Source organism: Rhagoletis zephyria, unplaced genomic scaffold (assembly GCF_001687245.7).
Source record: "Rhagoletis zephyria isolate East Lansing unplaced genomic scaffold, Rhagoletis_zephyria_1.1 Rzeph_scaffold_00706, whole genome shotgun sequence".
Lineage (NCBI taxonomy): Eukaryota > Metazoa > Arthropoda > Insecta > Diptera > Tephritidae > Rhagoletis > Rhagoletis zephyria.
This window is the reverse complement of record NW_016157790.1, coordinates 51,932-122,243: the sequence shown is the minus strand read 5'-3', so window position 1 is coordinate 122,243 and position 70,312 is coordinate 51,932. Positions and strand designations below refer to the sequence as shown.

The following is a 70,312-nucleotide window of genomic DNA, read 5'->3' as shown; positions in this document are numbered from 1 at the left end:
AATGAGTATTGCGATGCTCCGCATTAAACGCTAACTGAGTTTTGTTCGAGTCGAATGAGATGAGTGAATCCCAATATATATGTACATACATACATACATACATACGTATCGTCGTTTAAAGTAAAAAAACGCGTATCAACAAAATGCAAAACCGCGTATGTAAGGTTGCATAAATCATTTTCTAGAGAGTAAAAACACTCATATTTCAAAAAGTGGTTATCTTTTTTATAAAGCAATCGCATTTCTGGAATAGGATGGATAAGTATTAAGCCAAGAACTTGTGTGAGCAAATCCAATTTTTGGGAGCAAATGTCAGGTACGCGGTTTTGTACTTTAAACGACGATATGTACATCAATGTTGCCACTTGAGATATTCTTATGTACCAAAATGCCTACGAAATCAGTTTTCCAACTACCAAATATTTTTCCATCATTAGAACGAAATTTCTTGAATTCACGGATTTTTTAGCCGCACAAATTTGCAGGTAAAACTAAAATCTTTCTCTCAAAATAGGCAATTTTTCGTTAAATTTCAACAGCCGATCGATCATGGCTTTGGGAAGTGAGAAAACTCATACTTGTGACAACTCTTGGGTGTGACCCAAGAATGATAGAATACAAGATCGCGCCGATCAGAGAGGCTTTTAGAGAATAACTTTTGTGTGACGTCACACTGGTGCAATTGCGAGAGATAAACGCCAAAACGTGAACAAGAATGGAAGAAGAAGAAAAAATGTTGCAAGGAAAACGTAAACAAGTGTCACATGTGTGACGTCACGCAAACAACGATTCTGTCAAATTCGTTAAGAGAGGAATAGCGGTCCGAGATCGGCGCAACCTTTGTATTCTCTCAATCGTGCGTGTGACCAAAATGAAATCAATTATTGAACGTGGAAGCGCAAAGTAACCCAGCCAGCAAAGAAACGTAAATTTTCGTCGGAAATGACTGCAATTTTCGTTAATTCAAAATCATTCAAAAAACAATGCGGTTTTCGTATCCAGAAACGAACAGAAACGACTATAGTTGTCGTTAATTTTTGTATCTGGAAAACAATCGAATGTGATGACGTTATTTGAAAGCAGCAACTATATTTTAGTTTTCCAAGCGGCAGTGGCTTCCTTAATTTATCTTTTTTTGGAGCTATGAAAAAGCTACAGACAAAAACTCATCCATGGTTCAATTGGACCAAAACGGCTACGCTGATATATAGATACCCAGCCAGCAAAATATCCCTCAGACTCGGTCGGCAAAACTCCGAAATCTTTGAGGTTTCCGGCCAATATCGATCAGAGAAAAGAATGGATGGGTTGACAGAAAATCTGACGGACACGTCATGGGAAATTCTGAATAATTTGCCGGCGAGTCTAATGGATATCTCCAAGATAGCTTAGCATGTAATAGTAGGAAATTCTGACGAATTCTGAAAAAAGGATTTCACTCACTTCAATTTTATTTGGTTTCAATTTAATTTTAAACTATTCTTTTTATCGTTGCGCTTCCTTTTTTCGGCCTTGTTAATCCTGTCTTGAGACATGTTGAAAATATTTTTTTATTAATTTCCACATGTGACCGACCTGCCTGGTATCAGAGAATGTCTAGCGATTTTATACTTCCCCAGTCGGTAAAATGAGGTGGGCTTTAAGTTAACGCGTACGAGCTTTTCCCGGAAGACTTGCTCTTTTAAAGCTTAATTATTTAAGCTGGGATCACACGATTTGTACATTTCATTAATTTGAGTAGAACTTGAGTGCATAAACATCATTTTATAAATTCAATTATACACGGTGGTGTTTATGCGCTAAATTTCTAGTGAAATTTTTATCGAGAATGAACTCAGCTCAATAAAAAAAAAAATCCAAACAACCCTTCCTCTGTAACTGTCAAAATTTACAAATCTGTACAAATTTGCAAATCGTATGATTCCAGCTTAAGAAGTTGGACGAAAAGGAACAAATGTATCCAAATGTCAACGGAAATAAAATAAAAGAAAAAAATTCCAGTTCCTAAAACTCCCAATTTTGTCGACTGGGTACATACCATAAATATATACATATGTACATACATATGTATTTGCAATATAATTGCACGATACATTGCGGGTCAATCCGCACAAAGTTCTGGTAAACAAACAAAATGTAAACAAATAATTTGACGGAAACTCGAACATAAGCAATTGTACGTATGTAACCTATGTACGTACGAGCATACACGAGTTTATATATCAATTTAAATACATAAATAAATATACAGATATACATGTATACTAAAGCTGAAATTAGTCGAGAACGCAGAACGTATACTTAAACGCAGTCTGTATACGCAGAATTTTGTCGATTACTGGAGCCCTTAGTGTTGCTTGCTACACTGTTGCCACTCATCAATGCATTTTCATAAACTTACCCTTTCAACTACAATTTTTCGTGCTATAATAGATTTTAGCTAAATATAAACTACTTAGTTTTCAACAAAAACCTTATTCAATAGTAAATTTCAAATATTTTAAACATATTTTGAATAGGAACTTATATCTTTTTTACCATCTGTAAAACTGACGAAGTGGCAACCATCTAAAGAAGGAGAAATCAGCTGAAACGGAAAAATCTAAATTCCGCAGATTTCTGCGCTACGGGCTACAACTACAGAAAAATTCTGCGGTGTTGAGTTTTCATTTACATGGCGCTTTGGTAAGACAGATCGTGTCAGCTGACTCGGGTTTACGTACCGGTAGGTTTACGTTCTTGACTAATTTCAGCTTTAATGTATACGTAAATATGTGCAAGACCACTTTATCTTAAAATAAAGGGTGATCCATATAGTGGCTTATTTATTCAAAAAATTAGCAAAAAATAATCTTTTTGGTATGTTATTGGATTATTCGAAAGAGCAAATATTCCCATTAGATTCCCATGGATTGTTTGCATAACATCGATTCTTCACAGCACCCCTCCGAGGTTTTCAATTGACATCGCCGAGACGATTACCGAACCTGGCGCTCAAAAAATCGATTGGGGCATGGGCTGTGTGACCATCCTGCTAAGTCCAAAGATCGGTCAAGTCCATATATTTAATTTCCGGCCACAAAAAATCGTTTACCATTCCGCTGTAGCGACCACCGTTTACCAAAATAATGTTTCCAGTAGCATTTTCAAAGAAAGAATGGGCCAAGACTGTCACTCTCTGAGGATGCATTGGCCTCACGACGATCACGTGCGAGGTTTCTGATCCCCGGATGCAGCAGTTCTGCTTATTAACATAGCCGCCGTGATGAAATGTGCTTCGTCAGAAAAAATGTTTTTTTTTTTCGAGCAAAATCTTTGTTCATAATGTTTGCGTTATTTCCCAACGGTGTTCAAAGGTATAGCGATGCGATATCATACTGACTCACTGTCCAGATCTCCAGCGGGAAAGAGCTGGCACTACCACTATATGGACCACCCTGTATAAGCATCGTCAAATACATACAAACATACATACTTTTTTGTGTTTATTTGCATATTTGTATAAGTATATGCATACAACACACATAATATACAAAAACAAATATATTTTGCTCTCGATTTTCATGTGTTTGCTTTTGTTGACTTCTCCACTCATTTAAGCCACTCAGATCCACTCATTTAAATATATGATCTCTTTCATTAACAGCACAGATCGCTGTGAGATTGCCGTTAACTCACTCAGTGTCCGGAAAACGGAAAAAGGAAGTGTACAACAAACAAGGAATCTAAAGCTTGAGTTAAATATACATACATACGTGTGTATGTGTTTGAATGCAATCAACTTAATGCCAGCAGTTTTCACTTAGCATCAGTAATTTATATACACACATACATACCACATTTGTATGGATTATTATTTATTGCTCTATGTCAGTGTCGGGTATTTGTGGCTTTCCTACATTGAAGAAAGTAGCGTTAGCTTATACCTAATTTTAGTCTGTTTACGCGAACACTCTTGCTAGCTTGCTCTTGTTCGTAAAAAGCTAACTACTTTTGTAGGGCGAAGGCCGTAAAACAGTCAGTAACTAACTAACTAATTTACTAATTTAATATTGCATATTTGTTTATTGGTTTGCATATTCTGCTTCTGCTGTAGGTGGTCCCATATTCGAATTCGGCCAGACACACTACATACATATGTACAAAACTCCAAAATGATAATACATATAAAACTTCGGCCTTCATTATACATATTTGTCCTGAATTCGAAAAAGTATTTGTGAAGTGCAGAAAAAAGTGAATTCAAAATAATTTTTGTACGAGGATATTTACACTTTAAGTTGGTTTTCTTATAGCTAAATAAATGAATAAGGTATTTATCGTAATCCCGAAAAAAGCTAACTACAAGTTGATTATTTTTAGCAATTGATAATTTTTCACTGCAGGATACTTACGCCAGACTAGCTTGTATTTCGCTGCCAGCGTCGCTGCCATGACACGTACATATGTATACTAAATGTTCGTATCTTTGTTCGGACAAAAAACTGTATGTAACTGCGAAAAAATCCCATTTCGCAGTATCTCCATTTAAAAATAAAAGTATTTTAAACAGTACTTTTACGCCTCGAGACAAAATGATATGATGTCTAACAAAAGCCATCAAAAGAAATCAAATTTCTCAATTTGTACAAAAATAAGAAAAATTTAAAAAAGTTGCACAACGACAATATTTTAGTTTAAAGTGTCTACAAAATAGCGTTGCTTTTCGAAGTTTTTTTTTGCTGACCGTGTCACGCATTTGGTTTGTATGGAATTGAAACTTCCACCTTATTACACAGTGCAAAAAAATTTAAAAAATTTGGAGGGGATGGGAATCGGACTAACAGCATTTGATTAAGCTGGTCGAATAATGAGAAATTACCAAAGGATTTGAAAAATTGGTTACCATTTCCCTTTTCTCTCAATTTGTGATTTCGTTTTTTCAGGTGTAATTAAATCTTAACAAAAAAAAAATAACACATTTTCCAAAGAGCGGAAACGGTACGGGATCGGCGGAGTCTCTTATTATGTAGGTAGCGATATGCACTTTTATAACGTAGTTCCACGAACACTGTGTATTTAGACTGCAAAAAAAAAGTATAAAAGCAGTATTTTGACGAAAATCGCAGTATGCGTTTTTTGAATCAAAAACAATGTATAATATGTACTGCCTAAAAGGTTTAGATACGAGGGGAAAAAGAACCTGGCTATAAGTTAATTTTGGAAGCAACCAAGTCCGTCTGGGTAATTAGTATTGCAAATTAGCTTACAAAAATTCTTCAAGTTGTAATTCCCTGTTAGAAAAAAAGTTATTAAAATCATTTTTAAATTTTTGTAAATTCTACATGCTATTTTTCAAAATCCCTTTTTTTGTAACTAACTATTGAGTCATTGAAAACTAATAAAAAATCACAACTCGATTCAAAGATACTTATTGTTGAAAATTTTGCAATATTTAATGATAATTTTAATTATTTTACCTAAAAGAGAACAACCTGTAATAATAACATAAATTTAACCGCTAAACCAGTAGGTTTTAAAAAAAATTATGTGGGACTTTTTTGCAGAGCGTCTATGTAATTTCTTACAAAAATATGTATCGCAGTTTTCAGTTCGATAATTCAAAGACGAGAAAAAAAAATCCAAAGTTGAAAAAAATTTGTTTCTACATATGAGCCGTTTATTTTGAAAGTGGCATAAGTCACTTCGTACCTCTTGTGCTTAAATGGACGACGGCTACTTGTAACCGAATGAATCTTTTTAAATCGCTCTATCGTTACGAACTAACGAGAAAACCTTCTGCCTTTGGTTGTTGATGTTGAACGAATAACCGACGCATTCAGATACAAGTAACTGGTGCGATGCGCCACCTTTTAAACTTAATAATAAAAAATTTTTCGATTTTGTTGAATCATCCTAATATTTATGTAATGCACAATAATAATGAGAATAATACACACATATGTATGTACATTAGGGTGCCCATCGAAAATGTTATTTTTTGGAAATTTCCAGACCCTATCCCCTATTTTTATTCGTTTTTATGAGAAATATAATTGCATATTTTTATAGATTTTATTAAAGGTCATTTAGAGGTTGCGACCTTTCGATTTAGGTCAGAAAATACGATTTTGTAGATTTATGATTTTTTGGATGACTATTTTTGAATCGACGTCAAAGATCGAAAATGTTCTAAGAAGAAGATATATAGGCCTTTGAAATGGTATATAATAATCTATTTATTGTCGGAATTGGCTTGTTGAGATTTTTTGTCCGGTAAATAAAAAAAAAAAAACCTTATTTCTCTTAATTTTTTTTTTTAATTTTCACCATCGATAATTTCTACAATTTCAAAATATGTAGTACTATCTAAAATTAAATCTATATTTAAATATACTGATAGCTCATTTATTGCAATCGCATAAAAATTGTAGAAGTTAGGCGACTTTTCTTAAATACGGCCTTGAATTTATATTGTTTATGTACCGGACTTTCAGATTTTTTGAGCAGTGTGTCTGCCGCCCCCCATTTTCCTAAAATTTTATGAAAAACCACTTCTTTGCTAAAGAGCGATTGTATACATATATCAATTTTGAACAAATATTGATGAATTCCGTAGCCACACTGCTCAAAAAATCTGAAAGTTCGGTATGTATGTAAACAATATAAATTCAAGGCCGTATTTAAGAAAAGTCGCCTAACTTCCACAATTTTTACGCGATTGCAATGAATGAGCTATCAGTTTATTTAAATAGAGATTTAATTTTCGATGACACTACATATTTGGAAATTGTGGAAATTATCGATGGTGAAAATTTAAAAAAATATTAAGAGAAATAAGGGGTTTTTTTAATTTAAATTTAAATAAAATTTAAAAAAATTAAGAAAAATATGTCATATATCTATATATATCATATTCGATCATTGAAATCGAATCAAAAATAGTCATTCAAAAACTCATAAATCTACAAAATCGCATTTTCTGACCTAAATCGACAGGTCGCTACCTCTAAATGACCTTTAAAAAATCTATAAAAATAGGCAATTGTATTTCTCATCAAAAAAAAAAAAAAACAAGAAAACATTTTCGATGGGCACCCTAATGTACATACAGATCCATAAATTGTGTCATCTAAAATTTGGTGTCACTGCCACTCGAGGAAAGCATATATGTACATACATACACTCCACCTACAACTCAATTATTAACGCTATTTATTCGATTCCATCGCATTTACTGACACACAAAACTTAATGAAACGAATATCTTCGAACATACATATGTATGTATGGTATGTATGTACATACTTTCTTACCCGTTTTACAAACATTGTTATTTTTCTTTTCACAAGTACTGTGTAGTTAAGACAACATAATTGGCTACAAAACCGCAATGACTTACATTTCGTCAAAGCAAAAAATCTGAAAACGGAAAAAACATTTGTAATCACCTCACAATAGAGTTGGAAGTTTGAAGCGGTGTTTGGCTACCTTAATAATTAGATTTGGCTTTTGATTTCTTCATAATGAGAACATTAAAAGTTGATGAGTAGAATACGCATTTAACGGTACACAGCCCATGGCGCAGGAAACTCGATAGTTATTTGAAAGTCCCGTATTTATGGTACGATTTGGTTCATATTTCGAATAAGTATGTATATGTACATACATATATAACTTATTTAAATGGAAGGAAATAACTGGAACCAAAAATTTCTGCCGTAGGTTGCCACGTCAAACGCAACAAGGTTCTGGGAAAATTTCCTGTTGATGGATTTTAATGATTGTGCCTTAAAATATTGCCCCTTCGTCTAAATCGTCTGGTTTAGGGCTCAAATTGTTGGTAATGGGCGTGGGTAAGTTCGTTGGGATTATAGCTATTAAGCAGGGATCACACGATTTGTACATTTGTACGGATTTGTACATTTTGGCAGTCACATAGTGGTATTGTTTTGAAATTTGAGTTCAACTCAATAAAAGAATTTCCACACAACACGACTCTGTAACTGCCAAAATGTACAAATCAGTATAAATGTACAAGTCGTGTGATGCCTGCTTAACAGCTGTCACTTGCGGCCATGTGGCTACTTAGCACACCAGATATTCCCTTAAGTTCCTTAAACCTCTTATTTTTTGTAGAATGGTATCCAATTTTTCCCTGATTGTTTACCCAAGTTCGCCCTGCACACCTTGAAAAGTAGTAACAGCAGTCTTCACAAGATGCACTTGCTCAGCCAATGATTTTTTTTGCTTCCAATTTAGTTATTATTTCCCACAAGAACCCAGTAGTAGGTCTAGATTCTATTACTGCTTAATATGTAACCAGCATTCTAATGTATCCAAAAAGTCGCAAAAAAATTTATACTAAATCACATTCATTCCTCCATTACTGGTAATGCAAAAATGAATGCCCCACTTTCCTAGGACATCGGCGCGGGAAAAAAATGAATTTTCGAATGTGAAAAGAGCTATTTTACTGATTATTTTTTCGATTACTATACATTACATTTTCCCACTGGGAAGCTGTAGTTTGCATTGATATATCTAGAATCATGCTTCAATCGAATTTGAAGCTATTGCCTTTTTTGTCTTCAATATTGAAGAAGCGTCACTATCAGATCTTTAAGAATTAGATCCATAAAATGTAGGCAATAATATTTTGCCCCCCCCCCCTCTAAACAGGTTCACCGTCTCGTTAGTATTGGCTGTGCCGGAAGAGCAATATTGGAATACATGTTCTTAAAAGCTTCGACGCGCGAAGCAGATTTTAAAAATAATTTTTCCCAATTTGATTCTGAGTTGATGGTCAATTTTGGTTATTTAAACTTTTGGATTCTAGGCTTATTGACCTAATATGGTTGAGTGCAAGAAAAAGCTTTTTTTCCATTCGATATTAGTAGCCCAATTCTGTATTGGTGGCAAGAAATTGCTTAGTGACAAATTTAAACTTTTGCATATATTTTTCCGTAATAAAAACTGTGACAAGAATTTGGCACTGATACAGAATAGTGCCGTAAATCGTCAACATCACTGAAGCGGGCTGTTACATCTTAGGCCACTCGGCGGTGCATTGCGTGCCAAACAAGTAACGTGCAGTAACTTTGGGTAAAATACCTTCAGCGCCTTAACTGATTATGTATACCATATCGAGCCCTAACCGCCAAAAGAACGTAAGCGACATATTTTTCAAAAATTTTCTTTTTGATGCAGAAATGCCCGTAGAGCATCTAGATGGAGATCTGTTTCAAAAGAAAATTAAAAAAAAAAACAAAAAAGTCGCTTATATTTTTTTGGCGGTAGTGCATGGAATGCTCAAATGCTCTTGCAAACGGCGTTTAATAAAAAGGCAAATAGTTATGCTTTTTTGACAAAATATGCCTATATATGCATGTAAGGCAAAATATGCCAGAATATGCACTAACAAATCGATGTCATCTTAACACAAAACTCGCAATTCGCAACATTTGGTAACCTTTAAGTTCCTACGACTTACCAAAAAAATATGTAAATGCATAGAATTCCGGGCCCTACTCATGATATTTACAAAAAAATCTAATTAAAAAGCTCGAAATTTTTACGAAAGTTTTTTTGATTTTTTTAAATGCACAAAGTTCGAAACTTCAATTCATACGGGTTTTGTTAAACAATAACCTATATTTTTTGAAAAAGTAGTCAAAGAACGGGGATAAAAATAAGCGACAACAGTTATAATTCATCCAATCAAAAAACATATTCGTACAAAAGAGAAGGCACGTTCCTGTTACTCACACACGAAACAATCAATTAACTCACGAAACTATGGGCCAGATATAGTGAAACTGCATTTTTAGTTATTAGGACTTCTAAATTTCGAAAATATAATTACATCCGAAAATTATTTTAAAAAATTTTAACTTTTTTAATTCTACAGAATTTCTTCTTTTAAATGAACCCCATATTGTTATTCTACATTGCACTAAGTTTAAAAAAAAAACTTTGAATTACATAATCATATCTTTAAAACTTCAAAGCCCTTAAAAAAAATCCTGAAGTCAGAGACAAAAACTAAAACGTAGTTTTACTTTCTTTGGCCCCTAGTTTCGCGAATATATTGATTTTTTTGTGTGTGAATATGAATGTCGCTCTTAGATTTATTTATTGAATTTTGCTCAACTTTTTTGATTCCCGACCAATGTTCGGTGCATAAATGAAGGTCAGCTTGACCGATTTGGCTAACTCCGTGTGTACTATAACTATCCAAATCCGAGGTCCGTTAGACCTGTACACCCTTAAAAATTCCGAGTAAATTGCGGAAAATAGCGAATTCCCCGTCCCTCCACACTCAGTAAAGCTCCTGAAGTTCTCTCGCTCCTCTTTGAGGCAAACTTCAATCAAGCTGAAATGGTACTAGGCAAAAATGTTGCCTGCCTACTTTGATTATAAGGTTTCAACAATTACTCCAATAGCTATAATGTAGCTCCATGAAAATTTTCAGTGATGGCTCTTAGCTAAATAGTAAAGGCGGCAACACCCACCCATTCGATATAACTACTTCTGAGCATTAGCCTGCATCTACCAGACTACTGTGGGCTTCCAAGCTGAATTAAGATATATGTATAACGAAGGCTGCTCTCCTGTAATAAAATACTCCATCACCGTTTACTCTTAAAAACAAGGCTTACAATTAATACCTACTGTGCAACAATCTGTTTTTATTGAACGACACAGCCACAGGTGGGCCACGATCTCTGTGGGCAAACGGATCTCTGTCTCTGAGTTTCCCTTGATCGTCTCTCCATCAACTAAAATAATGAAGGGAATGAACGAAGAGTGTAAAGGCTTACTCTCTAATTACTTCTACGTTTGTTGCAGGAACGAGAAGGCAAAGAGCATCGAGCACTTTCTGCCGCTGCCCTCCCTGGCTTGTTCTAAGTACGGCCCCGTACTTTGAAGCATATCTTAAACGATTGCCAATCGGACTAAGAATCCTTTAGTAGAACAAAATTAACTTCGCACTTTCTTCATTTTATGTTTTTTCCCTACATTCAATAAGAATGGTGAATTCACACGCCTCGGCAAGATAAATGACAAAGATGAGCTCTCCAATTTGTTTGCATTCTCTCAACTTTTTTTCAAAATTTCTATCTGCTAGGCTGTAATATATGACAATCATTAACGTTGGGCATCGTATCGAAAAAAGTACTTTCAAATAACAAGTGTTGAAATAAAGGACAAAATCGATTATTAGAAAAATAAATGAAGTCAAAGCGCAGTATCACGATAAAAAGGATTGTCCTTTGAAATAAAGTACGGATGGTCAGCGTAATTATGTATACATATTACATCATTGCTCTGCATCTTTTCCTGGAAACTGAATATAAATATCCCATATATACTTACATACATATGTATTTATATTCATTCATACAAGTGGAAGAATAGCAGTAAATATTTTATTGACATTCAAACAAAATTCACATTGCAGATAGTTTAAAGTACATAAATGCAGCGTGGCGACGAATAGCTGTTATAAGTACATGCGGCACATAAGTCTTTTTCAGGTATATTTCTTAAACTCAGTATAAAAAACACAAAAAAAAAAAAAATTGAATAGGGTTGTTCGAATGGATTATGTTAGACCAAATGAAGATTCTCTATAAAATAGATGAAATTAGCTAATGATAATGGAAGATAATAGTTTTGAATCTAAGTAAATTAACAATAAAATACTTTCTTCGCAAAATCTATAAAGAACCTTTTATTTTTCCAAAAAAAAAACCTAGATAACAGTTATTCGTCGCCACGCTGTATATACATACATACATACATAGATACATATACAGATGTATGTACAAATATATACCCTGAATAAAAAAAAAATTATCAATTGTAAAAAGATAACCAACTTGTAGTTATTTTTTTTTTGCGGGATTTCGATAAATACTTAACTTTTAAGTAGCTATGACAAAACTAATTTTAAGTGAGTTCTAAAGTCGTGCAGGTGTCATGCAGACGTTATCGGCAGTTTGTTTTCTTTAAACACTCTTCTGTCTAAATATCCCCATACAAAAATTACTTTGAGTACACATTTTTCTGCACTTCGCAGATGCTTTCTCGAATTCAGGACAAATAGAATAAAGATCGAAATTTTATATTATCATTTTGATATTATGTCTGATGGAATTCAAATAAGGGACCACCTACAAAAGAACATGTAAACAAATAAGCAAATATGTAATGCTAAGTAAAGTAAATAAATAAAAACGTAAAAAATTAAAAAAAAACAAAATTTTTTATTGATCTTTTATGTCCAAAAATAGTTAGCTAAAAGTTAGTTAGTTAGTTGACATCTAATGCACTCACTTTTTTGCGACCATCGGCCTTCAAAAGTAGTTAGTTAGCGCCCAAGGAAATAAGTAATAGAAAGTAATAACTAGTTGACTGCTGGGTAGTTAATAGTTAGCTATAAACTAGCCCCGTTTCATGCAGGGTATATGTATATAAATGTTCATAAGTTTATGTACGTATGTATACATTCATATGTATGTATCTATCTAATACATACTATGTATTATTTACATACATATATTCTATTTCTCATAGAAAGTTCCATTATTTAATTACCAGTTTACTTAACGCAATGAAGTCAGGAATGTAAAATATGAACCAGCTCCTTGCAATATCTTTAATGGGACGATAAAGAGAATGCACAAACCATTAGTTTCTTAAATACGTACATACATACATATATTTCTTACCTTCAATACAGCCGTCAAAGAAACGCTAAAATAATTGAGTCCAGACAAAGTAAATGGCTTCTGACTGGTACCAATCGCCAGCACCAGTAATTTCATCAAACGTACATTTGCATTCGAATCCTTAGACTGATGTATAACCAATTCCCAGCTGGATTCGTAAAAGGCAGAACTTATTTGATTGGTCTAGCGGAAAAGACAAATATCAATTCCATTGAGTTAGCAGTTCAACTCTTACTACTTACTGTGGCGATCAGTGTTGAGCTTAACTGACCGATCAACAACATTTCCATCACCTTAGCACAGATCCAAAACATGAAACCAAAACTGCTCATCGGATTCTAAATGCGATAGACCGAATATCAGGCTCCGGTCCCAAGTCACTTTGATTTTTCTAAAATGCACTACTCACCGTGTACACTTTGAAGCCCAAAGCACACAGCAGCATCGCACTAAAGGATAAATTGGTGAATATGCGAAAAGAGAATTCGCGTTCAAACTCTTTGGCGAATTTGTACAATCGTTCGTTCTCCCGGATAGCCTCTACGATCTGGCGACTAAGATCATCTGCATCTACATTTTTACCATTTGCCTCGTCCAGCAGACGTTTAGTATCGTCACGCAACTTTTGCTGCAACAACAGGAAGCGTCCGTTCAAATGTAACATCACTTCGGACAGTAAGTTGTCTTCGCCAGATATCGTTGTTATCGCAATGAGACCAACCCAAATATTCGAGAACACAATAGCCACATAAATGGCATGGGGTGTAATATCAAATGGATAGTACATTTTATAAAGTGGTTCCTTTGCATTGTTTAAGTTGTTGTTCAACAGAGTTAGAAAAAACGATGACAAGGTCATGTAATATAAAGCCGAAAAAAACCAAATCGGACGCAAGCGTTGCTGTATATTCGCATAGAGTTTGGGATGAGAAGATCTGCCAAAGACAAAAGACGAGTATACAATATATAGTTGCACAGTGTTTTACCCACTTGTCTACATAGACTTCAGCATAGAATTTTTTGAGGAATGTCTTGAAGTCGTCCTTCTTTAAGCCCAGCTGGAAAGCACGAATATGGATTTCTATCAAAATCAAATATTCTGGCACACAAGTTAGCATCTGATCCAAATCATCTCTATTCACAACAATGTAACGTAGTTCAGCATCGTTGTGTTGTATGAATATGATGAAGCACAACCACCAACAGAAACGATCGAATAGCCGCTCCGGTAGATTTGCCCCATCACGAAGTGGCCAACAAATATTGTTCAACAATCTATAGGCAGCTAAGGGCCAAGAGAGTGGAATCAATTCTTTATTAGATACATTTGGACGATACAACATTTCGGCGTTGGTCACAAAACGTTATGAGCTCCAGAAGATAATGAGTATTTCTTTTAACGTACGCTGTTTCACTGAGCACAGTGGGACATATACAAAAGTATACATATACATAAATACACGCATATAATTGTAGGTGCATATGTGGGCGCCATAATTAAGTCATTACATACTGTAATTTGTTTGGTCTAAAAGTTTGTTGTGAACTTTTGACAAATTTTGTTTAGGCAATAGGAATTTTTTATTTTGACTTTCTTGAACTACCCAATTGGAAATATTGAGCATAAAACAGCAGAACACAATCGTTAAAGCCATGGAAGAATACCTTGGGCAGAAAGGCTTCGTGGCCGCGGTGTCTTGCCGCACTGCAGGCCCATACGTGAGGATTCGAACCCTACCCCATTAGAATCCTTCGCGGAACTGCACTTTGTTGGTACAATCTCGTATGGCGCGTTTGCGTGTGCCGTAGTGGTGCCGTAATTCCAAAACCCCGATTTTTTAAGCACTACCGAGTACAGTCATTATATGTAGTGCTTTTTCTAAGCATATTACATCGACTGAGCTGTCTCTGAATAGCCATAAAACCGAACCAAAAGTACAATGGTTTTTTCAAACAAGTTATTGTTTGGTATTTTCGTGGTTAATACACCGGTTGTAAGAAATGTGATTCAAGCTGAACATTTGAAAACAAATTCGTATGCCTAGCTGTGGCTCAACGCGTAGAGGTGCTTGCTGTTATTTGTTGTCGCCAGCAGGTTCCAGTGCGAATGCCGTCAGCGGCAGCACATAATTTTTATTTCTTTTCTGTTTTTGGTTTTTGTTAATTACGAAAAAGCATCTGTGAAGTGCGGAACCAAATCAAACGACGAAGAAACCTGATTGAAGTTGAACATTTGAAGAGACATTTATAAGCATTTTCAAACGGAAAAATCGACTTCGACCAGACTCCCTGAGGAAGACGCGAAATGCGTTGAAACGCGTAGGAGGGAAAAAAGAAAACAATCTTTAGTTTTTCTTCTCATCGGCCGAAGCAGCTTCAACCCAGCAAACAAAAAATCGACGTTGATTCGTTTTCAAGTTTGAATTTGGTAATATTAACCAATTTTTTGTTGATTTTTTTCTCATTGTATCCAAAATGAAAACCAAAAGCAAATTATCACCCGCGCTCTTCTAGTTATACTAATTTAAATTTTTTCGCTCAACAGAAATAATTACTATCTGATTTTTATTTTTTCGATCCCAAACAACGATTATTTTTTTATTTCTATTATTCGCTGAGAGATTATATCAAAAGTATTAATATTGATAATTTCTTGTAGAATCTTGAAGAATAAGACATAAAAATGGCGCAGAAATTCGGAAACATTGAAAATTCGGCGAAAAATTCTTAGAGCTTTGACAGCTGTTGTAAACATTAAAGTGTCCAAAATAACGGTTAGCAGAGTCGAAAAAGAAGACACATATCCCCTTCTGCCTAAAATGAGAAACAAATCCTCAATGGATAAAAGCATAGACAGACGGCAGCGGTGATCCGGATCAACTCGAGAATTAACTGCAGTTGATTCGGATCAAGTCCGAGTTAATCCGGATCAACGCTGCCGCCTGTTTAAGCTTTAACACGTAACTGGATTTNAAAAAATTCTTAGAGCTTTGACAGCTGTTGTAAGCATTAAAGTGTCCAAAATAACGGTTAGCAGAGTCGAAAAAGAAGACACATATCCCTTCTGCCTAAAATGAGAAACAAATCCTCAATGGATAAAAGCATAAAACAGACGGCAGCGGTGATCCGGATCAACAACTCGAGAATTAACTGCAGTTGATTCGGATTAAGTCCGAGTTGATCCGGATCAACGCTGCCGCCTGTTTAAGCTTTAACACGTAACTGGATTTGCATACAAAGAAATACGCCTTTGCTGGAATTAAATTTCAGAATACACACATGCATGTGTTACAAATCTTCCTAAGATCACTAAAATTTTGTGCATACTCCCCAAGGGCATCTTAATTTGATATTTTTCGTCCAAAAACCATAACCTAAATTAATCAAACCAAATTTTTACAAGCGTTTATTTAACTTGCTCATCCCCTGGAAATTTCCAATCGATTTTAACTAACTTCCCGGCAAGCTGGAGACTTGAAACTTTCAACATACTTCTAATCAGAATGGCAATGCAATTTAAAGGGTCTAGAGCATCGGTTCCCACTAGTGGATCGCAAATCGATCCTAAAAAAAAAAAACAAGATAACAAAAACATAAGATTAAAAATAACTTCACTCGATGCTGACATTGACGTGTTAGTTCAATTGAAACAGCCCCAAAAGGCTCAATAATATTAGTTGTCCGAAGTGGTCCGAAGTAGTCAGATTTAGTCCAAAAAGTGTTTCTTAACTTGAAAATGACAGCCAAAATGAGAGAGCAACTGTGACTCTCTTCAGTCCGAAGTAGTCAGAAGAATTTTTGCTGGCGAAATCTTGAAAAGTTTGAAACGCAACTGAATTTAAATTAACGGAAATTAAAGAATAAACGAAAAATTAGAATGATCTAAAAACTCACAAGTAATTTTTTATCAGCAAATAAAACCGACTTCAATTCTCATGTAAAACTTTAAGATTACCGATAATTTCTTCATAATCCAATGATCGGATTTAAATCAAATTAGTATAGGACCACTTGTGAGATAACACTTTTCCTTTAAAAAAAGAATTATAGAAATCGGCTAACGTGGTCCAAAGTTATGCGGTAACATATGTACATAAAAAAATAATAAAATAAAAATATTCCGGTGAATTGATAAGCTTTCCTTTTTGTGAAGTATGGAAGGAGGCAAAAAATAATGGATATAGTAAGCGTTTATTGTGATTGTGCTTGTATGAATGTGTTTTGTACATACATTTCTATTTTTATTTGACATTAGTTTTGTGGTTGCCATTCTTCGGAATACAAATTTGGCTTTTTATGTTTCTTTGCTTTTTCCTTTTATTCTCATTTAGTGAGCAAATTGTCCTTCCTTTCTTGCATTTTGACACTTTTCAGATTTTAGTCAGAAAAGATAAGGAATGAACCTATTGTGTTCTTACTTAAAAACAGCAATTTTACAATTTTGCAATTTCGCACATAAAAAAAATAATAATGTATTCGCGAAACTATGGGCCGCAAATTGTGTAACTCGGTTTTTAGTGTTTCCCTCTGACGTCAGGATTTTTCTTAAAAGAACTTTGAATTTTTTAAGATATGATTAATTCAAAAAAATATTTAAAAAACTCAGTGCAATGAAGACTAATAATGTGGGTATCATATAAAATAGAAAATTCTGTAGAATTGAAAAAGTTTTTAGTGAATAAGGACAAATAGATACTGAAAAACTCCTTTTGAATTTTATTCTTGAATATCCTTGAAAATTTGCAACAAGTATTTTTGAAAAAAAAAATGTATTTTAACGACCACATCCTCTAATCCTTCTAACTTTATTAGCTTAAAAAAATTTAATCAAAAGGACATTGTCAATACCTGTTCCTCCTTGTGAACCAAAGGACTTACATTTTTCTAATTCTACAGAATTTTCTCTTTCCTTTGGGACCCATATTATTATTCCACATAGGACTGAATTTTTTTATCACTTTTTTTTTGGACTCATCATATATTTTTGAAAGTCCTTTTGAAAATCCTAACGTCAGAGAGAAAATTTCAATGGAAATCAGGCATTATAGCAAACTAATTGGAAAAGTTTCCTTTTATGGGATAGGAAATAAAACAACCTTTTCTCCTATATTTCACGTACTTTCATACTCTTCCGGCTGTGTGCGGTCACTAAATCGTATCCGTATTAAGGCCACAAAGAAAACTTGTTCTTCCCGGCGGATTGAAATTCATATTTAATATTATATTGCCAGTCTATTTGCAATATTTGATGGTAACTAATACATACACAAGGAAGGGATGGGATACAAATTTTGGGTTTTTACTTCAACATGGGCCGATGGACCGTAGAGGTATTACGATAAGGAAAGATGGGACGCCAGTTGTAAAAGGTTGGGAACCACTGGCTCAGCCTATTTGTGGCATGCGCATTGATCTTGTCACACAAATTGTTATTAACTTTCATTAGAACTTGAGTAATTACCTTCAACATTTGGCTTCCAGTAACTTTAGCCCGATGTTCTTACCCCGATTTTTGCAGTGATTTAGTCCTGAATCGAGTTTTGGAGGTCCGAACACTATTCTTTACATTTTTACTGTTTTATAAACCTCAAACCGCAGTGTGGACAGTAATAGTTAGTGATGTGGTTAAGTTCGATTTGAGATGGTTAACTTTTTGGTGGGGACATGTTATTATATTTTCAAAAAATGTCACTTAGACCGTTATGATTCTAACCCCTTCATATGCAGCTTATACCGAATATCCGCTAAGCATTGAAATTGCAAAAAATTGGTGCCATTTAAAAAATGCCATGTGGAAATGAACTTAATTACTATTTTTATAACGTAATGGCACGAATATTTTTAATGGCTAACTTGGTCATTTAAGTGCCAGCCAATTAATGCAGAGTGGAAACCCAGCATTATAGATATATTTTTTTATGTTTACACTATTGTAAAATTTTTCAGTCCTAAGGTTTTGTAAGATTTATTACGGCCCTAAGGTTTATAAGGGAAATCGAATTAGTTTAAAAGCCAAGCAAAAAAAATTTAAATAAAACAATGAATTTTGGTTAAATACAGCAATAGTGACTTCAATACATTTTACGTTTGATAGCGAAATAGTGTTGATACTACCCTCTGCTAGATGTCGCTGAATGCATCCGCCCAATGTTTGTATTGATCGATACTCGGTACCGATTTAAAAAGTATCCAATACTTTCGATACTCGGTACCGAAATGTTTAGGCTTCCAATAAGAACGCATGTAGACCAAAAATAAAAGCTGTTTAGGGGAGCCTAGCCTATCAAAAGCAAGTGTAGGAGCTAATTAAGGTTTTAATTTCCATTTTCCATAGCCACAATGCAGAGAAACCCTTCCTTATTTGAAACATTTTTTTCTAGATGAATCGGCCGATGTTGTCTTTGTAGGCCTTCCTTCATCCGTCAAAGCATTTTTCTTAAATTTTAGATCTACGAAGGTGGAAACTGATAAAATGGTAGCTTACTGTTGTGACAATATCAAGAAGGCGATGAGTGGTTTGATATGTGGTTTCCACATTGCTTAGTACAAATTGTTTTTTTTGGGAAACCATCGCCTTACTCGTACTAATTGTGAAGCATATTCATAGTCGAAATAAAGTCGATGTAACTTTTTTGACAGATATTCTATTGAGAATTATGTCAAAAAGCTGCAATTATGTANCAAAGTCGATGTAACTATTTTGACAGATATTCTATTGAGAATTATGTCAAAAAGCTGCAATTATGTATAGAATCGGTATTGGGTACCGGGAAAGAAGTATTGGGTACCGAAATCGTTCTGAAGTAATGGGTGCCGAGTATTGGGTACCGAAAATTCAGCACATCACTAATCATAGACATTCTCTGGCCTGACATTTGCTTCCATTATCGCTTTATCATAGTAATTTTTACAACTGGGCAAGTTTACGATTTACTAACGCCAGACACCAGTGTTATTATTTTAATCAGGCCATAGTAGTAGTTCGAATTCTTAAAAGGATTTGATATATGCACGAGTAAAATGGCAACAACGCTCAACGAATACAAACTAAGTTGCGAATTGCTTGGTCATTCTATGGATGTACGCTCTGTTGCGGCCGGTGAGGACACAACGGAAGGGCAAGTTATAATTTCGGGCTCTCGCGATAAAACTGTGAAATTATGGAAACGCATGGGGTGAGCCAATTATATATTAGTTTTTTTATGCCCACAGTGAAGATAATGGACATTTAATTTAGTGAAGCATATGCGGAATCTGTGACTTTTCAAGACCACAAAAATTTTGTTGCTTGTGTTTGCTACATTGAAGCCGAAAAGTGGATCTGCACTGGTAGTAATGATGCCACAGTCGCTATATACAAGGAGGCCGGTTTTGTACCAATCTTAACGCTCAAAGGCCACGAATCCACCGTATGTTCAATAGCAGGAGGCGCTGAGTCGCAAACACTTATCACAGGTAGTTGGGATAGTACGGCCCGAATTTGGACTATCGATCAAAATGGAGGTGTAACTTCAGTGGTCTTGCGTGGCCACGAAGCGGCAGTCTGGTCAGTCGCTTGCTTGGCAGAAGTAAAAAAATATATCACTGGAGCCGCGGACAAATGCATATACTACTGGAATGCCAAGGGTGAAAAGTTACGCATGTTAAAAGGGCATACGGATTGTGTACGTGGTATTTTGACTTTAAATAATAATTCGCTGGTTTCCTGCGCTAATGATGCGCTTATAAAGTATTGGAATGAAGACGGTGAATGCGTGCAAGAGTTGAGTGGTCATACAAATTATATTTACTCATTAGCAGCTAATCGCGCATTGGGTAAAAATGTAATTGTATCCTGTGGCGAAGACAGCACTCTGCGCATGTGGGACTTGCAAAATGGCCAAGAGTTGGGCGATGCTATTTTACATCCCGCACAATCTGTTTGGTCAGTAGCTTGTCTTAACAATGGCGACATTGTAACTGGTTCTAGTGATGGAGTAGTTCGTGTATTTACGAAAGATCCCGCACGTTATGCCAACGAGTTGACTATGAAAGGATTTTTGCATGCCGTTGAAACAAGGAAAGCTCAAATGAGCGACGAAATCGGTGGCGTTAAAAAGACTGAGTAAGATTTTGGTTTTATTTTATGGTTAATAAATAAATTAGTAAAAAATTTTAAACATACTATGTTAGTTTACCAGGTCCTGAAGCTTTACTTACGAACGGTACGCGAGAAGGACAAACCAAAATGGTGCGCCACCCCGATGGTTCAGTGAAATGTTATACCTGGGGGTTAGGTGAATGGACTTTGGTTGGTGATGTTACTGGTGCAACAGGAGGCACGCAAGCCACTTCCGGAAAAGCTTTGTATGAAGGCAAAGTATGTTTTTTTTTTGGTATCTTTTCATATAGCTAATTGAAATGCAATTTTGAAATATAATTGCTTGGCAGGAATACGACTATGTGTTTTCGGTCGACATCTCTGATACAGAACCGCCGATAAAATTGCCTTACAACCGTGGTGAGGACCCTTGGCAAGCAGCGCAAGCATTTATACATCGTAACAATTTGCCACAGGCTTACTTAGATCAAGTAGCTAACTTCATAGTAAAAAATTCGAGTGGTGCTTCTAATATGTCGACTCAACCCACTACCAGGTAAGTAAAAGCAAATAGTGCTAAGAAAAAAATTTTAATCTTTATATTATTTTCCAAGTGGGTATCAGGATCCATTCACGGGGGGATCAAGATACGTCCCTGGTGGTGGTAACCAAAATTATAACTCGACAGGTAATGTTGACCCATTTACCGGTGGTTCAAGCTACTCTACTACAAATTCGCATTCAAAACCGGAAGTCAATTTCATTAAAGGTAATGTGTTAATTATGTAGAATATATATTAATTCATAAATGAAATATTATTAACCATCGTGTTATAAACCTAGATATGTCTTTACTAATTATCAAATTCAAATTATTATACCTTATTTTATAAATTACCTGATATTTTCAAAGTATGTAAAAAATAAATTGAATTATTTTTATACTTTCCAGGTAGTGAAAGGCATTTTCCCGTCCGTAAATATTTAACTTTCGACAATTGCGATTCCGCCAAGGTGCTGGACAAATTGAAGTGAGTATTATGGGCCATTTCAGTGCATATGTAAACAACTGTTCAGACTTGCTTACATATTTCTTCCTTTATATATAGAGAATTTAATAATAAGCTAACTAATGAGAGCGAAAAGGTTTCGGAAATATTGTTAAACGCGGTCATAGCCCTAACTGCTCCTACGCCTGAAGTAGACACTAACTCAATTGAAGCGTTGCAGCATTTGTTACGTTGGCCCAATGGTATGTGTCTTTAAGTTCGAATAATCAATAAATCCATTCGATATCTTATTACTATTCAACTTAAATTTACAGACATTCTTTTTCCCGTACTTGATGTGTCGCGTTTGGCAATACGTCATGAGCCGATCTTTTCCATTTTAAACTCATATAATTTCCTAGATACCATACTGCCGAACTTTAAATCCTCTGCCGCAAATACTTTAATGATAGTGCGTTGCTTAGCAAATATAATGTGCCACGAAACAGGCAGAAGGCAAGTCCAACCACGATTGGAGACCATAACTGGACACATTAATGAGATAAAGAGTGGAAGTGCGAATTTGCAAATCGCCATTGCAACCTTTTATTTGAATGTTACAATATCGCAAACGCTTAGCGTTGCAAGCAGCGAATGTTGTCGTGTGGTAACTGAAGGCATTGTGGAATTGCTGAAATGGGCTACTGACTTGGAGGCATGTTATCGCGCGTTTCAAGCCATTGGCAATTTAACAACTACACCATTTGGTCAAGAAACTGTGGCTATTGTTGTTTCAGTGGACTATGTAATAGATAAAATACGCGAATTAACTAATACACCACAGGCGGGAGTATACGCGAAACTGAATTCTGTAGGCAGCGCATTGCTGGCCACCTTTTGAGTGAGTTGTACGCACACAATTTCAAACGAATGATATATATAAAAACACGTTGGGTCTAGTTTTCATTGTCAAGCAAAAACTTAAGTACTTCGATTTGCTAGAAAGAAAAAATAAAAAAGTGGACAAAGTCACAAAAACCCATGTTTTTTTGTCTGTTTGTATGTACTTTCCAAACTCGAAAATTACCAAGTTGAGCTCAAATTCCACAAAATTCCAGGTAGATGGTGCGGCATTCGAGATGCTTATATGTGAGTATTTACAGTCAAATTTGATTAAAAAGGGAAATGTGTATAATCCTAAAGTTGGCATATAGGTGTAGCTACGATTGGAATATATCTAAAAACCATAGGTAGAGTCTGATTTGATTCAAAATTAAAACATATAAGAGAAACGTAAAGAAAATATCTTTAAAACCCGTATATTACTTAGTAGCGCGAATAGATTTATTTTGGCCCAAGTTGTTGAATTAAAAATGAGTTTACAGCTAAATTGGATTCAAATGCACAGTCGTCGAAAATGGGACTTCACTCTTACTTTCAGGAGCGATAAAGTTCATGTGACAGGACGGTTCTAGTCGCAGTTGACCTGTCAATGGCATTCGAAAAGGTGAATCGTGCGGGGACTAGCAGTCGACGAAGCTACAGACTTGTCCGCAGAACGCCGCACTACGGACAGCGACAGGGTGCCTTCTGATGTCGCCTGAGCACTACCCACAAATGCTCTGTAAGCAGTTTCTGGTGGGGTGCCACAGAAGTGAACACCCCAACAGATCCTTGTTAGGGGAGGGGCCTCCGCCTAGGCACGTCAGGGGACTCCTATTCATATATAGAGCTTCGGTCCAGACATACATCGACCAACCGCTGGACCCGACGACGTATCGACGAGCGATCAACGACATTCATAGAGAATCGGTCACCGCCTACCACGACTCCTCGCCTATAACCACAATAGCCCAACTTCGCTCTGGCTACTGCAGCAGGTTAAACTCATACCTGAGCAGATTAGACGCAGATATTCCTAATGAGTGTCCGGCATGCGGAGACACCCCACGACTCGAAACATCTCTTCGTATGCTCGGAAAACCCGACAACACTAACGCCTTTGTCCCTGTGGACCGACCCCATTGAGGCTGCACGCTTCCTGGGGCTTCCGTTAGTGGAGCTTGGCGACAACGACAGAAATATTAACCGATCTGTGCGGGGTTGTTGTAGCCGCTACAACAACAACAACTCCGGGTCTATGAAAGCCGTGGTAGCCACCTGTCTCAGTGATGGAGCTTCAACTGCCAAGCTCAATCCCACTCAACCAACACCCCTCTCGCTTTGGTCCGACCCCATTGAAACAGCCCGTTTCCTGGGTCCGTTAGTTGAGCTTGTCAATGATTGAATGGTGAACCGATATAGGTGGGGCTTAGTAGTACCGCTACCAAGACTTCGTTGCTTCTAGTTCGGACGAAAATGTAAATAACCAGCTATCTGTGTGGACGTTAATCATGAGTTGAAGCCCCGCAGAATTGCACGGGGTCTTCCTTTAAAGTGAATTACTCTCGCCGACACTGTTTAATACGTAGGTGGCGAAATTCCCCTTGCCGCCTACTGGAGTTAACTCTCTGAGCCACGCTGATGATTGTACGATCATGGCAATGGGGCAAAACATTGACAGCCTTACGGCGAAACCACTGACTTCCCGATCTTTTTACTCCTGAAACTTCAAAATCTCTGTCGCGAAACCCATTACCACACATTTCGCAAAGACCACGCTTGAACGGGACGTCTACATCGTTGGCGCCAGAATACCGACCATCAACCATCCCAAAATCACGTTTGACAGCCACTTGTCCTTCTCAGTGCACGCCTTAACCACCTGTAGCAAACTACGAGCCAGGAATAAAGTCATCAAGTCGCTAGCCGGCAGCACCTGGGGAGCCGACAAGGAGACCCTGCTCACTACGTACAAAGCGATTGCACCAGTATAGTCGGCAGAAACGAGCAACACGCAGCGGAGAAACCTGCAAACCCGCCAGAACCCAGTTCTACATGCAGCTACAGGCTGTCATCTCCACTAAGAAACCCAGATACTGGCGGCGAAACAGCCAAATACCATGCTATCGCGACAACTCCTCGCGAATGTCACCGTGGGGAACACCCCAAGAACGCTCTGTTTCGAGACGTGAGACGGCACTTGCACGACTGGAGAACAGACATCGAGCAGTACACATACCATCGGTTTGACGGAGCGCTGTTTAGAGCGGCTAGGCTGAGGAGCTAGGGTCATGGTGTAGGCTCCGGTCTTTCAAATTTAGAGGATTATTATTTAAGTGGTCTCACCGAAAATTGTCTGAACCACATGCAGTGAAATATAAGACGAGATTTTAATATAAACCTGTGGAATAATGAAGCTATCCTTGCCTCAAAAGAGATTTATTTTCGTACTACATAGCAGTTTTTTTTTTTAAATGTTAAAGCTATTTCATTGATTTAAACTTTAAAATTGCTTAGAAAAATAAAAGTTGGTCATGAAATATGTTTAAATTTAATCAAATAAAAATTCAAGGAATTGATCCAAAGCGGTGGAAATCTATAAATAGTTTTAGTTTTCGTTCTACCACTATATAGAATAGCTCGCTGATTCCGAAAATCGAGTAAACTTTTTTCCTGTAAACAAGTTTTCGAGTTATTTGCAATTTATTAATTTGGTTCGAAAATAAAAAAGGGGGTTTTTCGCTTGTAAAAAAATATGAATATTTTGAAAGTAATTTTGAAGTTTTGGACAAGTTTTTCACATTTAACTTCTACAGCATACGGCTCATAAATGGGGATAAAAATAAAAAATAAAAGACCTTTGTAAATTTTTTTGTGATGAAGTCAAGCTACTAACAAAGATAGTCGATAGATAAATGAAACTGGTGTGTGGCAATAGATAGAAGAAAAAAGGCTTTTAATATTTTAGGTAACTTTTTGGTAATCTTTTTAAAAAATGTTGGTGACATTTTTTCTAAGTGCATGGCAATTGTGGTCTCAACACCCGTAGAGGCAACATCCGCCTCCCATAACTATCGGAGAAGCAAAACTGTCGAGAGAGATTGCAGCTAGCTAAATTCTTACCTAAGCAGGTTAGATGTAGATGTGCCCCACAAGTACCCGGCATGCAGCGAGTTATCCTACGACTAGAGCCATCTTTCTAAGTTTGGGCGCCTTTCTTCGCTGAAGTTTTTTTATGCGTCTTTTTTCGCGATCAACTTTTGAGCGTGCGCCTTTATTCGTGTCTAGTGACGATATGGTTTATGGAGAATTTTATTTTTAACGATTATTCAATTGGTTCGTAAGATATACATACGTGATTAAGTGAAGCCACTCTTTTTTTTAATTTGAATAACGGTAAATTGCAAATATATCGAAAAGTTTGCCATAGAAAAAAAAAAAAAATTATGACATCTATAGAGAATTTTTTCTGTAAACCAGTGTTATTATAAAAAACGGGGTGCCTTTTTAAGTAATTCGGCAGAATTTTCTTCGAAATTTTCATTCCTAAAAAATAACAATTTATTTGCCATATCCACCTATTTAGAACCTCGCTATAAGCACACATTTTTTAAACCAGTCACATAAGGAAAGATTAAAAATGAATTACAAAAACTAAAATCGAAAAACGCTGATGATGTTACAGGTTCGCCAAATTCTGAAACAACCAGAAGAATGAGAATGCAGAATTCTTTGGAAAACAACGGTATTTAAACAATGATGCTTCCGACATTTGCAGCCCGATGCATTCTCAAAAAGGAATTATGGCCGCGCAATAAAAAAACAAAATAAACCAAAGAAGCACTACAGCGTCACATACATCCCCAAGCTAAGCGAAAACTTTGATCGCAGCAGCACAGTAAAGGAACAAAATATAACTCTCGCCTACAAAACAAATAAAACGTTAGCTAGTATCTACACAAAAACAAAAAGCACACTAGACATACAGCAGCAAAAACAACGTTATTTTGTATGAAAAATGAGCAGGAAGTAATGTTACTCATACGCCATGTACATCTGAGTAACACTCTCTTCTCTGCTCATATATCATACAAGAAATCTTTGTGCATTTTCATTAGACCACTCGTTCCTTCTTTATTTATTTATTCATCGATTTTGCTCATTAGTAGCTTGAATTTTCACATAAGATAAAAAATTAAAAAAAAAATATATATATAAGTTTTTTATTTTTCCCTTGTAAGGTTTGAATTTTTTTAATTTTTCACCCAAAAAAAATCTAGAATGATTAATTAATTTCTCAGAAACACTCAGGCCTATCGAAAAGTGATGTGTATAAGTGAGGTGTATGGAGAATTTCATTAGCTTTCATTATATAAATCATGATATAAGGAACCACTATTTTTTAAGCTAAATGACGGTAAATTGCAAATATCTTGAAAAGTTATCCATAGAAAAAAATTTACTTGATTTTCGGAATCACTGAGCAATTCTACATAGGAATTGGATAGTGGCATTTGGTGAACAAAAACAAATAAAAATCTGTGATCCAGTGCACAACTATGTTCCAACAAGTACATGAGCGCTCCTCAAAAAAGGGCCATGGTCAATTAAAAAGCAAAAATCTCTTAAAATTTTCAATGAGAAGCTAGCACCTGTTATATACTGCTGAATTGGTCGGTAGAAATTATGGTAAACTAGATTTTAACAGTTTTATCTGGAGTTTGGCCATACTTTCTTAGCAGAATTCGACCCGTTTTTATAAATTTTATAAAGCATTTACGCGAGACAATCATTAAGTATTTCTTCCAAAAAGACGCACCTAGAATCATCTAGTTGGTAAACAATATTTGACTAGAGAAAAAAATTTTGTTGGTCAAAACTAATTACCTACGCGTGACTATGAATAGAAATTAGACATCCATTAATAGTGCTGAAGTACTTATTCGCCACTTTAAGAATAATCAGTATATAAAATAAGGACACGTTTTCCGGGTAATTTATGTAGATTTACATTTCATTATACATTTTGTAAAAAATTGCAATTGAAACGTTTTCTGTCCCATATGCCACTAACATAAATATGGTCACCGTACCTATAACAGAAACTTTAGATAGGCTTGAGAAAATTTAAAAAAATAAAAAGGTTCTCTCATCTTTCGATTAAGTTTTATCGATTGTCCTTCCAATGTTTTTTGTAATAATTTTTATGAATATTTTCATTTTTCCAAACATGCATTACGTAGCAAGTATACATATTTTTGCATCAGAAGAAATAAAAGAAAATTAAAGACAAAATCAACACTCTTTATTCACGGTGATAATTTCGATGGCGCAGGGATCAGCTTGAAGATTGCGAATACACTCACTTTCCGTATCGATTTCACTCTCGCTGACACCTTCAGACGGTATACATTCTACACACTCACCCTCTCCTTCTTCTTCTTCAGCCTTTCCCACAAACAGAATACTTCGCTGAAGTGTCAACTCAGTTGGCGCAGTACTCAGCGAACAGACAGACACCTCCGAATCGGATAATGGTAATGGCACTGGTTCCTGTGGCAGCTGTGCATAATCATAGTAGCAAATATGTTGGGCAAACCATTGGGAAGGTAGCACATCAACAAACACAGCTTCATCGCGCTCCGACTCGATCTCTCCAGCCACCTCTTCCCCATTACCTTCAACTCCTTTTTTAATCTTATATGCCATGCCGGGTGTTTGAAAAAATCCCATTAGCATATACCGTTGATCGAAGCTAAAAACGCCTGGGCCTTGTGGGTACTCATTATCCCAGTTGCCATGTAATATCGTTGAATGATCTTCATTGCCGAAAAATATTTGAAAAGGACCAACACGAAAACCCAGACGCCAAGTGCCTTTGAAGCGAAGTTCCCCGCAATCGCTGGAGTTGTAGCAGTAAACACCAACGCCGTGTCGCAGTCCCCGGTACCAGTTGCCCATGTAGTAATCGCCATTAGCATATTTGTAGCGGCCTTTGCCGTGCTTCATGTTCTTGCGCCAGCAACCTTCATACATGCTGCCATCAGGATAGATGAACATGCCGCGACCAGAGCGATGTCCTGCAACAGCAATAGTCTTTTTAATTATTTTTTACTTTGTTATTTATTATTTTTACAACCGCAGCGATAGGATCCATAATAGCGAGAACCGTCCGTAAACACATACAGGCCTGTACCGTGGCGTCTTCCCTGACGATATTGTCCATCGTATTGATCGCCATTCGGGAGGATTGCCCAGCCGCGACCGTGTCGATGACCAGTTGCGTTACGACCGCCAATATATAACTATCCAAAAAAAAATTCAAATCAGGATTGATCTCTGATTTGTTGGTGAAACGCTCCACACTTACTCCAATATTTAGGCGCTCTGCCTCTTCTTCGGCTGCGGTCATTTCTGACTCGGTGGATACATCGGAGACACTCATTGGAATGCTTTTTTATTTAACTCTTTCAAAAACGTATTATATGTGTATATTAATATAATCTTAAATGTATTAAATGAACGTTTTGACGTTAACATCGAAGACAATCAGAAAATATTTTTTTTTTTTTTTTTTAATTATTATGAAACAGGGGAAAATGGACTGAGCGACAGAATAATTGGCATCAAAACGCATGATTCATGAATCATAATCAAAACACACATCAGTAGGTTGGAACTCGATCATCAGGGCCGAAGAAAATAGGCAAGAAAAAATCCATTTTAAGCGCTTAGATAAGCACTAAAACATTGGAAAATATGCTTGCAAAACAACAAAATTGAGTGTGCAGTTTAATGCTTTTTCAAGGCGTATTTAATAAGGTGGTGGTGCTAGGGGAAAAACGCTACATGGTCAACAGAATTCAATTTAACTTGATTTAACACAAATTAGAGAAGCTCGGAAAAACACTTAACAAAAATTTGGCCACCAAATATTTATTATTTAGCTCATTTTTGATAATTTTTGAGGGCGCTGAAATACCAAGCTCACTATTGAGCACTTACGAGTTATTTGTCGCATAGGAATGCAGTTAGAGAAAAATTTCCGATTTGCAATACAAAATATAGTATAATAAAAATTACACATACAGATGTAAGTTTAACCAAAATTTGCAGATATTTTGCTGAATGCTTTCGCCATCAAAATCATATTTCTATGTTTTTCAGTCATATTTGATCATTATTTTGAGTTAAATTTTTTCGCCGCTGTGGTGTAGTGGTTAACACTACGATTCCGCAAAGCCTTCGAGCCTAATTTCCGACAACATCAAAAATATAAAAAAGGGGTTTTCCAATAGCGGTCGCCCCTCGGCAGGCAATGGCAAACCTTCGAGTGCATTTCTGCAATAAAAAACAGCTTTTCATAAAAATACTATCGCTGTTCGGAGTCGGCGTAAAACTGTAGGTCCCCCACCCCTTTATGTGGCAACATTTAGGCGCACGCCACAAATCGGAGGAAAAACTTGGTCAAACACTAATATACATATTGTGTAAGCGCCAATCTATTATTATTAATGTGAATTGAGCGTTTTATTTTGAAAGTGGCATAAGTCACTTCATACCTCAAATGACCGAATTTATGTGTAAATTATTCTATCTTCATAAATTAATGTCAAAACGTTTTACCTTACGCTGAAGAAGTTAATCGAATAACCGACTGGTTGAGATACAAATAACCGGGCATTCAAGCACAAGAGATATGAAATGATAATGCAACTTTCAAAATTAACGCCTCCATTTCAGATTTAATTTTTTAGATTACACCGTGCGATAAAAACCAAACATTTTTAAAACACACGAAAAAATCAATATAATCACAAAACTAGGAGCCAAATATAGTATAACGGCGTTTTTAATTTTTCTCTTTGATGTCTCGATTTTTTTTTGAGGAAATTTCTAGGATATGTTTGAATTAAAAAATTATTTAAAAGATTCGGTGCATTGTAGAGAAACAATATGGGTATCAATTAAAAGGAATAATTCTGTAGAAATTCTTGGAAATTTCCAATGTTTATTTTTGCAAAAAATATAAGTCAAGGACTAATACGCAAACTACCACATCCTCGAATTTCGTCCTTCTAACTTTATTAGTTTTAGATAAAAAAAATTTCTGAACTAAAAACAACTTTAACTTCTTCAAAAGGCCTTCGGAAGTACGTCCTACAAAAGCTCTTCTGGAAGCTCTTCCTTGAGTAGCGAAAGCAGAAGCCCTCAAATTTGTGCCACTTCGTACAAAAAATGAAGGAGAAAGGAATGACTTTCAGAAAGGCCTTTTGGAAGAGCCGTGTACATTTGCAGGAACTTGCACCTTTTTGGCATTTGCTTTAAGATACTAAATTAGATTTTAACCAAATAAACTAAACAGAAAGAACGTAGACTCACCAGATATTGCTCAACATATTAGAAAAAATGTCTCATTCTCGATTTTCAACTACTAATGCTTTTTTTTTTCAAAGCAAAAATCTGCTAAAAACTTGATGGGTATTTGATGGGCATTGACCTTCATTAAAAAACCAAGACAATTTAAATGTGGCGGTCCTGGTGTCCCGGACAGTTTGCTTAAATCAGGACAAATCCTGGAAAACCAGGACGTCTGGCAGCCCTATGCTAGGGAAAGGGATATTTCCATACCCCATATACACAAACGTATATTTTTAAACAAGACCTTCTTGCAGAGAATTTATTTAATTTGTAAAAGCCGAAAAATAAACATTTTCTTAGTAAATAAATTCAAAATTTGTATGGCTCAGTTTATTTCAAACGTTTTTTCTTTTGTTTTGAAAAAGTATTAAAATTAAATTGAGTGAATAAAAGTAAAAGAAGCAAGTTTGAACCATGATAAAAACATAGCAAGGTAGAACCGTTCTCTCAATTTGTCGGCCATGATTTTTTTTTAAGTTTGCCAACATTTTAAAATCATATAAAAGTGAAAATAAAAAATTGAAATTGTTCGAAATTGTTGTTGCTTGAGATTGAAAATGAAAATGTGTGTGTGAGTTTGTGAGTAAATTTAAAAATTAAATTGTTTGGAAACGTCAAGAATTTTAAAAGTGACTCTCAGCGGTTCTACCTTACTATATTTTTATCATGGTTCGAACAGCGTCAAATTGAAAATAAAGGAGCACGAATGTTGATGTGAAGCAAAACTCTCTGGGAAAACCATACCTGTAATTATTGTACCATGACGCCGCAAGCCAGTTTCGAGTTACGCACCTAAACAAATTAGACGGAGTGCGGAAAGAAACGGAGCGCGTTTATATTAGGTTGGGCTGTTAAAGTTTTTGTAACAAAATATTTTATTAATTATATTAATGTATGTATATGTACCGTTCTTGGAGTGTATAGAGTATATAGTCAACTATCGAATGCGAGTTTACTGTGAAAACGGTGCTAAAGTTCTACCCTGGAATGCAAATTTCCGATTTTACAACTGTTTCGTCGCATTTTGCAGTTGCTGACCAGGTACAAATACAAACTTTTTTGACTCGAAGCAGAACAATTGCAAGTAAGCGCGCTTCTATTGATTACAATACTAGGGGAAACCAGTTACGAATCGGAAAATTTAATGCATCGCAGAGCCTAAAGCAGGGATCACACGATTTGTACATATTGGCAGTCACGGAGAGGTGTTGTCTATACATTTTTTTATCGAGAATGAGTTCACTGCAAGAAGAACTTTCCAAACAACGCCACTCTGTAACTGTAAAAATATACAAATCGTGTGATTCCTGCTCCTTAAGCACTTATTTGACTTAAGGCGGTAAAATGCATAAACTGACCGAAACTCATAAGCCAAGCTCCCATCGATGCTACATAGATTTTTAACCAACTTCAAAAACAGGAGGAGCTTATCAATTCGTCGGAATATATAGTTTTTTTTTTTTTTTTAAATATATACGTATGTAGATCTTATCGTTTAATGTAGTTTCTTAATACAATTGTTTATTAACAATCAGACTTATGAATATAAGTAATATAATTTGAAAGTGCTCTAAACGTATGTACATTTACCTATGTATATGTTTGCACTTACAAATAAGAATTTTTGGTTTCAAGTTAACGAGAGAAAATTTAAAAAAGAAAAAACTGATTTATCTATGTATCGTAAAAGAAACTTGCCAAAGGATAACGTATAACCATCGCCATTAAGGTGCATATAACCTGTAGACCCATCAAAAATTGTGTAACGACTCTTTCGTGCACCGGACCAAAAACAACCAAAACAAAATTGATCAACGTAAAATTGTTGGTGATCACTCGTCCATCGCTTTCTTCCTGCCACGAGATCAGTTTCGCCGTTTTGAGCGCACGTACCATTAGCAAGCCTAGTATGTTCAGTTCTTTCGGATGAAACTCTGTAGTGCTTATGTGCAGTAGGTCGGTCTTAGAGTCGTATTTCGGTAAACGATGGCGTGGACATGGCACGAAATGAAATAATTGCGGCACCGAATACAAAAAGTTGAGGATTTGCGGAATGAAGAGTAACAATAAGGTTTTACTAAAGTGTCCCAGTATACCGACGACAGCAAAGGTCATGCCAGCAAAGTAGCAGTAAGTATCGCCGACAAATACTTGGGATGGATACCTGCAATAAAATTTGTTTGTCCAGTGAAAGGTTAAAAATATACATGTTATATATACATATGAGGTAGATTATAATATTGTAAAGTATTTACTATATATAGAGGATTTGTTGAAGTAATTAAATACCTATACACAGAAGTTGAATAATCAAAAATCAATACGCATACATACTAGCGTCCGCCTTTTTTCCAAAATCGGTTTTCGAGTTATTCGTAAAATTCCAATTTAAAAAAAAAAAACGGTTCCCGAGTTTGAATTAAAGAAAAGCCCGTATAAACCGCTTTTATTTTATAAAGTTTTCATACAGTCAAAATGCTTATGCAAAATCGCCCTGTTCATCCCCAAATAACCTACAATACAAGGTGCAATCCCGTATTCCTCGGACTCGGACTAGTAAAACTGTCAAAAAATAAAAATTCGCTCAGAGCGAGAGAGCAACATTGAAATGTACGGGATCGCTTTCTAGTAAAAAATGGTAACTTCTGTCAACTTCAACATAACCTCCAAATTTTGGTTGTAGATTGTTGCTTATTTTGTATGTAAACACATCCAGCTCACACATGTAAATAACCAAAAATACTTGCACTTTTCTTTTGTTTACAATTTGGTTGCCAAACACACTACAGCTGATCGTTTGACACATTTACCAGCAAAAAATTCTCGGACTAAAACTCGTAACTTCTGACAGAGAGAGGAACCGTATTTACTCTCTTTTTGGTCCTCTCAATAGTCAGAGAACCGAGTACGGGATCGATTTCCAGTGGAATCGCACATACAAACTGAATTTCTCCCATTAGAATGTGTTTGTGGTGTAAGAAATTAAGTTTGTATGGGAGATTCCACGCTCACTTTTTCAATAACTCCAACTTTTATCCACGAGTTTGGCGTTGAAATTATATATCTCTGTACTAAGTTGCAGCACTCTACGATGAATACTTTCAGAGATATGGTGCGGGAAAACTTCAGTTTGTATGGGATGTGCCACGCCACCTTGATATATCGGAATTATTTTTCTTTCTATTATCATCCTTTGAGGGTCTGGAGTCGATGTCCAAAATTTCAAAAATATCGGTACAGCTGTTCTCGAATTTTTCGATTAGACAAAAAAAATGGAAAAAACGGCTTTCAAAATACATATTAGTGTAGATAACGAATGAAATACATTTTTTAATTAAATGTATCCTATGGAAAAGTGTTTATGAATATTTTTTAAAAGAATTGCACATTTGAAATTAATTTCAAGTATTTTCCAAAAAATTGGAAGCATTCAAACGTGAAATTTTTTTCTTTCATTTTTCAACATGAATAATAAAAAACCAGAGCCTTTTTAAAAAATCGCCTCGATAGATCGACGCAAAATTTAATTATCTTTTATAAAAAGAAAAAAAATAAACTTGAAATCGGTTCATATTTGGGCTCTCAAAATTCGTTTGTCCACAGCAACCGTTTTTGCCCCACTGTGCGTCCCTACAGTGTTAAGGCTCTGTTATGCATACTTGGCATTGCATGCACTGCTATACCATTTTTACGTAGAAATCAAAAACCAACAGACTTCTACGTATGTAGTGCTGTGCGTTCGATAACCGATTACACGCGAGGCTCATTTAACAGATTTCTTATGTGACAGCTCTCAAGCCATGCCAAGTATGCATAACGGAGCCTTTACTTAGTCGGGTAGGGATGTAGGTGCGCACACCTACCTTGTTGGTTATTTGTGTGTTCACCTTTGGTCAGACTTAAAGAAGGGTCTTTTAAAGCCACAATAAAGACGAATTGTGAATGGATGGATTTCGCCGACCTAAACGGGGTTAGATCGCCGAAACAACAGCCCTTGGTCGGGTAAAACCCAAGTCATTCCGGTACGTAGAACAGGCCCAACTTCGCTCTGGCTATTGCAGCAGGCTAAACTCTTACTTGAGTAGAATCAACGAGGATGTGCCCAACCAAAGCCCAACATGTGGAGAGTCGCCACATGACTCCCGGCACCTCTTCACATGCCCTGAGATTTGTATTTTAAAAATGTTTTTCGATTCCAAGAGTATGCAATTGTATATAATGCAAAATCGGGGAAAATGTCCCAAGCAGAAAATAAATTGCCAAATGACCCACCAGAAAAAAATCTTATGTTTTTATCACGGACCCGAAAGTCGTGGGAACGAACGGGTTTTGATTAGGGATGCAAATTTTCAGAGCCAACATCGATACATCGATATTTCGATGTATCGTAAACACTAACAGCGATGCCGAAAAAAATCGCCCCAAAACTATCGATACATCGATATTTTCCGATGTTTCTCTTTTTTAATAAGTATGTTACAGGTACTTCATGATTTGCAGGTTTTTACAGGAAGCTTTTAACGTACGCCACCTTCCATAAGGTTTATTAATGGCGAAAACCGCTTAACCTGTAAAACCTGCAAATCCTGAAATACCTGGAACTGACTTAATGCTTGTTAAAATTTTAAGAAAAACCTAGTGTCCATCTAAACTGCTACACTGTTAACATTTCAATGGGTGGTTTTTTGAATTTAATTAGATTTCCTTGCAATGTCGTAATACATTTGCTGTTTACGCGCAGATAATACTTACACTCACCTTAAGTCGTGTTGAAATACTGTAACTACGTCATGGAAATCGCCTATGTTCAACGTTGCCAATTGCTTTTATTAAGTGCAGGGCTGCCATCACCCGTAATACGCTTACCCAAAGGGCTCTGTCCCACGGTCAGTAATTATCACGATATTTGGATCGCGATCCATATTGATGGATTGATGGATCGCGCACGAATGCTACATGTTCAATATTTAGCGCGTCAGTATTTGCATATTTTTTTTGCTGAACGCTTATTATGACGCAAGAAAATATTTTTATTTTGTACGGATAATTTACAGATAATACATTTATTATTTATGACAATTATTTTAAGACTTGTTCAATTTGTTTTGAAAGATTTTAAGCCCCGAGAGTGAAGGCAGAGCCGATGTTTACATTATGAGAGTAAAAGATGTACTGAAGAAATGTATGGATCGCGTTTTGAAAGTGCTACACGTTCAATATTTATTGACGGTATTGCGATCCGCGATCCAGATTTCAAAATTTTTAGAAATTTTGCGATATGGATCACGATCCATCAATACTGCATACTACACCGTCAATAAATATCGCGATACTTGGATCACGTCAATAAATACTGACCGTGTGACAGAGCCCAAAGAATATAACATAAAGATGTGAACGCAATGGCAATTTTGAACCGAAACTAAAGTCGATGTTTAAAACATCGTTAAAATTGACATCGATATATCGCCAATTTTACGATGTTGAGTAATTTTCAAATATCGATGGTAAACATCGGTTTATTGGCCGATGTTATCGATGTTTCAGAAACATCGATGCATCGTTTGCATCCCTAGTTTTGATACGAGTATTTGTTTTTCGATACCTACTGAGTACTTGGTGCGAAAGTATCGAGTATCATACTTGTATCATTTCATCCCTAAACAGCTGATATAGCACATCTTATTCGCAGACTGGAAAAGAAAATTTTCGTGGGTGTGTTTTCTATTTGGTCGCCGTAAGAAAGCATTGCAAACTAAAAATCGCGTAGTTTATATTAAATTTTTTTTAGTTAAGACTACATACATATGCATGTTGAAAGTTTTTTGGCTTGTGTTTAACAACTTATGAACCACAAATGATAAATGTTTCAACGCAGCGGAGGAAATGCATCATTTCGCATCGCAACAAACCATCAATTTCCACCAGGAACTGCTGCATCCCTTATTGGCATCGGGATGCCGGAGCCTCAAAATCCACCCACAGCCGCAGGAAGAGCAACGTTTAGCAAAAAGTTACTACTAACATTGTTGGTGCTAGTTCAAGTATGCTTCATTTCGTGTCTGTGGTTATTGCAGGCAGGCGGAAGCATTAAAACCAGAATTAATCAGATAACAATACTGAATGATGGCGATACCAATGTTTTAGCTGTTATGCCTCGCGCTGCAGCATTGCATAATATAAGACGAGTCAATTTTATAACAAAAACCAAAGCGTTTGGCTTGGCCAATAGTGCACCAGATAAAAGCACAATACTCAAGTATGATATTCCGCCAGCTGTGATGGGAAATGGTCAATCAGGGAAGGCGAACAATTTTAGAAAAGACTTTTACCGCAAAACAATCAGACTGAATAAATCTATAGACCTTATAAATAAAACTGGGCTAGTGGCTGAGCAGGACCACGAAGTTTTCTGGTGCTTCCGTGAGGGCAGCTTTGACGAATACTCTACGCGGCCGAATGGTGATACATCACAAAGTGACGAACTATTTAGGGGAGAGGAGGACACAGAATGCAAGTGCCGCACCGGTTGGCATGGGCGCGACTGTGGCCAACCGGAGATAATATGGCGTGCGCTCCTAAAGGCAAAATCACAAGTACGACTGCGTAAACCAAGCGATACAGTAGACTCGAATCAGTTAGTTTATTTACTAGAAGGCAATTTCTTCAATTTAGATTTGTTAGATTTACAAATAAGTGCACTCACCGATATAGTAGATTTTTTTATAATATTTGTTAAGCAAACTCACGGCAACTTAAAGCCATTAAAACATTGTTTAAAAGAAAAGCTGGCAGCAAGCAAATATCTGCTTTTCTTATGTGACAATCAATATTTAACAAAAAATGGCAATTGCACGACTGAAAAGGCGTATGAATACTTTCGTCAGCAAATGGGACTAAAGCAGCTCCCATTGGTAGTAAAGCCAACGGATTTGCTGCTTTATACTAATGATCGTGTGTTGCCATCCCGACAGGCGCTGCAATTCCTTAAATATTATGCAACGGATGTGCGTAGTATTCCTTTTCGGCTGAAGTATGTCGTTTATGGGTTCTATTGGCAACATCCCGAGCAAACTCAGCTAAATGGTTTTGTAAGTTCCTTTGTCCACGTGGACAAGACGGGCATCAGTGGCAGAGATCCATCAGATATAATGCAACGAATTCTTAAAGAAAGCACTCAGCCGCCACTTTTTGTTATCGGAGATCTTAACCATTTTGGTGGGTGGCTATGCAAATACTGCCAGCAGCCAGAAGAAATAGTCGCCGAATTGCACGCGGAGTCAAAGTTCTCAAGCCAAGTGCAATTTCCTAATGCGGTACTCAATATTGACGTGGCTTATTTGCAAAAGCTTATTGCCACCGGAATATATGTTGATGGGAAGACGCAACTGTTGCGCATTCGTCGGTATTCGGATAAATACTACTCCCCCGCAATAGCAGAAGCAGAAAAGGCGAAGTTTGGAAATCTGCTGGTAAATTTATATGAGTCCTTTGATGACGAGATTGAATATGAGGCTAGGGATTATTAATTAACAAAGCTGTAGAGCGGAGCTCATGCGATCAACTATAACTAAAGTTCTACATATTCTTCTATAAGCATATACATGCCGGCCTCATTGAAGCTAATGTTAAAGACACCACTATTTGTTTTCCCAAAAAAAAAAATCGTATTTTTGGGGTAGCAAAAGCTCTATCACGGATGCATACGAAGTTACTTATGTGTATGTATGTACTATATAGATATTGTGCCTAAATAATTTTTAAATTGAAAAATATGCAGAATATTCTTTGCAAATGAAATAAAAATACGCCAATTAAAACGAAGTTAAAATACGCCCAAACCATAATAAAAAATGTGCATTAAATAAAGTATATATATGTATATGTGTAGTTTTGATGTCACCACTGATTAAACTTATTTAGATAAATGTTTAAGTCTTGTAAAAAAAAGTCGCAAATTGAGTAAAAAAGTTAAAGCTGTCGAAAAACAAATACATATATATATATATATATATATATATATATACGTCTATACATATTTATATTTACGATGTCCTTAATTAAAGCAGTGTATATTGAATAACACAAACACGAGCGATACATTTTTTTTCTTAAAAAAATTCAACCAATGCAACTATTTTCTCTAGGTGCCACAACTACATATCGTATCATATTTGAAAGAAAATGTAACTAGAAATTTAATTGAGAAATGTGTAAATTTTACGTGCGTTCCATATTAGAATCTTACATTTAACGAAAAATTATTTATGTATGTAGAGTTGATTTCAGTTCAAAGCTGCTGTGATAGAGTTATTGGGATCAAACTCCTACGTGAGGAGTGATATTTGTGTATATTTTTCAAAAACATATACATATGTATGTACATATGTTAATTATATTTTGTAAAGTATGTGTTTAAGAATGTAAACTCTTGAATTTGTTTCATCGTTTAAAGTACAAAACCGCGTACCGTCATTCCGCAAAACCGCGTAACTGACATTTGCTGCCAAAAATTGGATTTGAAATGCAATTGATTTATAAAAAATTTCAAAAAAATAAATTAAAAATTATAGTTTAAAAAACTAAAACCTCACTATTATAATTGCCATTCGTACTGTCATCAGGTATGTAACTTGAGAATAGAAATCGCTGCATCTTTTAGGCGCATCAATATTACATAGTTACATGCCGAGCTAATAAAAGGAAGGTAATAAAAAAGAGGACCATTAGGAAATAATTTATGTAACCTCACATACGCGGTTTTGCATTATCTTGATACGCGGTTTGGTATTTTGTTGATACCCGGTTTTGTACTTTAAACGACGGTTTGCTTCTCTAAAGTTGTTGCCTTGTGTAATCTGATTTTTAAGTCATTGAGTCATTAGTTATCGAGCGAAAAAAATGGTATTTTAATTTAGTCATTTATATTAGGACCTCCTAAACTAATTAAAAAATTAACTATTATACGTACCACTTTCGTATTTACCTAACAACAATGTCAATCGAAGATTATAGTATATCAAAGTAAGTAGTATATTAGGCTACTTACTTGGATATGAAAATGCAAAAAATATGAATGTATGTCGATGAATAAATAATGCTTCATTTTATGTAATATTTGCGTTTTTTTAAGAAGTGATTGTCATAGCATAGAAGTGATTGTCATAGCATGACCAAAGTGAGAGACCAAATATAAGATTTATGGCAGCTTTATTCTCTGGACCAAAATTTACGATTTAAATTTCAATATTTTATTTAACTTGCTATGTATGTAAATTGTTGGAGTCAAATGTTGCAATCAAAGAGCTGGAAATTTGAAACTTGCATAGCTTAGAACCCTATGGCAATACAATATGAAAGAATTCCTCTAGGTTTCGCAGGAGTGGAGATATTTGGGAAACCCTATTTATGATCCGATTTGGTTCATATTTAAAAATCTTGCTTTAAAAATATGTTTTATTACTATTAAGTTTTTTAAAGATACCTAGTTAAGATATTTGCGCGATTTTTTTTAAGTAGTTACAACCGCAAGAGATATCCGAAAATTTTGCGGGTGTAATGCCATTTTTTCAAATAACGCTAAAATAAAAAATAAAAGGTAGATAACTGTTGCATTAGGATCTACAGCTTTTTTAAATTTTGAAAAGTTCATGAGGAATCTAGGTCTCGCGTCCAGAGTTTTTACTTAATATCATTACTTATGGCATATTACTTACCTATTATATTTCCATAGCGCTAGCGAAACCGCCAAAAACGGCAGCATTAGATAAATGGAGAATTTATGACAATCCACTTGATGGCCAAGTGCCAGTTCAATAAAATTGTAACATAAAACGGATACACCAATAACAAGTGATTGGCCCACCTCTAATCCATTTATACCCGCCAAGATATTTATTGCGTTCGTACAGAAAACGGCAAGCATACCCATATATATGTAATAAAAAACACCTGAAAATAAACATTTTAAGTGACTTTGGTGGTTGTTTACTGCTAATTTACGTTACCAATGTCCAGAGAATAGCCTAACAGTGATCTTGCAAACTTTGGCATAATAACGGTTGTAATGTTATAATTCACATAATAGACCATAAGTAATGGCAGGGTGGCGATTGTGGGCAGCATTAACTTGTGACGCCAGCGCAGATCCAATACATCATCAGCAAAACCCAGAAGAATCATACAGCAAATAGACAATAATGCTGCGATCATTTCGGCAAACTGTAAGAAATATTTTAACAAATTGAAAAATTGAAATTGTGTTTGCAAAACTACCTCCTCATGTGGAAAAGTTGAAGGTTTCGCGCCTGTTTTTACGTCTAGCAGCGCTGCCTCCTCGAATGTAAAAGGAATCGGTATGAAAAAGAACATCGCCACCAGAAAAGCGCAACCAATTAAAACGCCAAAAGACTCAGGTCTAATAAGCGTGTGAGGATTTAAGTACTTTAAACGTTAAAACTTATATTACTTACATCTGCGGCTGATCTCGCTTACAAAGATCTTTACCGTACAAATTGGCTTTGATAAATACGTCCTTGAACCGTGGAATCATCCTCACGGTTAAGAGATAAGTACATGTGGCAATGAAGCCACTGATAGCAATAGTAAAGCCACTCATTTATGGCAGTTTGGTAGTAAAAATTCGTGCTTTGAAAGTACTGCGTTGATTCAACTAACTACTAATTTAATTACAAGTTCGAAAGAACGTACGTGGACAAAAGAAAAGCCAAATGAACCTACAACAATCCAATTCCATCAGAGCGGGGACTGAGAGGAAGTGATAACAATTATGTCAAAATCAGCTGTGTTCAAGAACCAGAAAGAACAATCGATAGAACGAAATTATCGATATTTGTTACGCTGGTAAGGCAGTGCGAATTGAACATACCCTAGAAAGCAAACAACTGCGGTAATAACTGTTGTCTGCTTCCACTTGTTTCCGGTATATGAACCTTTTAAATCTACTGTCCAATTCTTTATTTCAAATTTTAAATGCATGCAATGCTTAAAGATTTAAAAAGTTGTACTGTAACGAACACTTTGTAACACTCCAATTACGAATTAAACATTCATTGCCGCTTATTACATTTCTACATGAAAATTTGTAGAAGATTCGATACAGATTTGACTCATTCGAATGAAGCTTTAACGCAGAGTTATATGGTAAATCATGTCGATTGGGCCAGTCGGAAAACATGGCAGTTCGACAAACTCAGTGGTGCAGCAGGTCGACGTAATCGGACATTCACGACACTTTCTCTCACTGGACGTTTTTTAGTAATAACTCGACTCCAGCGCCACCTGGTGGCTCCTTTTTGAAAAAGTATTGCTCTTACCTCTACCAATAAATAAAATAAAACGTTTAGTAATAACTCGACTCCAGCTCCACGTGGTGTGTGAAATTGTGAACTGAAACTATACAGAGATCCTCTAAAACACACACACAACGCCCAATTTTCAAATAGTCCCACTTCTCTCCATGAGTATTCCATTGCTTTCATATATCTCCATACCATGTTCGATTTTTTTTTAGCTTATAACCATTCTTGGAAATTCTACAGTAGGTGTGCGAAATTCCAAAGAAAAAATCGGTTTAGCCAGAGAATGTTTTTATAAACCCGACGAAATCCTTGACTGGGGTACCGGGAGGGGAACGGTCCATGACGGTAGGAAGTGTAGTTTGGAGTTCGGGTTAAAGTCTCACACTGGCGGGGTTAGGCTTTCGATGCTTCCTCCTCGTAAAATAAACATGCGCAGTAAAGAGTTAACTATTTTAATCGACGATTAGTTTTATATCAACTTTTGTGAACTTCTGTTTATGTGTTTTTGTACCACCGCTATTGGTTACAACAATTTTAAGCTATAATAAACAATTTTTAGTGAGTAAATTATTGGTTTTGATTTTTTTTTTTGTATAGGCCCCCCTTAATTTCTTTCTGGCTACGCCCATGCGTATAACGCTACTTAACAACTCAGTAAAAATACCAACAAAAACACTTGTGCTTTAAGTAGACTGAAATTAAGCTTATTTATGAATGTAAGTACATGCAAAACATTAAATAAAATGTCTGCATGTACTATTGTGCGTATACTACAATGACTTTATTTCGAATTAGTATAGTGTGGGTGAAGAATTGCCGGTTATAAAAGAGTTAAAATTTTTTACGGTTAAACGCTGATCATTTCCTAGTTGCTCATGCATTATCGGATCACATGCCTCGTATAGTTCAGCATATTTTAATATTTTGGAAACTAATAAAAAATCGAACCACTATTAGGATAACATGTCGGCTGGCGGTGTGTTAGCTGAGGTGCTTAAGCGGCAAGTGAAGTGATTATTGGGGTCGTTCCGGCAGCTACCCCTTCTGTAGTCTGTTTAAGCAAATAGTATCTATTAGCTATTGACAAAACAACTTCTCTCGAGTGAGGTCATTTTCTCTTCAAAGTAGTAATTCATTGAGTTCTCGAATGATATTTTTATATTTAGTTATTCATAAAAAGATAAAAATTTCAAATTTTTAAATCAGAGATCCTTAAAATTTACTCAAAATTCCAACCTACAGAAAGCACAGCGGTTGTTTTGTCAAAAGTCCACAGATATTATAGCTACGGTGACCATATTTATGAAAGCCGAATACGGGACAAAAAATTATTTTGCAACTTTTTTTTTGTCCACACTGTTTTCCCTGAAAGGGTATCCTTATAGTAACATCACAAATTTGTAGTATAATTTTCTCGAGATTTTTACCCCATAAAATTTGTTAAAAAAATTCGTTAAATTTTAGTATCAGAAAGTGCAATTTTAAGTCGGTAAGGCTTACCACTAATTGTTGGCAATTTTGTTTTTTTTTTTTTTTTTTTTGTTGACAGTGTTACGCTTTTTTTCATACAAATTATGTATGTATGTTCGGCCTTCTTTTTTGAAAGAGAAGCAAATGAGCAGCACTTTCAATTCGCACTTTATTAAACTCATTTTCAATGAGTTACAAAACTGCAACCCAATTTTTTTTCTAAAGATTCTAATTAAAACGTTTGAAATTTTGGTGAAACATTGCACAATTAATTTTATAGTTTTTCTCAGGAAAAGAGCTTTACTTTAATAAAATAAATAAATAATAAACATTATATAAACTAAAGAAAAATAGCCACAACTTACTAAAACGTCGGGTCTCAATTTATATTTTGGTCACTGTATGTATTCTTCGATTCGAATCACAGGCATTCAGATTAGAAATTAATAACTGTTTATAAAGAAAATTGTCATTATATACCAAAATCACTTAAAACTCGTTCATAGGCAAGCCATTTAAATGAGCTGTTAAGGCTTCGGAGCGCCGAATACGGGATAAATACAGGACATTAAAAGAAATACAGAACATTTGGCGTCCCGTACAAAATAAATAAATTACCAGGACAATGGGTCAAAAAAGAGGACTGTCCCGTACAATACAGGACGGATGGTCACCGTAATTATCGCATTAGTCTCTTATTTCTAAACTATGATTGATTGAAATGTCCAATATGCACAACCACAGTTAAATGCCGAATTGGAAGATAGTTTCGCAAACAAGACTTTGGTTTGATACATTTTTGAACACAGACAGCCATACAAATTGCAACAGATTAGCATAACGTGTGGTCATAAGCAATAACCGCCTAAGTCGACTTAAGAAAAAATTGAGTTATATCTGCTATGGCATTCTGCAACTACTATTCCATGTGTATGTGAAATCCCCATCTCGCCAGCCAGGCTATTTAAAAATGTTTAAAACGGCTTTTCTGGAAATTCGGGTTTTCACTTTATTCTGATGGCTTATATTCAATACCCTCCAAAAACCCAGTAAAACTTGCAAGGAGAGAGCAAAATTTTGACATTTCATTCGGAGGATGGATCAATGCTTCGAGAAGCAAACAAATTTACTAGGAAAGAAAGTTGCATAAATTTTTATTTTTTCCAATTTCAATTTTTTATTTTTTATAATTTTTTGTATTTCACATGGCACGCTTTGATTTAGAAGANCGACACCGCTGTCGATATAGGAAATCCGACAGTGACTTCCACAAAGAAATTGAAGCGTATGTTGAAGAAAATCAGAATAAGAAGAAATATACGTTTAGGTCCTGTTTTCAATTCCACCTGAAATAATTTAAAAATCTTATTATGCTCGAAATGCAACCGTGGACGACAGTTGGCAGTGAAGCTTGCAAATGTTTGCTAATTCCTGTTCGCGCAAAACTTAGTAAGTTTCTCTCTTTGGGAGAGTAAGGTACCGTATTCTCTGAATTTTGTCACTGGCTAAAGGCTCTGTTATGCATACTTGGCATTGCATGCACTGCTATACCAAGAGCAGCTGATTTGATTTATTTTCAAATTATTTGGTCTCGAAAATGTCAAATATTTTTAATTTTTTCTCACAAAAATTCTGAATTGTTAAAATCCATTTGCATGTGAAACCTTTTTCCATACAAAACAAGCGATTGAATAGCAGCTTTTGGAACGTTCGCCCAACTCGGCAGCACGACCGCTGATTACTGGGCCTTGCAAAGGATGGATCAATGCTTCGAGAAGCAAACAAATTTACTAGGAAAGAAAGTTGCATCAATTTTTATTTTTTCCAATTTCAATTTTTTATTTTTTATAATTTTTTGTATTTCACATGGCACGCTTTGATTTAGAAGAACAAATTCAGAACAGTTGTTGACACTTTCGATACCAGAAGCAACAGCAAAATACACGCAAATGTTGTTTTTGCTCTACTGATACTACCTGTTTAATGTGCCTTGCATGCAAGTCAATTTCGGGTGACGCAAAAAAACAAATTCGACGGCATGCGTACCAAAACGCAAGCCTCGAATATTAGGTTAGCCTTTAAAAAAAAAATCGCCAGATTACCAATTCTTGACACTAATTTTACTTCTTTTCTAAAGTAACTTTTTTGTTGAATTTGCTGTTATTTCTTGCTTTTTATTCTTAGTGTACAATATAAAGTACTTTATTATCTTTTTCTTTGCAACATTTTGCAGAAGATATTTACAAATAATTTACTTTTCTAAATTAACACTCATATTGCCTACATAACTATACATACATATTTATATATGTATGTATGTATGTATGTACATACATACGTGATGATGGTGTAATTTGAATAAGTTCTGGCGTATATACTACGTATCGTCGCTTGGCGCGCAATGTCTCGTATCTGCCAAATGCAATGCCACGTATGAGATGGCATAGAAAAAAATGTATTTTGATTATCCTGTCTCAAGGCATTCCCTACTTCACAAATTTAATAGTAACATAGAAGCTCATATTTAGTAGTTAGCAAACCATTCAAACGTTTTGAAGAAAATAAGTTTCTTCGCTGTTTTGCGAAATTTTCCGAATATCTTATACGTGGTATTGCATTTGGCGGATATGAGGTTGTTGTTGTTGTGCATATGCATTTTCGAATGTTCTGGCTCATTCACTTTAATTGTACATACAAATGTATGTATTTATATATAGGCTTTTAATTAGGTATATTCGGTGTATTTTCGAGTGAGCCTTAAAAATCGTAAAGTTCCTATGACTATATGTTCTATACATATGTATGTATATAAGTTTGCTCTTAATGTTTTATATGTATTTTATAAGACGTATGTATTCATGTTTGTAGGCATTTAAAATCTGTTGAAATTGCTTAATGATTTTCGCACAAATTGTCTCTGGGAAATTTCTACACTACCTACTCTAAAGAGGCGGTATGGTTATGACTCTTGGCTTTCCTCTCAAACTTGTTTATTTGTTGAACGATCCTATCGATCCGAGTTGTGTCAAACTAAATAAGCACATATATTTGTTAACCATGCATGTAGTAGCTGTAACAGGCTTGTCTACACATCATCATCTAGTCACTCATTGATAGCTGCATTTCATTTACAATAGCACTTGAGTTATAAAAAAAATGAAATTATTCCCTGATCGTATTATTTCTAATACATTTACAACACCTAAAGTATTTATGTACATATTTAAGTATTTATGTTGTGAGATACGGTATAACTATTATTTTAAGAAGATCGTTCTGTAAGCGGATTCTGGAGGCAAGGCCTGCATATATTATAACTTTTACAATGTGAGGGCGCTCGAGCTTGTTAATTTGTTTTACTTTACAGTAGCGAGTTAACTTTAACGTGTAAATGAAGCACCAGTGACTGGCTTTATTGCTGTGGCAGTTCTCATCCATTATTGAAGAATACTTTAGGAGAGACAATTGTCGGCCGAATTTATTGTGCGGTACAATCCGATTTTTGTGGGTTGAGAACTTTCATTATCAACAGTGGTGGATCCAGAGGGGAGGCGGTTTGGGTGTTAAACTACGTGTCAGTCAGTGGCGGACCCAGGGGGGTTGTTTTAACACCCGAACATCAATAATTGGCCCACGCCTGCAGGGCTTATTCGTAAAGCTGGTATCTGTATTCAGCCTCATTGCGAGAGTCGTGCCGAATGCAAGTCGTTTTTCGAGAGTCGAATCGTATCGAAAATTTAGCGTCATTGCCTAAAATTTCCACTCGACTAGTGTATTAAAACGGAAGAACTTGGCAGCACTGCATAGTTTTCGACAATTTTCGTCGTTTACTTATTTCAGCCCGACAGTAGACAATGCTAATGTTGTCAAGTCGTACAATGCAGCCTAATTTACGACTTACGCAATGAGGCTGAATATTTTTTGGAGTATTATACAGTTTTCCAAGCTTCAAAACTGATTCAAAACAAAACGTCGTCAAATTGCGTCAAAGAACAATTCAAATGAAGAATAATCATTATTTTTCTTTGTTAATTTTTATTGGATGAAATTTATATAGCTAAAAATAGTATTTTTCCTTTCAAATCTATTTACTGTTTTTTTTTTTATTCTTAGACGAAATACGTATACTGATTTGATTCGAAGGAAAGGTTTACGTGATCAAACCGACGCGAATATTTTTTTATCCACACAAAATGAATACCACCAGTACAAGCCTATTTGAGGTAACACTTTCGTTAGCATTTGCTTCGTTTTTAGTGCCGAAATCAGTATTAAAAGGTTCCCTTTCATATAACAAGCAAGTGCATCCAAATAATTTTACTCAGCACTGGAATATCTATGCTATAAGAAGTGTCTATGTATTCGATTAAAAGTATTTACATATCGCCATTTTAAGTACAAAACCGCGTATGTGAGGTTGCATAAATTATTTTCTACAGTAAAGCACTCCTATTTTAAAATGGTTCTGTTTTATAAAGCAATCGCATTACTGGCTAGTATATTTCAGGACGAATGGATAAGGATTGAGCCAAGAGCAAATGAGCAAAGTAAGCAAATCCAATTTTTGGCAAAAAATGTTAGTTACGCGGTTTCTCAGAACGATGATACACGGTTTTGTACTTTAAACGAAGATATGTAATTTTATCCTGGGTCCAAGTCTAGTAACGGGTCTGTAATACGGATTGTCGCTATTTCCACAGAGTGACACATTACGTCTGGTCGATGATTGCAGTAGAGTACTCTAGTATGTTCCATGAACCTTGTTTAGTGCTAGCTGTACTTTGTGAGTACACTAACTTAAGGCTGGTTTTCGCTATGTCTAATTCGTGGTATTTGTGGCCAAATAAGTGAAAACACATTTTCAAACTGGTCTAAAAAACAGTGTATCGATTGATTTAGATCAGAACAGGTCTTCAGTCGTTTACATGTACATCATATAATCAATAAGCTTGATAAAGACAACATATTCAGTCTAACATATAACTAAACCTCCGAAAAATGGCGGACGTGTGTTGCCATCTGTTTTTTTTTTGTATACCAACTGTATGAATTGGTCAAACTTTTGTCGTTTTCCCTCTAAATTTCGAATATAAATTTCGTCGTGCCATGTGAAAACCAGCTATTACTCTTTTCTGCACTAAATTGCGTCTTGTCTAGTGCAAGTTAGTGCAGCACTCAGCTGTTTCTTCAGTGAAGTGACCATAAAAAAGGAACTGAATATCAGCAAGTGGAAAAATATGTTAAATTATGGATTACGTAGATGAAACAAACTCAGAAAGCATAAGTTAAATACATAATTTGTCTGATTTTACCTGAAGTAAACGTTTTAATAATTAAGATGCACTAGCTGCACAGTTCTCTTTTTTCATGTTTTTTTTTGGGACCTTTGCCATAAACTGCTCTGACAACCGTCAGATGTTGTTCTGCACTGCACTACTACTACTGACTATTACTAGGATATATTTTCGGCAAAAACACCAAGAGTTTAAAAATGATAAATATTACCACAAGATTTTATACATACATAACTCGTCCGTCCTTTAACAAACCCTCAAGCAGGTTACAAGTATCTGCCAAAACACGAGAATTTCCAAAATAATATTGTTGCTTCTCCAAAAAAATAATACTTGCCCTAACCGGCACTTGAACCGACAGTGTCCGTTTTACAAAGTTCTGATTAACTAATGCCGGGTTAGTTTGATCGTTGTGAATATTTGAAGAATATGCTGACAGAAGGGCAACATGGATTTTAAGGCTAGTTATTAGAGAGAAATTATATTATGAAGACATAATCATACCGATTATTAAAGCCAAAAGCCTTCAATGTTTGGGAAACACTGGCAGTGTTCCTGCACAGTCGTCAGCTACAGAGATGCACTGCTACCGGAAAACTACTGGTGGCTTTCTTTCGAACTTGGCTAGTATTTAAGGCCAGTTCCGTTTAAACTGTGGACCTATTCTTGTCAGACAGCAGTCACCAACTGGAGTCATTCTCCCTTACCTACAAGCGTACATATACCTACTTATACAGATGGTAATCTTAAATCTGATGATGGTTTCCCAACCTTGTTGCAAGTTCGCACCAGCAAATATTTAGTCTGTCCCAAACAGCGATCACCGAATCCATTACATGTTCAATTAACTTCAGCTCAACGAAACTTTTCGTAAAGAAAAATTAAATTTCAATGCATTGAATATGCAAAATCGAACTTTTATGTATGTACTCAATGAATAACCTGATGGCAGTTATTCAAATTTATCGAATGCTCACGAAATTGGTGGAGTATTTTTGTTGCAGCTCTTTGCGCAATCAAGCTCAACAAGGTGACAAAAAAGCAGCTGTTTTAAAATGTGCAAACATGCAACTATTTATGTATGATTGATTATGTTTATGGCCCTAAGAGTTTCGTTCCAAAACCTTTTGCATTGGAGTTTCTAAAGTAAATATTTCTTAACATTTATAAGGTTGAGTTTATAAAAAGGCATTTATATTGCGTAGTTGTTGTTATGGTGAGTTGCTAGTAGTGCTTTTACATATTACGCCTAATATAAGAAAACATTGTTGTGTATTTGTTAAGTTAATTGATGTTTTTTTGCAAGTTCAGTAATAAATTACATCTAGTTTTTTTTTCATCTTCGCTCCGCTGTCCACAAGTGTGTTTTCATTTCATTCACCTTGTTTTCTTAATAAAAGAAATAATTACATACAATTAAATATAAAGAAAATTGTATCTTTACGTTTTTAGCTAAAATAAAATTACTTTTCTACGGTGTACTATGTATTAAAAATATGTATGAAGTGAAAATCTTTATAAAATAAGTATCTATTCTACGTCGTGAAAGAAAATTTTAATCAAAATGTTTTCATATTTTCTTTGTTGGATTTTTAATGGTTTATTTTCCTTTTAACGTTGATGCATTTTGGTTTTTGCTTCCGCACGATTGGTTGGTTGGTTGGTTCATTATTTCGGCGTTTTTCTTCTTAGCTAAAGTTTTCTCAAAAATATGTATGGTTCCCAAAGAATTCCAAATAGATCTCACATCGGTTATTTGATTAATTGTATTCATTTCCAGTAAACACTATGCGTTCGAAGCATACTCACAACACTCCACACACAATATCCACATACCCTAATAATAAAGTAATTACTTTATGGTTATTGTGTTCAAACTAATTAATTTACAGTATTGTGACGAGCTGCTGTGTGATGTGAGCTTTGGCGAAAACGTTGGCTCAGGTGGTTTCAATGAGAATAGTCGATGGGGTTGCCTCAAAAGGCACTATAAAAATGTTTTATTTGCCTTATGCATCCTGGACTTGCCCGGATTTACTCTGCACTTGAGCTGCTGAATTAAGTCGGAGATTTTTAGCGCAGGTCCCACCTTCATACCAAGCAACGTAATTATTTCGTCCTTGGAAAGCTGCAACAAACGTTTGCCATCAATTTTATTACGCAAAAAAGTGTCACAGTGCGCCGTGCAATCGTTGACACGCAAAAACTGCGACACGTCGTAAACATTCCAAGTATCGGGCATGAGGTCTGCGTGTGGATCCGCGTTTTGACTGTTATTATTGCCGCTACTACCGCTGCTATTGTTGTCATTCGAAGAAGATTCAATGAGACGCGGAATGTATTTGCTATTACAAACGGAGGAATTCTAGAGGAAGGAGTAAACAATAAATATTTGCTGTTTACGATGATGATAAAAACTTAAGATTTACAACATGAGCAATTCTAAATCGTCACCTTCATGAGCGACTCGATGGAACACAAATAACGGGACTAGGGGTAGCACTTTTTTTCTCTTCAGCTGTAAAGCATGGTTCTGCATTTATTCTATTTACGAAAATTCAATCTTTTTAAAAGTCGATTGCATACGATATTTTTCGCCACTATTTGTACGCCAAAAGCAACAATGGAAATGATATTTTTGCAAGGCTCCATAATTTTTACTAAAAACATTGAACAGCTTAACAGAGATTTATGAATTGCCCGCATAAAAATCATATGTATAACTGAGATATGGAAGTTATTTTCTGTGTGTCTGTGCAGGCTTCCAAATGTGCATCAAGTCAAATCAGTTATAAAAACATATATCATTACCTTAATTCACAAAGGCCCTAACCGGGGTTCGGACATACATATTTATAAGTGCGGAATAGATATAAGTGTGGAAATAAATATTTCTTTAATATGAAATTTCAAACAATATTTAAAAAAATAAAACCTTATTTTACATATAGAGGCCTCACCTTTTCATTTGACACCTCATTTTTGAAAATCGGGAGAACGGTGTAAATATCATAATTTTAAACGCAGGCGGCAACTTTATTAAAAAAATATATCCTTACTGGACATTTCGAGACCAAGCCCTTTCATTTGACACCCCATTTTTGAAAATCGGGAAACGATGTAGATATCATAATTTTAAACGCAGGTGACAATAAAAAAATCTATACCTACTACACATCTAGAGGCCAAGCACTTTCATTTGACACCCCATTTTTGAAAATCGGGAGAACGGTGCAAATCTTATGCAATTAACAAAATTGCCTTCGCATGGAATAGTATCTCTAGCCACACCAACTTTCCGTGATTATAATTATGAACCTTCTCTTTTTTTAAGGCGGTTAATAAAAAAGGGCATCAAAAACAGGTAGGGCTTTTTAAAAAGTGGTTATTTTTTGTGCTAACACTTGATAATTTTTATTGAAGATGTATTTTAATACATACATCCTACCAAAATCTGTGAAAAACGCAGTTTCGAAAAAAAGTGTTATTTAGGGCCTTTGTGAATTAACGTAACGATATGTATGTTGTATAATTATCAGTTTCGCTATCTAAATACATATGTTGAAGTCAATATGTATAACCAGTGGATGGTTTTTAATTGTCTGTATTTTATCATCAGGCAGGTTCTGCAATTAACTTTCGAGTGAATTTCAACCCCTGCCAATTTGAATTCAAAGCGAATCGAATTGAAATTCACTCGGAAGCGAATTGCACAACCTGCCTGTATAACTTTTAACTTTAATAACGGCCATTCCTTTAATTTATTTTTCTAATTTTAGTTTTTATTTTTTGTACTAAACTTGTTAAGGCTGGTAATGCGTGTAATCTGGATTGGAAATCTGTTCAAAGAGAATCGAAGAAGGCAAACTTATTCTACTACGTAATTATATCATATACCGTGTATGTACATATCGAGGGCATATATTCAATACCCCCCTAACGTTAAAATTTTCCTTATATATATACAAAATAGTACCCTGAAACTCCAGCTTAATAGGGTCGAGCCCCCCCCTAAATTTCATTCTGGCTACGCCGATGGCTTCTGATATAAAAATCCACCTAAGAAATAAGTGTCATCGATGCTGTTAATACTCCTTATAAATAGCTTAGAAATAATAATAGATTGGCGCTTACACATATGTTAGTGTTTGGCCCAGCTTCTCCTCCGACTAGTGGCGTGCGACTTGATGTTGTCACACAAATCGCAGGGACCTACAGTTTTACGCCGACTCCGAACGGCGATTGTATTTTTATGAGAAGCTGTTTTTCATGGCAGAAATACACTCGGAGATTTGCCATTGCCTGCCGAGGGACGACCGCTGTTAAGAAAAAATCTTTTTTTCCATATTTTTGCGATGTTGCTTTGACCAGGGCTTGAACCCAGGTGCTACCACTACGCCACAGCTTGCTGGTAGAATTTACTACTAAATCTCAAAGTTAGAGTTAACATCAGTAATGACAGTTAAGTCCCAGCTGGGTTTCAACAAAAACTAGTTTTTATGAAAATTCCAGATAGGGGGTATTAAATATAAGCCGATATGTAGACTGGCCATACTATGTACAAAAAAAATTCGCAAAGTACTTGCAGGTGCAGTTAGTTTTCTTTTTTGCAACACTATTTTAATCAGATTGGGTACAGAATTTTCCAGTTATCCGAATCCCTATGCCACTTCTTTCTGTCATACAATTTTGAGACAAAGAACTAAAAAATGTATTTACTTGGTGATTACACGAGAGTGGTTTCAGGCAAATGCCGTTTCAATGTACAAATACACTCACTCTTTTCCAATTTTCTTCTTCTAGTTTCTTTTCAATTTTCCTTTCAAGACGAAAGGTCATCATACCGATAAAGGCGCGAGCTCAAACGTTGACGCATAAAAAAACTTTAGGGGCAAAAACTCTAAACATACTTCGCCTAAGTTTTTCATAAGCATCTTTTTTCGCCGTCAAAACACTATCGCGCCTTTATTCGCCGTCAAAACACTATCGCGCCTTTATTCGTGTGTAGTGACGACATATCTGAGGTTATCCGAAAAATATGTTGTTTTTTTACGTGACGAGTTGCTCGTTCACGACAGTTACGATTCAAGCTGAAAACAAAGCTTTCGAAAACTTTTAATATGCTACGTACCCCAATATAGCTAGTAGCCTTGCGAACCACACCTGGCGGTGCTGGTGAAACTGATTTCTTAACAGTTGCGTTTGCACATCGCGCTTGCGTCGGAGGTTGAGAAGTTGACGTTTGCTGTGCTGCCGTCGTCTTTTCCATTAAAGCATGCTGGCTCATCTCATTGTGTGATAATGGTGTCGATTGCCCAGAACGGTGACTCGTGCTATCGTCCTCATATTCAATATCATCGTCGTCGTCTTCGTTATCTTCGTAGAAGGCGGCATTATGATGTTCTGGTTTAAGTTCAAGCTTAATGCTCAATTTTGGAAGATGCGGATTAGTTTTTAAAGCAATTGTTCGCGGTTTTGCTGTTGTATATATAATAAAAGGGCACGATTAAATAAATCCTTGTTTCGACTTAGTTTTAATTTGGTACATACCTGCATTTAAACTTTCACCTCCTTTCGAATTTGTTGATTTTTTCTTCCGTTTTTTCGGACTTTTCGCTTTCGTGTTCACCTTGGCCATCGATTGCACAGGCATAGGAGGACCTTCAAGCTTGTGATTGACTAGCACACACCAACCAACCGGATAAACATCGGGCGATTCGCAATCTAGCCACTGGTCGTACTCGTCGGTCCAACCGTCAAAGTGTATTTTGAGCAAACGTCCAACCACACGAGCTACAGTTGCTACGCAAACCAAACGGGGATCCATAAGGTCAGCGCACTCAAGGCTCATACCGACCTGAAAAAAATTTAAATGAGTCGAGTTCGGAAGCGCCTAGTTAAAAGCAACAAAGAGCTCACCTCAAATCCATGATTGGGCACAATGCGGTGGAACAAATGTTGGCCAGCGGCAATACTACCTGTTTCCTGCAAATACGTTTCCCAGCTGAATGTGTTCACATCAAACCCGTTTGGTGGAGTCAATGTGATTCTGTTGGAAGCGCAAAACCCCACTGGGAATATGCTGGGCGACTTCTCATGGTAACAAAACCTTTTTATAATTGAAATTTTATTAAGAAATTAGACATTTTCCTATTGCATTTTGCTTTAAGAAAAGCGTCGAGCTCACCAATCTGACCCTGTTGCATCTGGTTGATATGAATCGATGCGTATCATTATGTAACCAAATTTGAGGACGGCCATTACTGTGGCAGCACAAATTGATGAGAGATTCAGCGGATCAACTGCCTCCAATTTCATGCCTTCCACAAAGCCATTACCTTTGCCGTCCATGTAATATTCTTCGAAGGTGAAATTCATTTTGAAAAGCTCAATAGTGGCATCATCTTCATGCACTTCTATCATGGCCTCACGACCCGCTACAAATAAATATATTTCAAGGGAAAAATCAAATCAACAAATGTGAACAGGTAAAGAGAACATCCACTGGTCTCACCCAACATCCGCTCTAAATAGTCCTGAGGTGCGGCTAAATTATGTCCAACTGTTGTCGCCCAGCCCACTGGATGTATTATTGGCGAGTCCTCATGGCACCAAAACCCGTCATCCGAGTCAAAGTACCGCAAGAATAAACGTTTACCCACAATTTTCGTTACAGTGGCTAAACGAACTTGCGAAATACGATCTTTGTCCACACATTCTAAATTCAGACCTAGTCGAAAACGTGACTGCATGCTGTCATTGATTTTGTTGTAAAAGCTGGACGGCAGTGTACGTGCGCCAGACAATCTTTCTACAAGAAAATCTTTCCAATCCTTGTATTTATTTTCTATGGTGCGTGGCGGAATGAGAGGTTTGCCCCGCGTCGCACACCAACCGACCGAATGTACTTCCGCATTACAGAGATTTACCCAAAAGTCATGGGTGGGCTCGTCAAAGCCTGCAATTAAAAAATACAATTTTATTCAAGTCAAATTTCAACAAGTTATCACACAACCAGTGCAAAATCGTTTGCTTTTGAAATACATGTTTGATATTTTTTAAATCAGAAAACATATTTAAAATAAAGCACATACGTGATATCCCCCAACAACCCAATATTTTCTTATGGAGTACCAAGGATAGTTACTCCGGAGGTTAAATATTTCATCAAAAGACTGTTTAATGAATTGTGAGGGATATCTTTTTTCACAAGACAATAGTGCAAAAATATTTGTTTCGTAATAGCCGAGTGGTTTTTGTTTTTTGTTCGCGACAATAATCCTTTTGTAAATTTTTAATTTTTTTTAGTTATGGCATTCCATCAAACAGAGCGATTTTGTTTAATATGTACATATGTATATGCATGTATGTATTAGAAATCTTTAACTTAGTGCTCTTATACATACCCTCGTATCGCATCAATGCTTTGTATCCGCAAATATTTAAAATGGTCGCTACCCAAAAAGAGTGCGGAGTCTGCCCTGGCTGTACCACTTCCGTATTATCACAATCCGTGTTCTCCACCTCCACCTTCATCTCAATGCCAATGCTATCCCATACTTCATAGCCTGGGGCATGCGGAAAACAAGTGACAGGGGCAGCGAAAAAGTTGGCTCTCGACAAACGCGACGTCCAATCGAAAGAATGTGTCGGATCGTACATACGCCGGCGTATACTAATAATCTTTTCCATTTGTGGACATGAAACTGGCAAACGTTCGAATTTCGGTATTTGCGGCAGGTCCTCTTGAGGCAAAACATCCCGATACATTTGTAGTACCTTCGGCGTCGTAGCCAAGCCGGCCGCATTCAAGCTTAAAGCTCCGTCTTCACTATTGATTGCCGTTAAACCGATAGCTGCGTCCATGCCTGACGATAGTTGGGTGGACATGATTGGCTCGCCGAAACCATTGATTTGAGTAATTTTCGATTGGTCTGTTATGCGAAAACGGTAATTCGAATTCTTAATATGAGCAACACGTAACGCCAACTCAATATCGGATTGTTGGCGTTGTGTGTCGTTTTGTTGGTGTATGTCGTTGCTATTACCATTGTTACTGCAAGCTGCGCCATCAATGTGATCAATGTGATCATGGACAGGTGAATTAGAGATTGCCTGTTGTTGCTGCGCACCACCAGCCATTTTTGTATTGTTGACCACCAGAGAATAAAGTTCGCCGCGAGCGCAAGACATACTGCAAAAGCGTCGTGATTTAGTGTAGAATGTGTGTTTTACACCAATGGCACCGCAACGCTCACAGACGGCTGAAAGAGAAGAAACGAAATAAAGGAATCACTATTGGGCACCAGGGGATATATGTATGTATAGACATACACACGTATATCTTCTTATAAATAACAATCACGTCATAACTTGAGAACGTTTCGACCAATATATGGCTCATTATGGTTTTCGTCGAAGTTAAATTATTACTTAAAAAACTTAACTACGGTCTGATTCGGCTCATACTTCTGCAAAAGGCTTGTTTACACGCTACTTGGTGATGGAGTTTGGTTATCACTTAAAATCGTATCTATGTTGCGATGTGTGTAGGTATATTGGTAAAATTAATAGATAGATGCGTACATACGTTCACTAAAAGTTTTGACTGGCGAGGTGAGGTTGGGCGATTTTACTATTATTCAAAATAAATAAGTATTTGTTCCGCAGACAAATGTTTATAAAAAATTTACCCGACACACGAGTGACTTGGAACAGATTCAAAATGAAAAGTGTCCGCTACCAGAAAAAATTTTGCGAAAAGTTTGCTCGCCAGATCTCCCTGGAATAGGTTTATTACTAAAACCCCGTTTTTATGATCCGATTGGCCTCATATTCTGAACTTACTTATGGCGATTTCGTTTCTATCAAAAAATGTTGCCCTTGCACGGTGCAAAATGTGCTTGGTGTTACACTCAACCCTTTGAAAATGTTTTTGTTGCATGTTTTTGCCTTCTTCTTCTTGTCCAGCTCACGCATTTCGTCGTATTATCGTTTAAACTAACCATCTGATTTTCAGGGCAACCATCTCCCCTGACAAAGCTCCAAAGGGCAGAAAAGGTGCCTTTTTGCCTTACAAGAGTATGGCATTTTTAAGAAACGAACACAACATTTTCTCACCCTTTGCCTTTAAATTAGAATCGAACACGAAAAAAGAAAGGCGCAACAAAAGGCAAAATTTTTTGGTAGAAACGAAGTTTTGACCATCTATTTTTATTTATAAGTTTTAATATATTTTTTTTTAAGAAAATATAATGCATACTACAACAAGAATTATATAACTCAAATTTTTAAACATTGTATAAGATTTACAATAGGTCGACGAAGTTCAAAAAATAGACATCAAAATTTCAAACTTTTTTATTGGGATTTCTAAAAAAAAAAATTAGGTATGCAGTTTTATAGCCTATTCAATTTTAGTATATGTAATATTGTGCAAGTCTGAATTACCTCAAACATTTCTTTGATTTTTTCGCTGACTACGTTAAGCGCTTTCTTTTATACAAAGTAGTATGTTCGCATTTTTTTGTTTGTATGGGAGATAATGAGCAACACCACTAACAAAAGAAATTCTCAAAAATCAACTAATTTATTCTAAAAATTCAAATTAAAAAGCTTGAAATTTTGATAACCGTTTTTTGAACTTTGTCGAGTAAATAATCTTGTACAACGTTTATATGATTTTCATTGTAACTATCACTACATTTTCTTAAAAAAAAATAATAATTAAAACTAATACATACAAATATGTGATCGAAACGTGTAAAAGAAAATTGTTTCTAATTATCGGGCAACCGGTGTAGGTTTTTTTAAATGTACATAAATAACAAATTTTATACGAGTACCTTAATCGTTTGTCCTAGGACTTCTACGTATTTTCCAACTTTTGACCTTACTGGTACGTCTTTTATTGTAACTTCTTTTTCATAATACTGCAGTGGTAAATTGAGTGGTATTTATTTAGCCCTTCAACACCGAGCACTTAAGAAAATTTATTTATTTGCAAGCCAAATCGAAGGAAATCATTATGTAATAAAAATACCAAAAATGCCCAATTGAAAGATAATTTCGAAATTAGCGGATTTCTCGTCATAGAGTAATCGGTCACTGATAAATGCACATATGTATGTATATGTCAAATACATATTTCATAAGAACTGTAATTTTTAAAATAGAACAATTGGATTGGTTATTCTCGATTTTATGCCTTCGAACTTCACGAGGAACACTATTTCGAACACCTAAACGTGAAAGGCATTGTAAACTGCAACGAAAATGGGAAAAATAATGCGAAAACTATGACTTCTTTCTTTTGTACGGGCTATCCGATGGTGCAAGGGTTTTCCAAAATTTTCCCATTTTCATGGTGAAAATTCGAAACAAAAATTTATTTGTACTTTTTCTAAACTATGGTAATTTTTAATTTTGTCTTTAGTCATCTAATCGAAAGATCAGGTAATAATAAAATAAACTTACGAGTTCTATATAAGTAAAAAAAATATAAACCCTCGAAACCTCGTATTATAAAACAACTTGGGGTAAGACGATGAAGTTTTACAGCACAATTTTTAGTTAGTAGTAGAAATGTACATATGTGTATGTGTGTGTATGTAGTACCTTAAACTCCATATACAAATATTTTAAAATTCATTTTCAAGTTTGTAAGACATTCTTAATTTTTCGTGTTTTTCCGACTTACTTTAATGAGTCTTTAAACAGACAGTGAAAAAAAATTAATTTCAAAAGCCTTAAATAAAAACATACCCATGCCATCTTTTTGAATTGGTATAACCGATGGATCTATGTTCCCCTTATAAGCTATTGGTGTCTTCAGCACCAGTCCTGGTCTGTTGACCGGCTCAATTTTGCGGGTTTTCCGTTGCGATGAGCGATGGTGCCCAGGTCCTCCACCACCGCCACCACCACCACCACCGATTCCCCGAGAAGAGGCCGGAACAGCTCCTTGTAGCGCAGCCGATGTGGAGGCGGGCACCAACAAGTCATCGCCATTATCTCCCATTAATTTATGAGCATTATCCAATGGCACTAGTACACCATTCTCATCCATGTCTTGTGCATGAGCAATATCAACGCCGGCTCTACTTCCCTCTGTCATTTCTCTCTCGTCAGCCATGAAATCTGTGCCATCGTACGAATTGGAGTCGGTCATCATGACGAAATCGTCAATATTTATAATTTCCTGTTTTGGTGCCAGACCATGGCCGAAGCCGCCGCCGTCTTCCAATTGATCGTAAATAGGTTGTGGCTCGTCGCTATGCACAAATTGTGTAGCCAAAGACTTATCTACAACTCTGACATTGCCACAGCCACCGCTGCTACCACCTATTACCACTCCGCCGGGACCATCGTCATCATCAATAACTTCAGTGTAATTTTGGAAAACGGCTGCTGCAGATTGTTGAAGCAATTGCTGATGCAAACCACCGACCTGTGCAAGCCCGTAAATGTCATTGGAGTTGGCCGCAATTAGAGCTGTCGGCTGCACGCCTAATGCAGCCGCCGCTGCTGCTGCTGCTGCCGCCTGACCACTAAAATCCCCCCCAACAATGCTCATCATCGGATTCAAATCCTTTTTATGATTTTAGGTTTACATATTAAATACAATAAGCGCGACGATATGTTCACATTTGCATATAATAAAGTCATTAAATAAAATACGCGCATATTTTGTAAGTTGAGTAGTACGATGTTGTCGTCCAAATATTACAGTTTGTTTGTGTGAAGCGTTTATATCAGTTATTTACGCGACAATGTGATATTTTATAAGTAGATTTTTAAAAATTTCGGTAATTTCGTTTATTTTATGTTTTTTTTTTTTGTTTTTTGGGGAGGAGTAAATGATCAAACACAGCAAGAAAAAAACATATGAAAAGAAAAAGAAAGATTTTTTTAGAAATAAATGAGTGAAATTATAGCAAATAAGATGCAATTGAAGATTTAAAATTCAATCTTAAATGAAATGCACACGAGTCCGAATGTTCCATATGTAACATTAAATATATTTAACTTACGCATGTACTTATGTATGTATATGCGGTCAAATGCTTTCGAGAGAGTGTGTCTATGAATCATGAGGATATTACAAATACTTTCCTATCTACACTCACCATTGTTTGCTGATGTGAGGCTAATTCATCCATAACAGAAAGGCCCACCGATGGATGCCCAAAATATGACGGAGCGTCTTCCACTGTGATGCGCTCGGGATTATAATGACTCATCCACATCATACGCAACTCGGAGGGATTCATATTTTAAGTCTAATTCAATGTAAGCTTCTCATTTATAGTTTCCAGTATCCAGTATATGTGTATTTATTACTTATTGCAACTGCATTACCTAAAAAAAAGTACAACGGAGATTACAGTTATGTACATAGTATATAGTCCATAAAATTCAATGCAGTAAGAAGGTAGATACATAGATAATAAAATGAGGTTTGCCCCGTGATCTAGTGGACTATTGTGCCCTCCACTCTTCACAATATCTCCTCAACCCTAAGTCCCTGAGAAAGTTCAACAGTATGTTTAGGGATAGAGAGTGAATATGCATAAGCTGTGGCCACATTGAGCCTAAACTTCTCTCAGATATTTCGACTCTGTCGTCGCGCTTTGTCGGGTTGGACAGTGACCTCACGGTTGACCAAAGCTTACTCACACCAAAGGTGAAGTTGCAAGTCTTTAGATGCTCTTCCCACTTTCCGCTTATGTACGTTTCGCTGTTGTTGTTGTTGTAGCGGCTACATCAACCCCGCCCAGATCGGTTAATATCTCAGTCGTTGTCGTCAAGCTCCACTAACGGAAGCCTTAAGAAGCGTTCGACCTCAATAGGGTAGGTCCACAGGGACAGAGGCGTTAGCGTTGTCAGGTTTTCCGGGTATACGACGAGATGTTTCGAGTCATGGGGTGTCTCTCCGCATGCCGGACACTCATTTGGCACGTCTGCGTCTAAACTGCTCAGGTATGAGTTTAACCTGCTGCAGAAGCCAGAGCGAAGTTGGGCTATTGTGGTTCTAGCCTCCCGAGGCAGATGAAGCTCCGTCTTGTCAATGGCCGGTGGTTGTGCGACTAGTTATACGGCATTCACAGGTCTCGAGTCTACATAACTCTAGACTCACTCCCTGTGAATGCCGCTCAGGGCCTGTTGATAAGCTGACGGGTCCAGAGGTTGTTTAATGAACCGTCCGTCAGTTCGCAGAGATGCCTCCTGACGTGCCTGGGCGAGGGCTCTTCTGCAAGCAGTTGTCTATTTGGGTGACCACGTCTATTGCTCCCAACAAGAAACTGCTTGCAGAGCATCGGGACCATTTTCGCTTCGTCGTGCAGGTGGTGTTCTGGCGAAATCAGAAGGCATCCAGTCGCTGTCCGGGGTGTTTTGCTTTCAAGAATATTTGTGCTTTACTTTCCCCCGAGATTCTGGTAAAACCATGAAGGGAAGAACCTTCTCTCTCGACGAACAATTTGTTAATAAAGTCTCAGGAACTTTCTGACGGAACGAATCGGGAACAATTTTTTTTTACTATTCGCGTTGTATTAGTTTGATATGTTTGAATAGTTTTTATTTTATCCTCCTTGAAGAAGATCTCGATATTTTCGTTCTCATTGGAAACGTTTGTAAGAGTTTTGTTCTCATTTTGCTCTATTTGAGAATGATGCCGAGAGCATTGTTCGTTTTGTTCTTTACGGAAACGTTGCCGAACTATTTGTAATATACTAATGTTCCCGTCTGCTTCTTTTGTGGGAACTTTCTTGACATTATATTTGGTTTTAGAGTAAAAGTAAATAAAGAAGAATAGAACTATAGAAACCGGCAGAACTGTTAATTTTTTCGATAGGGAACGCGGTTTAATTGTGTTAAATTATAAAAATGTGATTTATAAAAAAAAGATTTAATGAAGAAAATGCTAGAAACGGTGATATCTGTGAAAGGATTAGTGAATTTCAATGCATTTAAAGGTTCTGCGGTATTTACTTTTACTTGAGAATTGTCAAAATCGGCAAAACCAAATTAGCGGTTTGCGGAATGCGCTGTTTGCTACAACGTATTCGACAGCAAAATATATTCTCAAAACACAACGAGAATTTTGGGCCATTTTAAACTTGCACTAAATGCTGTTTGCTACAACGTATTCGACAGCAAAATATAATCTCAAAACACAACGAGAATTTTGGGCCATTTTAAACTTGCACTAAAATTTAAGAGGCTGGTATCAAATTGCATACGCGAAATTTTGCTAAAAAATTTGGTTAAAAAGCTTGAGGTTTGATGAAAATTTTAGTAGATGTTGATAGTTCAATTCCACCAAGCATTAACTACAGTTTATGCCTGACGGAAAAATGAGATTACAGTTCGAAGGCGGTGATGGCTCGTATAAAGTACAAGCAATCGAAAGCAAAAAAGCAAAAAGTAAGAAATGAACTTTCCTGGTAACCCCAAGTTAACGTTATTTACACTTTCTGAGCTGTTAACTGCCGTTAAGCTCTTAATGGAAATGGGCTATTATAAATGGAAAAGCAAGTCCATTTCAAAAGTCTTTCAAACTCAGAATTTCCAAGAGATTGCAGGAGCAGTTATTTATTTATTTATTATTTATTAGTTACACCTTGCATGTAAAGTGGCTTTCGAAAGCACTTTTTATGGGAAATCTTTAGCTATTTGTACAACGATTTAGGGGTGGGGGCGGAGGAGGCGTGGTCCCCCATCGTTGTACAAATTCATAGAGTATCCCTTATTTAGGTATTGAATTTCTGCGAATCTGCAAAAATAACTTTTTACTTTTTACACGCGAAAGTTTTCGCGTTTTGGCAGCAAAACGCGTAACAGCTACTTGACATCCACTTACCAATCTGCAATTCGCCTATCGGAAATAAAAAAACCTCTTTCGAAAATGCAAAGGCTTGACTGCTCATGCAATTGCGTTCTGAATTTTCTCAATTAGACAGCATTTCCGGAATATATTGCCACATCTGACGCGCTCTTAACAGCTAGTTTAGATTTGTTTTAATTATTTATTATTAACAAATAGCCTAGGGTGAAAGCGATTTCTGCAAATTGGCAAAAACTGTTTATAGGGTGTTTACACGTGAAAGTACTTCGTTCCGCATTTTGACAGCAAATGCGTAGAAAACGCTCTTGCATTGCTGAGTTTAACCACACTCTTAAGATTTGGTGATATGTATATCCCCTACATTAAACTTTAAGACCGAAATTCATAAAAATTAAAGGTGTTTATAAATCGAAAACTTTTATGAAAAGTGTCACTTTATAAATCTCTTTAAATTGATTTTATAATTTATGAATAAGGCCATTATCACGGAGAGCCTAAACTAATAACTTCATATAAAAAAATATATACATATATATGTATTTAATTCCACAGCGCCAATATTAGACGACAATCCATGCGATATACACATGTACGTACGTAACTCGCAATTTCTGCTTTTATTTCCCGCACAAAGTGTGCCTTGCTATCCCTGCTCATTCCGCGTCCATGGGTCTTATTCTATTTGGACCTGAAAATTCTTATGCAATTCGAAACCCTCTAAATAAACGGAACTTTACTGGAAAATGTTTGATTATAGTATCTCTCTTCAGACTTTTTGGCAATGCTGAAAAGCGCATTTTTGTCGCAATAAACATAAAGTACACGCCGCCGTCACAAACGGCAACGACACCAACACCGACACGAACAAAACGCAACCCAGCCACCAGCCACACACTTTTTTCACGACTCCACAACGCGTCTTACCGAGTAAACTTCTACACAAATTATATTTCTCGACGATTTCTAGTATCTTTAATACATTTTGCATGTGATTTTATGCAAAACAAACAATTTATTTATGTCTACTAGCAGTTTTAAAAATATAATTGTCCAGATTGTAACTAAACTGCTGTGGACAAAATCAACGATGTTAATCGACAAGGAAAATTGTTTTTACCCTACAACAAATATAGCCATCTCTTTCTGTTTTGTATGTTTGGAAATGAAGTGGCGGTAAAGCATATATATGGAGCTGTTCGGAAAATATGTTCGCATTTTGGTCCCTAACACTGTGTTTACATAAGATAATTTTTAACAAGACATTTGAGAATATGTATTAGTTGTCAATTTGTTGTGGTAAGTAGGCGTCCAGACAATTTTAAAGAAAAAACAATTTTCAGCAACCGCCGTTAGTGTCATTTGGTATAATTTACTCAAATATCCAAACGCAAACCAATTTTTCATAATTCAGCAATTTTCTGTGATTACGCCCTGCCTATTTTTCCCAAATTAACCAAGACAAAACCGAATCGTCTAATTTACTATCCGATTCACTGCCTTAAGAGCGAAATACACAACACAAGCGGCTTGACAAACCAAGCGAAATATCCCTTTGTTTCAATCCATTTGTGTTGTCTATGGGGGTGTTTGAAGGTTTGACAAACCGCTTGAGGGAAATTTGAGCAAAAATCAAAATTTTTTGATTTTCTGGTCGCCATGTTGACGTTTGATCAAACCGCTTGCGATGTGGATGGTAAAATCGCCTCATTTGTTGCTGAATTTTCACCAAGTGAGGACGTAAGGGAGAAAAATGGAAGAAAACCAACAGTTTTAACATTGTGAACCGGAGGAAAACTAAAATTCTGTGCTTGAATGACTCATGTTTGCATGGTGTATGGCGAAATGGGAAAAGTAGGTTTGACAAGCCGCTTGTGTGGTGTATTTCGCTCTTTAGAAATATCAAAGACAGTGACGAAGGCAATGAGAGAGGTGTAAATGTATTGCTATTGTCTTGATAAAATTGTCTCATGTAAACGCCGGGTAACCGGTTGGAAAAATTGCCAAGAAGTCGGTATAGCAGTGCAACAGAGGACGAGCACACTGATTCGTACAGAAAAAGCTAGCTGGACACAATTATTTAGGGCCGGTTGTTCAAAGCCTGGTTGGCACTAATCCCTGGTTAAACATCGTTATTGACGTTACCGACACCGTTCTATATGCACAGAATTGAAGCCGGCCCTTAATAACAATTTCTGATTCATATGGTCATTTTCACCATCTCTGGTTAACACTAATCCCAGTTACACATCGTTGTCGACGTTACTGGCTCCATGCATATAACATTGTGTCGGTAACGATGTTTAACTGGGGATTAGGACCGGTTGTTCAATGTCTGATTAGCACAAATCGGAGGTAGAAGCTCCGGTTAGATACAACGACTGCTTTATCGATCACATGTTATATGCATGCTGTCGAAATCGTTGATAATGATGTTTAACCGGCACGTAGTGATAACCAGACATTGAACAACCGGCCCTTAGGGCCGGGTACTCAATGTCTGGTTAACACTAATCTCCGGGTAAACATCGTTATCGACGTGTTCGGCTCCATGCAAATAACATGGTGGCGGTAACGTCGATAACGATGTTTAACCGCAGATTAGTGTTAACCAGATATTGAGTAACCGTCCCTTAGCGCCGGTTGTTCAATGCCTGGTTATCACTACTTAACATCGTTATCGACGTTTTCGGCTCCATGCAAATAACATGGTGTCGGTAACGTCGATAACGCTGTTTAACAGGGGATTAGTGTCAACCAGGCTTTGAGCAACCGGCCTTATATTTCTTATCTACTTAGTACTCCTTTCGGACTCATATATCCTGAACGCTCAGAATATGTTTGCGGAGTTTACACAACAATTTGACAACTAATAAATATTCTTAATTGTGTTGTCTCAAATTGTCTTATGTAAACGCAGCGTAAGACCTATAGTAAACAGTCGATGTTATAAGCTCTCGATGTTATCACTAAACTTCGATATGCCGTCTTTGCCATATAGATGTCTCATCACTAAAACATGTGTAGGTAAACAAATATTATTAATTTATAATTATGGACATTTTAATATATGTTTATAATAACATGCCTTTTTTGGTGCTAACGAAATTACTTTATTCCACTGGCTATTCGACCTGTCCTGAACTTCATATTAGGAGACCACGTAGTCTGCTGTAAAACTTCTGCATTTTTTCCGGGCTGACTCGGATTAATCATAAATTAAATAAGTTATAATGCCCACTATTATCGCCTTAGACGGTTAGTATAAAGAATTAGTAAAAGCTAGAGATATAATTGCCCTCCTATTGCAGTATCGTTGTCGATGCAACGACAGATACCAGGACGCAGTGAAGAAAATACCCTAACTTACCATCAGCTGGCTTTGAAAGGGATGTCACAACTGTTAGAACATTTGTCATCTACATCAAAATTGGAATATGTTTCACTCATTACTTATTCAACGATATCAGAAGTTAAAGTTGATTTTACCCGCGATTACGATGTCATCCGTCAAGCGGTAAAAAAAGTAGAATCTGGTGATAAGCTCTGCATTATAAGCATGTTGAAAAATGTTGCGAGCATATTATCTACGAACTGGGGTACACAAAACTATTGTCAGGTTGTAGTGTTCACAGACTGTGGTTTGGGGTACGTAAAATAAATTTAAAATTAATGCATTGCTTTAGAAGAATATGAATATATTAAAATTGGAAACAAATGTGAAAACTAACCCTTTCTCATTACTGGTAGCTCTCGCAACTCATTGGAAAAGTCGTTACTATAATCCAGCTTACATGATAAGTTTGCATTGTAAAGAGATGTTAACCATGCATATGTATATTCTTTCAGTTTTGGTAGTACCGCACTCAAAGGGTTCTTACAAAGTTACGTTGACAAGGAAAATGAGTCTGAGTACGATTGGATTACGCATCTAAAGACAATAAAGTTAAATTTCATTTGCATGGGTGTTCATAATGATTATTACTTCACTCGAGCGTTTCCTATGTATCAACAGCTAATTGACTTCACTGGATTAAAAGGTTTTGGTTTATAACTTTTGTTCACATGAAATATAATTATTTATATAACTCTCGTAATTTTTTTAAAAGGTCAACTATATTTGCCGAAGCCACCAAAAGAAGTTGCTGAAGGAACAGAAAATACAAACGACTCAACCAAATCTTCGGCTAATATTAGTGCCAATACAACAACGACGGCCCCGACGTCTCACTCAAGCCACAAGAGTGAGCTTGGCCGTACTGCTATGTTTGAGTTGATTGAGCGAGTTTGCGAGGCTAACTTTAAGCCATACGAAGTGTTACTAAAAGTCGGTGGTTATTTCAGACTGGAATGTCCAGTTTTGATATGGCCCCCACCGGCAGAATATAGAACTGAAAATGGCATTAGAAGCGAATTGAAAATTTCACAAAAAATCGAGGTATGCGGATATTTGTCGCTTTCCGAAATCGGTTCACCTGCCTCTTTAAGTCGCCATTTAGTTATTCCTAAAGTAGACCGAGAGAAGCCAACACGACGCTCCTCGGAAAAATCCGGATCCTCAAAGTCGTCAATTGGCGGCAACGTGGGCACTAATACAAAAGCGACCCTAGATGTAAACCAGCCAAACTATGAATACGAAAAACTAGAGCAAGACATACGCGATTTCTACACGAAAGAAGCTAAGGATGGGGACGAAAGCAGTGAGGATGCTGAAGCAAGCCTAATAAAAACTAGCAGTGGTGCAGTAACCAGTGCTTTGGAGAAAGAGTCTATGTGCGTATTGTTGCATGGTGCCATGAAAGTCGAAAATCTAGCTGCATTGGTATTATTAAATGATAACTGGTATGGCTTTCTATATTCCTATGCAGATAGTAAAAAAAAGTCCAATTTAATGTTAAATATCCTACCGCCCGGAAATAATGTTATTCCCTGGTTGGGAGATTTGAAGTTGTTAGGATTTGCTGAAGATCTTTTGCCTGGCGAGACAAGTGCATTTCCGGTCAAGGCAGATAAGCGTTCATATTCACAAAGCTGTGTGGTGTGGATTAAACAAGTTAGTCTGCAGTCAGACGTCCAAAAAGTATTACGCCATGCAAAGAAAATGCCAGAAAAGACACAGCACTTCTTTAAGGAATTAAATCGCATAAGGCGTGCAGCTCTATCTATAGGCTTTGTCGAACTACTCGAAGCTATGGCCACACTGTTCGAGAAAGAGAGTGCACAACTTACCCTTGGTGCGAATCCCGAATGCAGTATACAATTAAAACATGCCGCAATCGAATTGCGAAAGCCATCCAATCGAGATCTAAAAATATCGATTGTTCCCCTGCAAAAATTTGGAGCATCTAGTAGTGGCACTGACAATGCATCATCGTCGGTGTCAGGCTTTGTGTACTAAAAAATTCATATACATACATATCGTCGCTTGGCGTGCAATATCGCGTATACGAAAATTCAATACCGCGTATGAGGTGGCTGAGAAAAAAAAAATATTTTCGGTACCGTGTCTCAGTGCTAGCCTACTTCACAAATTTAATAGTCAATAATTTTAGTATAGGCTCATATTTAATAGGTTCAAAAGTTTAGAAGAAAATAAGTTTATTTGCTTTTTTGTGAAATTTACGCATATTGTACGCCAAGCGACGTTTATTTTATATTTATTAGATACTTATATCAGGCCTCTCTACCTGTAAAAATATACTATTCATACATACATAATATAGGATTGGCATACATGCAAATATAAATACTATATAATTAGTTGTCTATGAATAATTTTATATCATTCAAATCAATTTTGTTCTACTCGTCATAAATCTCCTCTCTTATATCTCTCTCGGGGTTCTGAAAAGAGCAGATCTTTCCCAGGAGCAGACATTCCCACGACAGCCGGTTCTACGTACCGGAATGACTCGGGTTTTATCCGACCAAGGGCTGTTGTTTCGGCGATCCAGCCCCGTTTAGGTCGGCGAAATCCATCAAACGTTGCTCGATCCTAGGGCTACACCTTCTCCGCACCCTTCTGCTCAGGACTGGCATAGTGTCAAAACTAGGGCCAGAAATCTACACCTGCTGCGTATGCCAGAGACAACTGCATACAAACCCCCCCTCGGTCAGGTGCAATGCCTGTGACGGGTGGAGTCTCCTCCGTAACTGCTCGGGCCTGCGTACGCACCGGCAATGGACCACGTCGTTCGTGTCCCCATGCTGTGCGAACCGGACCGCCTCCACGGCAAACCACCACCCACCTGGGCAGCACACAATCAACACACCCACACACCGCCGCCGGCAACT

The 70,312-nt window shown here is 36.4% G+C and overlaps 7 protein-coding genes across 19 annotated transcripts; 3 read left to right on the top strand and 4 right to left on the bottom strand.

Annotated features, from left to right (window-relative positions):
• Positions 1–12,561: 12,561 nt before the first annotated feature.
• LOC108361165 (odorant receptor 74a-like) lies at positions 12,562–14,059 on the bottom strand. Its single transcript, XM_017613728.1, has 5 exons — positions 13,707–14,059; positions 13,126–13,651; positions 12,959–13,054; positions 12,717–12,899; positions 12,562–12,641 (listed from the first exon to the last, which is right to left on the bottom strand). Exons 1-5 carry the CDS (start codon positions 14,057–14,059, stop codon positions 12,591–12,593), a joined length of 1,209 nt encoding a protein of 402 aa, XP_017469217.1. The 3' UTR covers positions 12,562–12,590.
• Positions 14,060–19,557: 5,498 nt separating this feature from the next.
• Positions 19,558–22,827, top strand: Plap (phospholipase A2 activator protein). The gene is made up of 8 exons (XM_017613719.1): positions 19,558–19,891; positions 19,954–20,820; positions 20,889–21,075; positions 21,147–21,352; positions 21,411–21,565; positions 21,749–21,827; positions 21,906–22,048; positions 22,121–22,827. The coding sequence occupies exons 1-8, from the start codon at positions 19,737–19,739 to the stop codon at positions 22,684–22,686; spliced, it is 2,358 nt and encodes a 785-aa protein (XP_017469208.1). The 5' UTR covers positions 19,558–19,736; the 3' UTR covers positions 22,687–22,827.
• Positions 22,828–27,898: 5,071 nt separating this feature from the next.
• Rsph1 (Radial spoke head protein 1) lies at positions 27,899–29,979 on the bottom strand. The gene is made up of 3 exons (XM_017613725.1): positions 29,038–29,979; positions 28,807–28,972; positions 27,899–28,747 (listed from the first exon to the last, which is right to left on the bottom strand). Exons 1-3 carry the CDS (start codon positions 29,110–29,112, stop codon positions 27,963–27,965), a joined length of 1,026 nt encoding a protein of 341 aa, XP_017469214.1. The 5' UTR covers positions 29,113–29,979; the 3' UTR covers positions 27,899–27,962.
• A 2,597-nt stretch (positions 29,980–32,576) lies between these two features.
• On the bottom strand, positions 32,577–41,889 carry Alg7 (Alg7 dolichyl-phosphate N-acetylglucosaminephosphotransferase). Its single transcript, XM_017613724.1, has 5 exons — positions 41,561–41,889; positions 41,364–41,505; positions 41,096–41,309; positions 40,805–41,039; positions 32,577–33,252 (listed from the first exon to the last, which is right to left on the bottom strand). The coding sequence occupies exons 1-5, from the start codon at positions 41,704–41,706 to the stop codon at positions 32,763–32,765; spliced, it is 1,227 nt and encodes a 408-aa protein (XP_017469213.1). The 5' UTR covers positions 41,707–41,889; the 3' UTR covers positions 32,577–32,762.
• On the top strand, positions 36,724–39,587 carry Mgat3 (beta-1,4-mannosyl-glycoprotein 4-beta-N-acetylglucosaminyltransferase). Of its 3 annotated transcripts, none has more exons than XM_017613723.1 (2): positions 36,724–36,825; positions 36,885–39,587. In XM_017613723.1, exon 2 carries the CDS (start codon positions 36,953–36,955, stop codon positions 38,615–38,617), a length of 1,665 nt encoding a protein of 554 aa, XP_017469212.1. In that variant the 5' UTR covers positions 36,724–36,825; positions 36,885–36,952; the 3' UTR covers positions 38,618–39,587. The 3 variants fall into 3 exon arrangements, with proteins under 3 accessions (XP_017469212.1, XP_017469209.1, XP_017469211.1); XM_017613720.1 differs by having other exon boundaries at positions 36,880–39,587; XM_017613722.1 differs by having other exon boundaries at positions 36,740–36,803; positions 36,880–39,587.
• Positions 41,890–50,621: 8,732 nt separating the features above from the next.
• Positions 50,622–65,132, bottom strand: Sfmbt (Scm-related gene containing four mbt domains). Of its 7 annotated transcripts, XR_001847248.1 has the most exons (12): positions 64,619–65,132; positions 61,302–61,533; positions 59,938–60,763; positions 57,222–57,437; positions 56,580–57,107; positions 55,688–56,131; positions 55,361–55,610; positions 55,093–55,282; positions 54,724–55,030; positions 54,305–54,651; positions 51,064–51,538; positions 50,622–51,010 (listed from the first exon to the last, which is right to left on the bottom strand). XR_001847248.1 is itself a non-coding variant. In XM_017613718.1 (10 exons), the coding sequence occupies exons 2-10, from the start codon at positions 61,443–61,445 to the stop codon at positions 51,161–51,163; spliced, it is 3,744 nt and encodes a 1,247-aa protein (XP_017469207.1). In that variant the 5' UTR covers positions 61,446–61,533; positions 64,619–65,132; the 3' UTR covers positions 50,622–51,160. The 7 variants fall into 7 exon arrangements, 1 of the variants encoding a protein (XP_017469207.1); XR_001847244.1 differs by having other exon boundaries at positions 56,580–57,437; XR_001847246.1 differs by having other exon boundaries at positions 56,580–57,437; positions 64,624–65,132.
• A 1,804-nt stretch (positions 65,133–66,936) lies between these two features.
• IntS14 (integrator complex subunit 14) lies at positions 66,937–69,832 on the top strand. Of its 5 annotated transcripts, none has more exons than XM_017613713.1 (5): positions 66,937–67,041; positions 67,174–67,276; positions 67,330–67,666; positions 67,868–68,058; positions 68,128–69,416. In XM_017613713.1, exons 2-5 carry the CDS (start codon positions 67,252–67,254, stop codon positions 69,414–69,416), a joined length of 1,842 nt encoding a protein of 613 aa, XP_017469202.1. In that variant the 5' UTR covers positions 66,937–67,041; positions 67,174–67,251. The 5 variants fall into 5 exon arrangements, with proteins under 5 accessions (XP_017469202.1, XP_017469201.1, XP_017469204.1 ...); XM_017613712.1 differs by having other exon boundaries at positions 66,937–67,045; XM_017613715.1 differs by lacking the exon at positions 66,937–67,041 and having other exon boundaries at positions 67,100–67,276; positions 67,330–67,924; positions 68,014–68,058; positions 68,128–69,832.
• Positions 69,833–70,312: the final 480 nt, after the last annotated feature.

What these genes read in the sequence shown, in the direction of transcription:
- Sfmbt (XM_017613718.1), bottom strand. Translation starts at nt 61,445, where the DNA reads ATGAATCCCTCCGAGTTGCGTATGATGTGGATGAGTCATTATAATCCC. An exon ending in CCTCACATCAGCAAACAATG is followed by an intron (nt 60,764 to 61,301) that starts GTGAGTGTAGAT and finishes AATCATAAAAAG; the next exon opens with GATTTGAATCCGATGATGAG. An exon ending in AGGCTACTAGCTATATTGGG is followed by an intron (nt 51,539 to 54,304) that starts GTACGTAGCATA and finishes TCCTTCCTCTAG; the next exon opens with AATTCCTCCGTTTGTAATAG.
- Rsph1 (XM_017613725.1), bottom strand. Translation starts at nt 29,112, where the DNA reads ATGAGTGTCTCCGATGTATCCACCGAGTCAGAAATGACCGCAGCCGAA. An exon ending in CAGAGCGCCTAAATATTGGA is followed by an intron (nt 28,973 to 29,037) that starts GTAAGTGTGGAG and finishes TTTTTTGGATAG; the next exon opens with TTATATATTGGCGGTCGTAA. An exon ending in TTATGGATCCTATCGCTGCG is followed by an intron (nt 28,748 to 28,806) that starts GTTGTAAAAATA and finishes TTGCTGTTGCAG; the next exon opens with GACATCGCTCTGGTCGCGGC.
- Alg7 (XM_017613724.1), bottom strand. Translation starts at nt 41,706, where the DNA reads ATGAGTGGCTTTACTATTGCTATCAGTGGCTTCATTGCCACATGTACT. An exon ending in AGGCTATTCTCTGGACATTG is followed by an intron (nt 41,040 to 41,095) that starts GTAACGTAAATT and finishes GTTTATTTTCAG; the next exon opens with GTGTTTTTTATTACATATAT. An exon ending in GCGCTATGGAAATATAATAG is followed by an intron (nt 33,253 to 40,804) that starts GTAAGTAATATG and finishes ATTTTATTGCAG; the next exon opens with GTATCCATCCCAAGTATTTG.
- Plap (XM_017613719.1), top strand. Translation starts at nt 19,737, where the DNA reads ATGGCAACAACGCTCAACGAATACAAACTAAGTTGCGAATTGCTTGGT. An exon ending in AAATTATGGAAACGCATGGG is followed by an intron (nt 19,892 to 19,953) that starts GTGAGCCAATTA and finishes CATTTAATTTAG; the next exon opens with TGAAGCATATGCGGAATCTG. An exon ending in TTTGTTACGTTGGCCCAATG is followed by an intron (nt 22,049 to 22,120) that starts GTATGTGTCTTT and finishes TTAAATTTACAG; the next exon opens with ACATTCTTTTTCCCGTACTT.
- IntS14 (XM_017613714.1), top strand. Translation starts at nt 67,252, where the DNA reads ATGCCCACTATTATCGCCTTAGACG. An exon ending in CACTATTATCGCCTTAGACG is followed by an intron (nt 67,277 to 67,329) that starts GTTAGTATAAAG and finishes CTCCTATTGCAG; the next exon opens with TATCGTTGTCGATGCAACGA. An exon ending in TGACTTCACTGGATTAAAAG is followed by an intron (nt 68,059 to 68,127) that starts GTTTTGGTTTAT and finishes TTTTTTTAAAAG; the next exon opens with GTCAACTATATTTGCCGAAG.
- LOC108361165 (XM_017613728.1), bottom strand. Translation starts at nt 14,059, where the DNA reads ATGTTGTATCGTCCAAATGTATCTAATAAAGAATTGATTCCACTCTCT. An exon ending in GCTGAAGTCTATGTAGACAA is followed by an intron (nt 13,652 to 13,706) that starts GTGGGTAAAACA and finishes TGTCTTTGGCAG; the next exon opens with ATCTTCTCATCCCAAACTCT. An exon ending in CTTTGACGGCTGTATTGAAG is followed by an intron (nt 12,642 to 12,716) that starts GTAAGAAATATA and finishes GTCCCATTAAAG; the next exon opens with ATATTGCAAGGAGCTGGTTC.
- Mgat3 (XM_017613723.1), top strand. Translation starts at nt 36,953, where the DNA reads ATGTTTCAACGCAGCGGAGGAAATGCATCATTTCGCATCGCAACAAAC.